A 72089-nucleotide genomic window follows, 5' to 3' on the forward strand; every position below is an offset into this window, starting at 1 on the left:
TTTGGAGAGAAAGTAATGCTTAACCCAAAGAAAAACTCCTTAAGGGAAATATTTTAAGCCTCTTAGTGAAAAATACACATTTGGTAAAGGGATCTTTTTTTAGTATATGTCACACTATACATTTGATTGCTGACCTCACATGAGGTCAGCTCCTAATGAAAATATTGAAGAAAAGCACATGTTAAGAGTATACTACAATATGTAAAAAAATATAGGGGAGCCTGGGTGGCTCAGTGGGTTGAGACTCTGACTTGATTTTGGTGCAGGTCATGATCTCATGATTTGGGAGATGGAGCCCACAGCATGGAGCTGTGTACTGACAGTGCAGAACTTGCTTGAGATTTTCTCTCTCTTTCTTTCTCTGCCCTTTCCCTGCTTGCATGTTCATTCTCTCTCTCTCTGTCTCTCTCTCTCTCTCCCTCCCTCCCTCCCTCTCTCTCTCTCTCTCTCTCAAAATAAATAAGTGAACTTAAAAAAACACACAAAAATAAGTGTACTATAATAGCCGCTAATACTTATTGGATACTACATGAAAAGGATTGTGCTAAGAAATTGTACATATATTAAGGTCATTCAATTTCCAAAACATCCCTATCAGGTATTATCTTTATTTTACAGATGAAGAAACTGAGATATGAGGTATTAAAGTTGTACAAGACCAGGTGAGAGACCTAGTTTCAGAATCAAGGAGCTTGAGTTTCAGTTTGGATTTTATCATTTACCGTGTGATTTTTGAACCAGGCATGACATTGCATTGAACTTCCATCTCTCATCTGTAAAATGAAAGAAGTTAGCTACACTTCTCAGGTCTGTGCTACCTGTATGATTTTATGTTCCTCTCCATAGAACTGTCTGCATTTATTTAGCAAATAGTCAAATCTGAGAAAAAGGCAAAACCATGAGTCTTTCTGTTATTCTTCAGCATCTGCATGTATACCTTTTCCATGAAGCATTGCTTCATATTTCCCAGCCAATATTCTCTTTGATTCCTAAACAGTAGCTGTTTTTTCAAAGTCTCCCTCTATTTTAAGCATGAATAAGGTGTTGAAACACATGAGAAATATGAACATTATACAAGGAAATCGATAAGGTTAGGAATCTTCACACATTTAACTTAATCATGTCTGACACTGAAAACAAAGTCATATTTTATTGCCTAAGGGGAATGCTCTTTGCCAAACTGTGATGGTAATCTGATTGTGAACAATGCTTATTCATCATTTCTGGGGCACTGGTTGGTGTGCCAGCCAAGGGGACAGCTGACCTAATATGCCTTAAGTTACATTCCTCAGGATCAGTTATATTGTGTGAAATCACCAAAACAAAGGTAGTTCATATTGGTCAACCAGAAAATAGGGGCCCTTTGCCTGTCTTCTCTTCTGTTTTCATTGACAGTTGTGGGAAAGGTTACAGAACGATAAGCAAAAGGGTAAATTCTTTGGGTGCTTTTAAATGATCTTGTTTCCGCTTCACATTCTGTTTGGATTTCTGAAACTATTTCTCAAATTGATTCTGATTTTAAAAAGTCAGAAACCATTAGGAATCTGCTACTACAGGGGTGCCTGGGTGGCTCGGTTGGTTAAGCGACCGACTTAGACCTGGTTCACGATCTCGCAGTTCATGATTTCGAGCCCCACCTCAGGCTCTGTGCTGACAGCTTAGAGCCTGGAGCCTGCTTCTGATTCTGTGTTTCCCTCTCTCTCTGTCGCTCCCCTGTTCGTATTCTCTCTCTCTCTTTCTCTCTCTCTCTCTCTCTCTCAAAAGTAAATAAAATGGTTACAAAAATTTTTAAAAAAGAATCTGCTACCACAAACATAATTATAAGGTATAGGTATGGTGATAATCTAAAATATGCCATGGAAAACAGCTTTGTGCCTTTATGTTTCAGAAATGGGTCGGTATTATTTTTAGCTCTATTTGTGCCATTATCTTTCACAAGATAGCCGGTGGTTTTTCACTTTTCCTGCAACACTCCTCCTTTGATGTCGTATCATTTGCCCACCTTTTAAAATGTTTCCTCTGGGAAATGGTCAACAGTCAATACTCCTCATTGCCTAGTTCGAGTTCAAGACCCCTTTTCAAGGTTTCTTTTATACTCTGTGATCCCCTTTGTCGTAGCTGTTACCATCTGGAATGAAATATAGTTATGGTTATGAGATCAATCTTTAGACAAATGTACATTGATCAGGTACTTTATGATGAACTCTGTAAAGTTTGGGTCACTAAATTCTAGAAGCATTTCTTTTCAACTAGGTAATCTTTCAATAATTTTTCTTTCCCTTAGTAGTAATAAAAATTAAAAAAAATTAAAATCTAGGTTTCCTAAAGCCCAGATTCTTGTGGTTTACAGCCAGTGAATATCCTATCATGTTCCACCAACCTGCTTTTTATCAAAATCCTGATACAAATGAAAATATTACCTAATGTCCTGCATTGATTCATTGGGGAGGCAGGAGGGTGAGGTTATTGTCCAGTGTAATTCTTTCCTTGTTTTCTCAGTCATGGCAATTATGCATTAATTTCACTTTTGATTTAGTAGCAAGAAATTAGTGTATCAGGCTTTATGGTGCTGACATCACACCACCCAGAGAAACATTTGATTCTGGGGCAGGAGCATTTAGAGAGATACTGGCAGAAATTCTGGACATATACAGGGTGTCCTAGTTCGAGGACCAACAATCAGAAACTAATCTCAAACAGTGAAGAGTAAAGTCTTAGAGATAGAAAGTAGAATATTGCATGCAATGTGGGATCAAATCAGGAGCTTATTTGATGATAAACCTGAGAAAGGAGGGGCACATCCAGCATTATCCGTCTCATCCATCTCATCCCCATCCCAGGATGTGGACAGTGCAGTGGCCATCTCCCATGCAGGCCACAAGCCCCAGCCCTACAGACAGGTGGCTAGGGAGGAGACATTGGCTAGGGGATCAGAGGTACACTGTGATCTTACAGAAATACAAGCCAGTGGACTCCATAGGCAAAGGGGGAAGATTACTTTTTAATGCTCAGCAGTCAGTCAGAACTGCTTAAGACTCAATCCTAGAATATCAGCTTTCAATCACGTTGTAGGGATGAGCATTACTGGTGTAGGGTCTAGCTACTATTTGCCTGGTTCTAGGTGAGGGAGAGGGCTTCCTCGCCCTGGCTAAATGCTCAAGTCAAACTCTAGGATGAGAGTTAGGTTCTAATATATCTGTATTCTCTCTCCCAGCACCCTTGTAGCCAGTGCCCAGAATTTGTGGCGTGATCAACCACGGTCAAGGACTGCACCTGTGGAACTGAACGCACTGTAGTTTGATGGTCCACATGGATTTGAGATTAGTGAAAGGTTATTCATATCTACACTATGTGGTCTCAAATACACTTAAAATTCAGCATGTTGAGAGCTGAACTCATTTCTTAAAACCAACATGCCCTCTCCTTTTCCTCTAGGATTTGTTATCTTTGTGAAGAATATCATTATCTATCTCATTGTACCATCATTGGACCAGGTAGAATCTGAGAAGAAATCCTTTCCTCCTCCCCCTTCATCTCCACAAACAATTGATCATCAAAGCCTATTGACTTTACCTCCTAAATGTCTCCAAATCGTTCACTTTTGTCCATCTTTAAATGTGGTTAGGAAACTGCTAACCATTTGGACTTCTTATTCTTTGTGTTTCTCTCCTAAGATCCACTCTTGGCCCTTAGCTGTCATGCTCTGCCTTGATCATGACTTAGGCCCTGTAGCTGATCTGACTGGGAAGGCACTGGCAAGAGTGAGGCTTTAGGAAGGGGAAGATGAGAATGTTTCTCTCTACCCCTGCCCTGTCTGCTGGCCTTACTTTTGTTCTCACTCTTACCAGCCTCTGGTCAAATTCTGCCACACCCCTAGCCCCTTGTCCTTTCAGGCTGAGGGATGCCAATGGCTGGCCATTCCTTTCTTTGTCCTGATTTTGCTCCCATCAGTGTAAATGATAGCTTTGCTACATTTTCTGGAGGCAAACTTCATTGAGTAAGCCACCCATTTTCTCACAGGGCACTGAATAATTCACTATTGCCCTCACTTTTGCCCACTTCAGACCTTCTCCATATCACAGGTAGCGTGATCTTTTAAGTGCAAAGTTGACTGAGTTCCTTCCTTGATTAAAAGTCTCCAAAGGCGTCTTGTTCCTGTTAAGATCAAGAAAAATAACTTCTCTGGCCCACAGCCTATCTGGTCCCTCCCGGAGTCTCTGTCTCCATTGTTACTTTCTTTCATTCACTGCGCTCCCACTATGTTGTTGTTTTTCAGTTCCTTGAAATTGCCGCTTGATCTCCTGCTTTGAGCATTTTCCTGAAGTCTCTCCTGTCTTTGGAATGTGTTGTCTTTTTTTTCCCTTGCCCCCTCAGTGCATCCCTAACCTACAATTTTACATTACATGTTTCTCTCGTAGGGAGGCTGTTCTTGACACTTCATTCCACTCTTGCCACAGGAATTTGCTTTTGTGGTTAATATATTATAGGATGCATTCAGAACATAGGACTTTGTTTCAAAGCACTTAGTATGAAGTGTAATTATATATTCTATATATATAATACATGTCATATACTATATAAAATAATTGCATAATATTTATGTAATTTTTTATTGACATAAAATAAGTTTAAGTGTGGGGGAAATCCTCCGTGTGTTGTTTCCTGCCATTTTATCTGTAGCACTTTGCAAAGTTCAGGGTACCTAATTGTGGTTTGAAAAATACTAGTTGGGCAAATAATTTTAAAAAAAAGTATCACTATCTAAAGCCTACGTGGATAGTAAAAAGAGAAGTAAAGCAAAGAACAGTTGAATGAAGAGCAATACCAGGGAAAGCAGCCTTCTGTGGTTATTATCTAAACAGTCTAGATAATTGTTGTGAGTTAAGCTGAGAACTGAGTGCTGCAGTTTGGGAATAAACAAAACTCATAGTCAGAGAAAAGGGGCTCATTCAAAAACATGTAGCTGCTCTCAGGTCAATGGCAGGTCTTTAATTCCATTTTTCATGAGCATCCACAATAAAACCTCAGAGCACAAGCCAATAACTCAACTACTCAAATCCCCTCCAGAGTTTCTTCCAAGTCACACTGCTGACCTCAGTTTCTCACTTTCATATGATGATCACAGCAGAAGCATCTGTAGCAAGGTTGTCAAAAAGAAATTAAGGGCGTAATCACAGTATTAATTTTTAAGTTGTATAGACTCAGCAAAATAAGAAAAATATTCTTTTGAATCATTAAGTTTAGATATATAGTGAGGAAACCACTGATGGCTAATGAGAGTTACTGGAGAATCTATATTACTCATTTTTACATCATGTGAATATCTCCTCAGAATCACTCACTTAGATCAATTGATAGAAAACAGACTTTTAATTATTTAATTGAAACCTCACTATAGGAATTCTTTCCACTCAATAATTCTGGGAAGCAGGGGACAAAGTGGTCCACAGGTGAAGCAAATAGATCAACTATAGTTTTAGAGACAACTGCATTTGTGTCTTTTCCTCAAACATACATCCAGTTATCTATTTATTGAGCTCCTACTCTGTCTGTTCTAAGCCCTATAATTGTCACTGATGAGAAAAGAAAAAGGAACAAATAAACTATGACACTTGCATGGAAAGGACAACCACATTCTACTTTTCTTCAAATTAGACTCAACTCTTTTTTGGAAGTTTTCCCTAAGTATTCCTGCAGGAATCTCTATGAAGATTTCTTTTCTTTCCCTTTTTAAATAATTTTTAATGGTTTATTTACTTCTGAGAGAGAGAGACAGCGTGAGCAGGGCAGGGTCAGAGAGAGGGGGAGACACAGAATCTGAAGCTGGCTCCAGGCTCTGAGCTAGCTGTCAGCACAGAGCCTGACGCAGGGCTCGAACCCACGAACTGTGAGATCATGACCTGAGCCAAAGTCGGATGCTTAACCGACTGAGCCACCCAGGCGCCCCTCTATGAAGATTTCTAAAAGTGGTTGCTTAAGCCACACATAGCCTCTTTGTTGATGATGGTGACCAAATAGGTATTTAATATATTATGTAAAACAGAAACCAACAAAGGTTCATGGAGGATCAACTGGATCAATAAGCAAAGAGCTCTGAAAAGTATATGATGTTTATTTTTATTTTAACAGTTGGTGATATAGATTATATTGAAGACTGTATAAGACATATAGACGGTTTATAAATAATAAAGCAATCACTTACCCATTCACTACATAACTTAAGAATTAGAATAGGGCTAGTGTTTTACAAACCTCCTGCTTGCCTCTCTTTTGCTTGTGTCTCTCTTCCACCCTTCATCATTTTTAAATTTATGATATTATCACCAGGGTATATACCTATGAATAATATATAGGCTAATTTTGAAATTTGGGTGTGAGGAAGGGGTGATGTTACCACTATTACATGAAGGCTCCTGAGGAAGATAAAGAGAAAACAATGTGAATAATCATGTGATTTCACCTTTATAGGATGTTCACGAATCTTGTCTGCAGGAGACATGCAGAGTTGAAGTGTTGACCATACACTAGGCATCCTGCAGGAAGATGGTGAGGAAAGTGAGTAGGTCTGTATCTTCTGCTTCTGAACTCAATATACCCTACCTACAGCTCTCAGGAAGGGGTCTAAGATAAACACTTCTGTGGGAAAAAAAAAATGAATGTCTTCAATTGATTCAGGAAGCAGGACAGGGTGAAAAACAAGAAATTTATCAGCACATTGTTGAGATAAAGACCAGCTATGCATAAAGGTCAGACTTATCAGGGTATTTTATTCTCTGCTAAAAAGTATGTAGGATTATATGGCCTCATAGTAATGATGGTCCTCAGTGTGTCTGTCTCTTCGGAATGTACTGGTCTAAAGTCTACTGGTAGTGCTTTAAATCTGCTACTATTTAGTTTTTGATTCCCTAGACAATCCCCTCTTCCTTTCTCCTGTGTTGGATGACCTAGTTCCCATGTCATCATCATGGTTTGGTTTGGTTTGGTTTGGTTTTGGTTTATTCTCTCATTCTCTTTTTGTATTTTTGTGGGTTGGAGGGAGAACTCCCCCAGTAACTTCTTGAGAAAGGATGAAAGGGAAGAACATTTTGTAAGCTTGCATATTTGAAAATATCTTTATATAACATATTAATTGAAACTTTGCCTTGATATAGTTAGACCTACCTTTTCTTCAGAATGTTAAAGACATTTTTCCAAGATTGTTTGCTTCCAGGGTTACTTTGGAGAATCCTGAAGCCATCTCAGTACTGTGTTCTTTGTGTAAGTCTGTTCTTTCCCCCTCTTTTTTTTNAGAGAGAGAATCTGAAACAGGCTCCAGGTTCTGAGCTGTCACTACAGAGCCCAATGTGGGGCTCGAACTCATGAGCCATGAGATCATGACCTGAGTCAAAGTTGGACACTTAACCAACTGAGCCACCCAGGTGGCCTTCCCTCTATTTTGAAGCCTGTAGTTTGATTATTCTGTGCTGGGCACTCACAAGACTGTTAAAATCTAAAAATTCTTGGGGCGCCCGAGTGACTCCATCAGTTGAGTCCAACTTCGGCTCAGGTCATGATCTTGCATTTCATGGGTTCGAGCCCCACATCAGGCTCTGTGCTGACAGCTCAAAGCCAGAACCCTGCTTTGGTTTCTATGTCTTCCTCTCTCTCTTCCCCTTACTGGCTCACACTCTGTTTCTCTCTCTCTCAAAGATAATTTAAAAAAAAATTTTTAAAAAGAAATCTGAAAATTCTTCTCCATTTCCAGAAAATTTTCTTGAGTTATTTTATTGATGATTTTCTCCCACTGTGTTCTCTTATCTCTCTTTCTAGAACATAGAATAATAGATGTATTATTTGGATATAATCAATTTAGTTTCTACTTCTCTACTTCCGTCTCTTCTTTTGCTCTAGTTTCTAGTATATCCCCTTTTCCTCATAAGTCTTCTGTTGAGATTTCCATCTTCTCTGTTAATGTTTTGAATTTCCAAAAACTTATTCCATATCATGAATTTTTAAAATATATTTCTTAGTGTTTGTTTCATGTTTGCATTATCTTATCTTTCTGAGACAATGAATAATCGTTTTCTTTTCCTTCTTTCCCTTCTTTTTTTGGTGTGGTCTCTATTTCCTCCAAGTTGCTTTTATTCTGTTTGCCACTTTGGTCTCTGTATTCCATGTTTAAGTGTCTTCTCTAATTTATAGACTTTTCTTTAATTCTGATGCCTGGTCAGCTTAGTAGCCTGTTCATCAGTAAGAATGGGATACTGAAAAGGTTATGTGAAGTTCTGGTTGCCTGGCAGGCTGTCAACTTTGAGCTCCTCTATAAAAGAACGCCCAGTGTCTTTGGGACTTCCTTTTGTTTTGCTGGTCACATTACCCAGAAACACCCTCCCAGTCTTGCTCCTGTAGTACTAAAGTCTGACTGCAGGGCTCTTGGGGAAAGAGCTGGTTTGGGGTCTCATCAGTCAGCATTCTTGTACATAATCACTGATTTGTTTTGAGTTTGGTATCTACTCCCTCAACTGTATGGGGTATCTCCTCTGTTAAACATTTCTACTTTTTTTTTTTTTTTTTTAAAGAGATTAAGCCTCAAGAATTTTATGCTGTAGCAGAAATCTCCCAGCATCATGGGGGTGGGGAGAATGGCAAGTAGTGATCTACTTCATTCTCAAACAATTTCACACAAACATCTTTTTTTTTAATTTTTAATGTTTATTTATTCTTGAGAGAGAGAGAGAGGCAGAGTGAGAGCAAGGGAGGGAGGGCAGAGAGAGAGAGGGAGACACAGAATCAAAAGCAGCCTTCAGGCTCTGTGCTGTCAGTACAGAGCTTGATGCAGGACCCGAACTCACAAACCATGAGATCATGACCTAAGCCGAAGTGGGACGCTTAACCAACTGAGCCACCCAGGTGCCCCTTCAGCCACCCAACCCTCCAACCTTTAACCTTGATCTACCCACCACCCACCTCCCCTGCATTTCCAAAATTGCCTGGGACTGGGGTTTTCTTTTCATCTCCTCGAGGATTCTATGATAGAACTTGTGTTGGTTTGAAATTTTCCTCAATACTGACTTTGGGTTCAACCTTATAGTTCTGCTAAGTTGGCTCTTGCTCATCTGGTTTTCAGCTTCCAAATTTTTTTTTTTTTTTTTTTTGTCTTCTTTCCTGCTGTCCCCATTTATGTGGGCTTAGGACTGCAAACAAAAATAATTTGTTATAAATTTAGTGAGTTTCATGAGGGAACAGCAATAATGCATGCATTTAATCTTCCATATTAACTCATGACTCAACTGTTATAATTTAAAAAAAATTTTATGTCTTTATTTTATTTTGAGAGAAAGACAGAGTGTGAGTGGGGGAAGGGGCAGAGAAAGGGAGACACAGAACCTGAAGCAGGTTCCAAGTTCTGAGCTGTCAGCACAGAGCCTGACTTGGGGCTCAAACTCATGGACTGTGAAATCATGACCTGAGCTGAAGTCGAATGCTTAACTGACTGAGCCACCCAGGCTCTCCAATTATTTTTTAAGAGAGTGAGAGAGGGAGCTAGGGAGAAGGGTAAAGGGAGAAAGAGAAAGAATCCTAAGGAGGCTCCACAGTCCATATGAGCCTGTTCTAGGGCTCAGTCACATGACCCAAGAATCATGATCTGAGCCAAAATCAAGAGTTGGATGCTCAAATGACTGAGCCACCAGGGGGACCTCAGCTGGTATAATTTTATTTATACAAATACTCCATGATTCCTGTTAAGGGTAATATCATCTTGTTTCCATAAATGCTACAGAATTATTTTCAGTAGCGTCTGAGATCCCCTTTCCTTACTGAGGATAGTTGAGCTTTCTAGCACTAAAACTATGAGGTAAAAGTGATAATTAGTTAATTGGGGGGAAAGCAGGTCAACTCTCTTGTTAATTTCTTTCATATCTCATTAGTTTCCCCCTCAGGTTAGAATATGATACAGACAAAATAAAATACTCTCTAAGCTAATCAATTCTACTGCAACCCCAACCCATATACTGATTTTTCTCTAACGCTAACAGAATTACTAAAGCAAGGGGTTGTTCTTAATCACTCCCTATGTCACCACTCCCCCATTCAATCATCCACTAAGTTTAGATGGTTTTTAGCTTGTGACTATCTTCTGTGCTTATTCTGTCAAAGGATAAAACTAAAAGTTTTGTAGTGAATTTTTTTCCCTTTATTTACGAGAAAAAAATCTATATGTGGGGGAATATAGTGCCTCATAAACAATGAAGCACTGGTTCCCAGGGATTTTGTCAAGAGTACGTGTTTTAGAGCATTCGAGAAAGCACTATGAAAAACAGGACATGATTGGTTAGGATGTCAGGGATCTTCTCATAAGGCTAGCAGATTCTATGACCTAGGGTAAGGTGAGCCAGCTAAATCTGAATTGGAAGATTATCACTGGTGTATGTCAAATTTCCTTGACAGTTAGGCATTTCCTGTAAGTATAGGCTGACTGAGATTTAGATTTGTGGCTAGGCCAGGCCACTGGGCTGGCTTCTATTTTGTGGGTCCCCATGTATGAAGTAACTTGATCAGCTCCTTCTGTAATCTTCCTGTTGCATATCACTGAAATCCATCCACCTCCTTCCTGCCAGAGTTAATTTTCTGAAATACAAACATGACTGCATCACTTTCCTTTCTAAAACTCTCAGATGAGTCATTGCTTTACTGAAGTCCAAACTTAGCACATGCAGAGAGCTCAGGGATGCTCCTCCTGGGCAAGTCTCCCGTCCTTAGTTTTCCCTGTGGCCTTACTGACATGTGGAACGTCAGTGAGACCACAGGCATTCGTGTGTTTCCATGGCACACACACACCAAGCAATGTCATGCTGCTGTGCCTTTCTAAGAGTGCCTCCTCTGCTTCGCCCCTTCTCTTCTGGACAAGTCCTTCAAGACCAGCTAGGGTGCCTCTGGCAATCCCTCACCAACCCTGCCACATCTGGGCTCCAACTTTTTTCTTCATGCTTCCAGAGTACTCTGCCCCATACTGTTGTTGCAACCTATACTGACATGAAATGCCTAAACTTCCGTGCTGCATTAGATCTGCCCTATTTTTGTATCCCACATGAGGTACATACTGTCTGACACTTAGTAGAATGTTCCCTGTTATGATGATATTGAAATTGAGGGCTGCCAACAGATGAGCTTTTTTTCCCTCCCTTAGGAGGATGTTTTACCCACTTCCACATTATTTGAACCATTTTGATTTAAAATTCACTCACTGAGCTGGGATTAAAGTAACTTTGCTCTATTCCTAATTAATTGTTTAAACTCTTTGGTCCACAGTTATGCCATTGTGAGAGTTATTTGTTTTATATCTCTATAATTCAAATCTAACGTTTCTATCTTTGTCATAATCCCTCTGTCCTTTTCTGTCACTCCCCATCCTCATGTTCTGGTATCTGCTAGTTAAGGTGTATTCGCAGCCAGCTCTCAATAAGTCAATCCATGGTTTTAGCTAATAATTTCAAAAATACTCCCCAAAGTAGTTGCGTCACTAGTCAGGACTCTAGATGCCTAAAAAGTCTTATAACCTGAAAGACTGAAACTTCCTAAAGAAGGGGGAATTTCATAGTGCTAATTAGGCTATTGGGCAAAGCCACTGTAACAGGTACCCTTCTCCTCTCACCGCTTAATTGACCTTATAGTAATTAGGTCTGTCACATCTATTGCTATAACCATTGTCTCAAGTGCCTTTGGCTTTTTGTTATTTCAAACACTGGCCCAAGGGATAAGAGTTAGGCAAAAACAGTGAACTAGGCTGCCTTGAGGTCTGAGGAATTGAAATTTATTTTAGTAAGTTTATTCAGAGAATAACAAGCATGTAGGCAGATAAACTGATTACAGAGATAAAGTGGTTAGGATCTCTCAGTAGGATAGGAATTCATGTATACTCAGAAAGAAAGAAGGAAAAAAAACCCAGTTCCTGTGTAAGGAAAATCGTCTCAGTGGAAATAGGTTGTTTACATTTTCAAGTCTGCAAACTCCCTTCACAGCTACACCATGCATCAAACAGAGAAAGGAGAAGGGAAGCTTTTATTTACCTATTTATTTATTTATTGGTCCCTGATGTGCACAAGGAAGGTCCCTTGAGATGAATCATCTTGGAGCAGGAAAGATCATAATAGCAATAATAACAACAATGCATCAGTGATTCTCAAATACATCCATGGGGCAGAGTATGCTTTTCAAAGGACATTCATTTCTCTTCCATCTCATTTGATCATTATGACAACCTCAGGAGGTACATAAGGTAGGTATTATTATTACTATTTTACACACGAGGATACTGAGCCATGGAGGATGTAGAGTTATTTGTCCAGAATCAGAGAGCTAGTTAGTAGCAACATTGGAGCCAGAGCCCAGATTTTCTGAGAAATGTTGTCACATAAATGGATCATATGCACTGTGTGTATACAGAAATGCCCAGGACATGGAGGAAACCCAAATCTCCCTCTCATTTGGAAGTCTGGGCTAGTGGCTCTGGAGACTTTCAGATTCACCTGGAGGTTCTCAGAAGAAGGCAGACATGCAAACTGACAGATTTCTTAGCAGTAGTTTCTTGACTCCTGTGACCATCTTAGCCAGAAAAATTAGTCTATTTCTTTGTCCAGGCTGGCTGATGGGTTTTTAAAGTTCCAGAGAGAAATTAAGGATTTGTTTGGTGGCCTTTGAAGAATTCTGAATTGTTTAATTTTTTTTATTTATGCAAAGAAGAGCATAAAGGAGTGTTAGTGGCCCAGCACCTAGGGCCATTCATCTATTGATCTGGTATCCAAAGAATCTTCTTGATGAAAGAAAAGGAAAGGATAGTATTGTCCAGACCTTCCAATATCATGGATTCCCCTGCATCTGTTATCCCATAAGCTTAAAATCCAGAGTTGTCAGTTTTGGAGATTGACTACAGACTTCTCATTCAACACAGAAGAAGTTGAGACTCAGAGAGAGAGCTGAATGGTTAACAGAAGTCCAGAGGGCTGGTTAGTAACACAGTTGAGATTGGAATCAAAAGAGCCAATGATAGTAGTTTCTATCTACCACCTTTTTAGCATCTGCTATGCCTTTGTTACTGTGATATATACTTACATATTTATTACTTTTGCCTCTCACACCTACGAAATTGAGGGCTCTTGTTCCCATGTGTTAGTCAGGATAAGTTAGGCCAGCTTGATGTGAGAGAGTGATGATGAAATCTCAGGGTAATTTAATGTAACACAGATTCATTTCTTGCCCCTGCTTCAATCTAGTGTGTATTCATGGGTAGCAGAAGGGCTGGGTAAGGAGGTATTCTTCCCCTTACAGTCATCATAGACCCAGACCAGAGGGTCTCCAACTTCTGGTACACCTCCAACATGGAGCACATGCCTCCATATTTGCTGGGGGTAAGAAAGGATTACACACTGAAGACTCACACCCATCTTTTTACTTGGGCCCATAAGTACTTCACGTCAATTTTGTTGAAGGGCTGTTGACCAGTTTCATCACTTGTACCAAACAGTGTGCAAAAAATGTGGGAAGTAACTGTCTCCCTTGTTCTTCAGAAGAAAACAGATGCCGACAAACACAAGAGATGATTATGAGCCTAACCTCTTTAATTTCCATAGAGTAGCCAAAGGGATACATTTAAAATATAAATTCTGTTTTCACAGCTTTTATGGAAACTGTATATTTCCTTCCCATCACTTTAAAATACAATTCAACCTAGGGGCGCCTGTGTGGCTCAGTTGGGTAAACGTCCAACTTTGGCTCAGGTCATGATCTTCTGACATATGAGTTCTAGACCCTGTATCAGGCTCTCTACTGTCAACATGGAGCCCTGTTCCCCACCCCCACCGCCCCGCCCTGGCCCCTTCCCCTCTTGTACATGCGCACTCTCCCAAGAATAAATAAACATTAAAAAAATACAACCCAACCTATTTCATAAAGCCTATAAGGCTTTGTATAATTTGGCCCTTTCCACTCTGATGCCACTCTCCCCTTAACTCCTTTCACTTTATCACACTTGCCTTCTTTTAGTTCTTGGACATTTCAAGCGCTCTCTTTGTTCAGGGTCTTCCCCATACTGTTTCCCCTCCTTCCTTACACTCTGCTTTCTCTCTGCTTGACTACTTGTTATGCATCCTAAATGTTTCACAGTCAGTGTCATCTTTGACCAACTGTGTGTTCTGTGCACATAGAGATCGTGGCTGTTTTGTTGTCCTTTGTATATTCAGCACATCTTATAGTCCCCGGCACAAAGAAGATACTAAATATTTGTGAAATGATTACATGCAGGAATGAATTAACAGAATACTCCCTTAAATAATACTACAATTAGTCTTGAAAAACATAGTGATGTAGCCATAGCAGATGAATCACTTAGAAGATTAACTGTGTATTTGAAGATTTTAGTAATATTATGATAATGATGCCCTTTTTCTAGTTATTCATTCTAAGTATTTAGCATTCATTACCTATCTACTGAACATTGTACTGTATAATATATTTTAAAGTTTTTGAATATTAAAGTACAGGAGAGGGGCAGAAACCTAAGGTTTGAGTGACAGAAGGAATGTGGAACATTTTTGTAGAGCAAGATACCGCCAATTCAGCTTCTTTCATGGAACTGATGGAATGACAATATTTTTCAAATAAAGATTCAAATATGGTCTGACAAAGGATTTGGGGGCCATTTACAAGTGTGGAGAACCATCTAATAAGAGTAGTTTTGACACCATTATATTGACATATCTGGGGCAATTTGATGATTTGGAAGGACAGTGACATGGAATCTATGTAATTAGAACTGTCATGGAAAATCTGAGACAGATGGTTTTCATCTCATCAGAACTCAACAGAAAAAAAGTCAGTTGAAGTTTTGTATGCCTATTTTATGTAACGCTGGTAAAGTTAGCAAATCCTTGTTAAAAGCATTTTGGAAATTTCTTAATCAGTACTGGTCATGGATTTAAACTTATCAAGGAAGTCATTTCATGGAAATAATTAAAGTAAAACTGAATACTGAGTTTCCTGAGCAAGAGAGCATTCAGATGGAGTCCCACTAAATATTCTGCCGTCTCTTGCAGCCATCTCCTTAATGACACATGTCAGCACATATTACACACTAAAATTGTTTACCACACTTGGTTATTGCTGGCTTTGATTTAATTACAATGGGGCTCAAATAAAAAGGAGTATAGATTGAGAAGCTTTACTAACACTTTGTTATATAACAGCTTTGTGGAAGGTCATCCAATTTTTTCCCTTATCTCTGAGTACGTCCCTGACCACCTCCCCACTCCTAAAACCAGACATGACATGAGATAGTATTGTCCATCCAGAAAGACTATGGGCTGCATTCAGAACTATCCTCCTAGAACTTATAGATACCTGTGCCCTCTATCTCTGAGGAGTGAGTACATATCTTGAGAACATTTCCAATTAGAACTCAGAACCTACTTGATGGAATTCTTTGCCCATTTGGGAAATAGCTTCTCTGTTGGGTGATGTGATTTCTGATAGAGGCTGAATCACAGTTTTTCTCAACCATTTTATTATTATTATTTTTTTAATGTATGGTAATCTAATAAGTTGCCTCCCCTCAAACTAAGAATTAGCCGTATACTCCTGAGATGGCTCCAGAGGTCTGGGTTTTGGGGGTTGAATCATTCACATTGAATTTAGGGGTTTGTGTGGAGGTACAGGTGGGGTGGTCAGCACAGTGAGGGTGTCTTTGCCAGCCCAGTCTCTCCCCCTGTGCCACCCACTTCCCTGGGCTGATGCACTCTCTCCATCTGCCAGGCACTCCGTGGCTCCTGCTTTCACATGCCCCCTAAGGCATTTGAGAAACTGCAGAATGCTAAGATTTAAAACTTCATCTTTGTCACGTATAATAAATAAATGGAAACAATTTAAGTGACTAACGTTTTGGGAATTAGGTAACTATACATGATGGTATGTCACTTAGCTATAAAATTCACCTTTACAGAGTGTTTTGATTTTTTTCTGGCCATACAAAACTATTAAACATTTTAAAGTTACAGGATTTTAACAGCAAAATGGGCTTTTGTCCTCTGTTGAGCAAACATAGCAGCTGATGAAAAGTGCAGGCTGTTAAAGAGTATATAAAACATCACAGAAAGAGACTAAAAGTAATTAGTTACCTTTGTGTCATAGGATTATGGTTTTTATTTTAATTATTGAAACATCCTTCTGTCATCTTTGCCATGAGGAAAAGAAAATGTAAGTATACAGAGAAGAAAGGCACGAATGGCCAAGGGGAAATTTTCAACAAGCAGCTTCTGCTTGTGTGTATGTGTGTACCTCTCCGGATATCTTTATCTACTTGCATCTACACTGCTGTTTGGCAGGAAGAGTGTGCAAGTCTCACAAGCCCTTGCCTTTCCACAAGGCTGTCTCCGGATGAGACGCTCGCTCGGAGATTTAGACCTGGCTTTATGTAAGTCTTACCTAATCCACCTGTGGATTTCCTCTCCCAGCACCCTCTGTGTTGCTGAGCCACGTAGATTATGGCCTTCTTGTCTCTTTGCTTAGAGGAAAAAGAGCTTTGGCATCATGTCAGCTCCAGCTGTGGTTGACTCCACAGATTGCCGGCTGTGTGACCCCGGGATCTCTACCTCAGTCAGTAAACCACAGCCTCCCGTCTGTAAAGGATGATGAAAGCTACCTTGTTCTAGTAGGAAAAAAGAAAAATGAGGAAATCCATGTTTAAAAAAATCTTGGTAGAAGTTCTCAAAAAGGGATACTTTATTTCTTCTGACTCATAATTATTTCATGCTTTCATCCTGGTGCCACACATTTTATCAAGAGTGGAGCTGGCCTGTCATTTTTCTTTATTTAAAGTTTATTTATTTATTTTGCGAAGGCATGGGTGCATGACAGAAAATGGGGGAGGGGCAGAAAGAGAGAGAGAGAGAGAGAATCTCAATCTCGAGCCCAAAGTGAGGACTCAGTCCCATGAACTGTGAGATCATGGGTTGAACTGAAACCAAGAGTTGAGGCTTGACCACCTGAGCCACGCAGGCACCCCTGCCTTTCATTTAATTCCTCCTCTTCCTCCTCCTCCTCCTCCTCCTCCTTCATCTATTTGGCTTAGGATGAGGGTTTCTTTTTCTTCTCCTCCTCCCCCTCCTCCCCCTTCTCCCCCCTTTCCCCTTCCTCCCCCTTCCCCTCCTCCTCCATCTTCTTCTAAGTCTATCTGGCTTCACATCTTCTTCTTTACACATGCCTGAAACCTTGAATAAACAAAGACCTGGAGTGTCTGAGTGGCTGAGTAGGTTAAATGCCTGGGTCTTGATTTTGGCTCAGGGCATGATCTCACCGTTTGTGAGTTCAAGTACCATATCAGTTCTATGCTGACAGCCGGAGCCTGCTTGGGATTGCCTGTCTCCTTCACTCTCTGTGCCTGCCTGCTCATGTTCTCTTTCTCTCAAAAATAAATTAAAATTTAGAAAAAAACAAAACAAAAGTTCTGGCTTCATTCAAATAAGCCTTGATTTTGCTCAAGAGAATAGGGATTTTTTTTCCAAGTTAATAAAGTTTAAACTCTGTTTTCTCCACAAAGACTACGTTAATTCTGCTAGAGGCTTTTCCATTTCCTAATGAGATCTGAGGAGACCACGGCATGTTAATAACAGTGTTAATCATTAAAATTAATTTGTTACAAAAACAAAGGTTTCATTTTTTTACCATTATCATTTTTCTTTTATAAAAATAATTCGCTTAATTCACATAACTTCTCTTTTTGTTTCCTGCTTTCTGCCATCCCTAAGAGTTATTGTGATCTTGTTTTCAATGCTCAGCCAAGTGTAAACCTAAGCTCTCACCTAAAGCCTCTGGCCACGTTGCTAATTTCTGTTATTCTCAACCCCTATACTGACAGCACCCTCAGTCTCTCTCAGCCCTGGAGCCAAAGATGAAAAATAAACAGAAGGTAGCCATAGGTAAAAGGTATAATCTACTCCATTTATTTCTGAGTAGATTTATTCCTTCGTGGAAATCAGTTGAGGGTAAGGGTTATTTTTATCTTTGGTACTGATACTTCACGATGCCTCCTGGTGGTTGAACAAGACTAGATTTTTTTTTTTTTTTTTTTTTGCTGTCCTTTGGAAATACTGCTCATGGCTCCTGTGGGCTGTAGGGGCAGGGGAATCGACAGAAGATAACCTCTCAAATCCCTTTAAACACTCCCCATACTTGCTCGCTGCCAAGTCATTAAGCAAGGCAAACTCCTCTCCCATATGGGCTGTAAACTTTTATTTGTTCAGTGCTGCTCTTAAACATGGCTGGTCTGAACTCTAGTTTCTTCCTGGACTGAGAAGACAGTACCTGGCATCTGCTTTGCTACAGCAGGGTCTGCTAGTCTGCTGACCTATCTCAGATATAGGTTGGTTCTTCTGGCCTCACTTATTCATTCATGAATTCATTTTTCTAACTCAACAGATTTATTTGACCACCTGGTAGTCAACCATTCTAGGTGCAAAGGATATATTACTGAATATAGCAGATTAACAATAAGAGCAACACACAAATCTTCATCTTCCTGGAGCTTATTGTCTAGAATGAAGAGGGGTAGAGATAAGTATACTGTATAAATTTATGTATATAATATATTAGAATGTGGTAAGTGCTTTTGGGAAAAATAAAAAATGGTCAGGGGGATGAGAAAGTTCAAGTGTAGAGGTTTAAATTTTTAAATGAAGCGGTAAGGATGGCTTCTATTTTTTTAATTTCTTTTTTATTATTTTTATATAGTTTGTTGTCAAGTTGGTTTCCATGTAACACGCACTGCTCATCCCAACAAGTATCCTCTTCCATGCCCATTATCCATTTCCCCCTGTTCCCTACCCCCTATCAACCCTCAGTTGGTTCTTAGTATTTGAGAGCCTCTTATGGTTTGCCTCCCTCTCCTTAACTATTTTTTCCCCTTCCCCTGCCCCATGGTCCTCTGTTAAGTTTTTCCTATTTCACATGAGTGAAAACATATGGTAGCTGTCTTTCTCTGCCTGACTTACTTCACCTAGCATAATAACCTTGAGTTCCATCCATGTTGCTACACATGGCCAGATTTCATTCTTTCTCATTGCCATGTAGTATTCCATTGTATAGATAAACCACATCTTCTTGATCTGTTCATCAATTGATGGACGTCTAGGCTCTTTCTATGATTTGGCTATTGTTGAGAGTGCTGCTATGAACATTGGGGTACATGTGCCCCTATGCATCAGCACTCCCGTATCTGTTGGGCAAGTTCCTAGCAGTGCTGTTGCTGGGTGATAGGGGAGTTCTGTTGTTAATTTTTTGAGGAATCTCCACACTGTTTTCCAGAGTGGCTGCACCAGTTTGCATTCCCACCAACACTGTTAAGAGGGTGTCCATTTTTCCACAGGGGATGGCTTCTATTAAGAAATGATTTACGAGTCAAGAGTTGAAGGAGGTGAGAGAGGGAGCCAAAAATCCAACTGGGGAAAGAATGTTCTAGGCTATGTGGTAGAAAAAATCAGGACACACTTGTTAAAATGTTTGTTTGTTTGTTTTTTTAATTCTTGGCAGTATTAATCATTGTAGATACAGGGATGAATCAAGGATTTTTTTTGCCTTCAGAGAGCTTAGAGTGTAGTGTAGAAAACAGATCCAAAATAGACAATTTCAGTATACTGTGATTATTGATAAAACATAGAGCTAGACACGCTATGTGATGCTAAGAATGGTGTGGGATCCTTATTAAGATGCTTTCAGAATGCTATAGGAGCATAAAAGGGATTTGGGGAAAGTAACACCGCTAGTCATTTCTCTTTGGCAGTATTTGCTAAACATGATTGGGTAGAGTATAGACAACTAATTACAGAGAAAGTAAGATTTTCATGGTGGGGAAAATAGATTCAAATGTGTTCAGGATGGTCTATATAAAACATCCCATTTTTATAGATTTTCTGCAACAGTAGTTTATTAAAGGACCTGCGAAATTCTCAGTAAAGAAATAATTTTACTAAGATTTGTGAACTTCCAAAACAAATGTATCAGTGGAATCCTTGAGACAGGCCACTCTAAATCAAGTTCCTTGTACAGTCAGTGGAGGCAGTGATAGTCTAGATGTCAAGGTATCCTGATCCTGAGATAAGTCACCCTGAATTAAAACTGAATGCATCTTCTCTTGAGTCCCTGTTTTCTTCATCCATAAAATGTGAAGTTTGTTCTAAATGGCCTTCAAAGGCCATTATGGTTCTGATCTGATTGAAGCCATTGAACTTTTTCCTTGAGGCCATATGGCAGGCCCAATATAGATTGTTTTATCCCATAGTCTTTTTTCTGTAAGTATGTATTGAGTAGTTACTATGTGCTGCCCACAGTTCTAGATTCTGGTATTAGAGCAGTGAAAGGGATGGAGAATGGAGAATGCCCTTTTGGGAGTGTGCAATCTACTGGGGGAGACAGATAATCTGTGAGCATGCACACATAATGTAATTTCAGGGAGTGATAGGTGCTATGAAGAAACATCGACAGCAAACCACATGGTAAGGGGAGAGAGAGTAACTGGATGTGGAAAGAAGAGTCATGTTACGCTGGATAGTTAGGAAAAGTAGCTGAGAAAGTGACATTTGAGCTGAGACCTGAACAGTAAGAAGGAGCCAGTCATGCAGTAATGTGGGAGCAGTGCTCCAGGCAGAGGAAATGATGGAATCAAAATTACAGAGACAAAAAGGGCATGCTAAGTGTCAGGTTCAGAAAGAGAATAACTGGAAGTCTGAGAGGAGAGGTGAAGGGTGTGCCAAGAGTCCATTTTCTATAAAAGACCAGTCGGTAATTTAGGTTCTGTGGGCAATACTGTATGGTAACTACTCTTCCATGTGTCCAAAGCAGACACAGAACTTAACATTGGGTGTGCTTGCGTTCCCATAAAACGTTCTCAAAAAAAAACACCAAAAAACAAAAAAAAACAAAAACCGCTGCATTAGGTAGCAGGGCCATTGTTTGTAGACTGCTGGGGCAAGCCATCAGGTTTCAGGTCATTTGTAGGGACCACATCACATAGAGCCTTGTAGACCTTGGGAGGGGTATCTGTTTCACTCTGAATGTGATGAGGTTTTCACCGTGTTCTGGCAGTGTAGTGATGTGACAGATTATGCTGTAAATGGCCACACCTAACTGTGTTTGGGGAATGAATTGTAGGGGCAAACGTGCAAGCAGGGATAAAAGGCCATGTGATGGTTATACAGGCACAGTGAATGTGATCCCTGCCTTCAGCAGGGTGCCCATTTATGTGAGGAGGTGTGGCAGAAAGAGAACTATTAAATTTCAGCCCATTAAAGGCTCTGTGAAGTCCTGCTAAAAAAATAAATTCTTTCAGTTGTGTTTATCATAGCACTGGTGTGTATTGTGAATCTCCAAGTAGAGGGGTGTGTGTGTGTGTGTTTGTGTGTGTGTGTGTGTGTGTCTGTGTTTCATTTGACAGTTAATAGAATGCTCTTCTTTCATTTGTGCAGAGTAGATTTGGGGATTAGCTTTTATTACAGCATAAAGTGGGGAATATCATATAGGGTTAAAACTGGGTATAAAATATAAAATGTGGAGAATCTTTGAATACCAGACTCAGTTTCAAGTTGTGATAATACATCTTTGTTCTCTCTACTGCCCTACTTCTTATTCCCTCTTAACCCTACTAGTAGTCCATAGTGACACTTACTCATTCATTATTCATTCATTCATTCATGTATTCATTCATTCATCATGAGTTATTATGCGTGGTACTGGCCAGGTCACTGATCACCAGGACAGGGAAAAAAAATGACATAAAATCTTTCTTCTCCAGGAGCTTCTGGGCACAAAGAGCTGCTTTAGTAATCCATCCCTGACTGGTTACAAGGAGTCTAGCAGGAGGCACTCAGCAGAGGAGAGGCTGCCTAAATCCTTATTGATTGATGGAACAGACTTTAATTCTTAGGAAAAAGTTTGCACCTACATTGTCTAGTATGACTGCCACCAGTCAAGTGTGGCTATTGAGCCCTTGAAATGTGGACAGTGTAAACTGTAAATACAAAATACACACTGGATTTTAAAGACTATAAAATAATGGAACCTATTAACAATTCAGCAGTTTTAATTACACGATGAAATGATTGTATTTTGGCTGTACTAAGTTAAATAAAATAGATTTTTAAAATTAATTTCAACTCTTTAACTTTTAAAACTATGTCTGCTGGGGAAATTTAAAATTACACACATGGCTCCCATTATGTTTCTGTCAGACTGCACTGGTCTAGATTCACCAAGCTGGGTGTCTGGTGTTATATCCCCTTAGCTCTCAGTATGAACCAGTCCTAAGTGGACCACCAGCATAGAACCAGAGCAGAGAACCTTCAGCCTCAGGCCCCAGGGCAACTCAGTCATAGCAGGCATTCACCTCCTAGAAAGCCCTGCATTCCTTCTGTCTGCTATTCTCCACACCACTGAGGGAGATAATAGAGGAGAAAAAGCTGTGTTTATTGAGGTCAACAGCCTATGTCCTATAAATGCCTTATCTTATTTTAGTTTATGGCCAAATTGATTTCCATATAACACCCAGTGCTCATCCCAACAAGTGCCCTCCTCCATGCCCATCACCCATTTTCTCCTCTCCCCCACCCCCCATCAACCCCTCATCAGTTGGTTCTCAGTATTTAAGAGTCTCTTATGGTTTGTTTCCCTCTCTTTTGGAAACTGTTTTTCCCCTTCCCCCCCCCCATGGTCCTCTGTTAAGTTCCTCCTGTTCCCCATATGAGTGAAAACATATGACATCTGTCCTTCTCTGCCTGACTTATTTCACTCAGCATAACACCCTCTAGGTCCATCCATGTTGCTACACATGGCCAGATTTCATTCTTTCTCATGGCCATGTAGTATTCCACTGTATAGATAAACCACACCTTCTTGATCCATTTGTCTGTTGTTGGACATTTAGGCTCTTTCCATGCCTCATCTTATTTTTAATAACTGTTTAGTACTTCCCATGCAGGGAAATTGGATACTTTTTTTGACTTCTTTCCTGTGTGATCTGTTAGCAACTATATCAATTTACGTAACATCTCATCTTGAGAAAAATAGTTCAAGTTTTACCTACTACATAAAGTCCATTCTTCTTCAGTCCCTCATAACCTTCATTTCTCATTCAACACATGGTAAGCACAGCTGCTAGAAACAGCTTTTTATGGCACAGCTGCAATAAAGTACTTTGTCAAGTAGTTCCGGTCTCCCCTGCAAGAAAACTCGGTCCTGCCTTGGATTTCTTTGTACCTCAACCTATGGTGCAAATCTTTCACATGCAAGACTCTCAATGAGCATCTTGTTTCTGCTGCTTCCACTTCATAACCCAGGACACCTGTGCCTTGTGTGATGTGTGAAACCTTCACAAATTCCGCTTGGAGACGGATTCCTGGCTTGCCAACTCATATCGGTGGCCTTTGTTTCTTTCCTTTGTAGGGATTCAACGTTTGTTTCCTCTGCTTCCACCCACACTAAACAGCACCCGCTTTCCATTCTTGAGAGTCAGAACGCAGCCAAAGCGCTCTCAGTCTCCCTGCAGTATGCTCAAAGCACTGAAATGCTTTTCCAGGCTGACGGTTTTGAATTTCTCCTCGACTAAGATTTCAGCCTCCAGCAAGAATGGTCAAACGCACTGTTCAATTTTAAAGCGGTTGGTGACATACATATCTCCTAAGGCAGAGCATTCTAATTAGTGATTTGTCACCTCTGCTAGGTGTGTGCACTTAATGGAGGCTCAGCGTGCATTTGCCACAAAGATTAGAAGTAGAAAAGTCGCTAGAAACATTGTTTGGCTCAACCTTGTTTTATTAATTATAAAAGAAAGCTAAACATTCCCTAACGCTGCCTTGGCTAACAAAATGGAGAATGTAGACGGGTTATAAGATTGAGATACTGAAGGTGTGGTCTGTCTTTTGAGGCATGTTCTTTTCCTGATCCTCCTACATCTCACTGGATGTGAGAGGCATCTCTTTATTGGTTTCGAGAGTCAGAAACACCCCAAGTTCTAGCACCGTCACAGTTTCTGAAGGTATGGTCAGCAGCCTGGGCATGTAGTTGTATAGAACCCCAGCAAAAGGTGCCCTGCTCTGGGGTTTTATGTTGGGTGGCTGCCGTCTTGAAATTTTTAATAATTTTACCTTTAAATTTGTGTTTTGTAAGTGAAGTCTAATGGACCACTGAAGCATGCCTCTGCTTCTTGGCGTTCTCACTTCCCATCATGTCTCACCTCCCCAGGGTACCACTTTGCCCCTTCCTCACTCTTGACAAGTGACCACTGCTGTCCCCTCTCCTCCAGGGGTCTGGGGGCAGGTGTAGGGGAGAATTGGGGTTGAAAGCCCATGTCTGACATGCCAGCTTACAGGTCTGGATGCTGGGTTCTATAAAGGTCTGTATTTACTCCCAAGGATTACAGCATTAAATACCAAATAAAATAAATACCATTTTAGGTCAAGACAGAGACCACAAAAGAAAGCAAAGAGTTTTTTTTAATCTTGCTTTTTGATTAATAGATCTACATTTTCATTTTGTACCAGGTACTGCAAATTTTGAAGATGGCTCTGCCTATGTGATTGTGGAGAAATTCCTTAGCTATCTGAGCGTCAGTGTATCAGTCAGATTCAGGGTTCAATNTGTGTGTGTACACATATATTTACATAAACTTATATGTATATACATGTGCAGATGTAGATATACATATATACATATATGGTGTTCATATACATATACACATATATATTTATATTTATATGAACTTATGTGTATATACAGGTGTACACATATATACATATATACACATATATACACTATATATATACATATACATATATGGTGTTCATATACACATATACATATATATGAACTTATGTGCATATACACATACATATACATATATACACATATGTATGCACACATATATACATATATCCACTGTGTATATACATATATATTTGTAGTTATATGAACTTATGTTTATAGACATATACAGGTGTACATATACATATATATACAGTGTTCATATACATATATGTGTGTATATTTGTATTTATGTGAACTTATGTGTATATATATATACAGGTGAACATATGTATATATATGAGTCTTACATACATAGATAACACAGATAAGAGCCTTTGGAGATTATTTGGCTTCTTCCCACAGTAGTGGTACACCTTTATGAACAGGGAAGGGTGTGGTCATCAGAACGCTGAATTTTCTGAAGCCTTATCTGTAGAAGAGTGTAGAAATGGACCACTGGACATGAGATATCACATCTTTCAGGGAACACAGCTATTATCATGCATTGACCCAGCAGGCAAGGGAGCTGGTGACCACATTCACGGACCTCTCTTTTCTCCTGTCCTCTCTCCTGCTGGCATCTCCAGGAGAAATGGACCAGAAGCCTCACTGCAGGGGGCACTATTGATATGGTCCACAGAGCTCAGCCTCCCAGGGCTGGAGCAGGGTGGCAAGGGAGGTCAGTAGGCATCAGATGGAGAATGGCTAGATTGACTTGACATGGTTGCTTTGTAGATCACATAAAATAAAATTTGTAAAATGCTTTATGACTGTAGAGTAGTACTGTTGAATAGAAGCAGAGATATTTCTATTATTCTTATTTTTTATCCCTTTAGAGAAACTGGAGCAAATTTACTTTCAAGTAGTGGGGTTGCTAGAGTGGGGAAAGTCTTGCTGTTTGATTATTCACACCACCATGCTTAGATGTGGTGATGCTATGTTAAGGCACAAAACAAAATTCCAGTGACTTAATCTAAAAATCAGTAATACAGAGGTCAAGGGTATATGGATACTTGGATTCTAATCCTGGTCCTGACACTTTTCTGTACATCAGTTGAGCAAGTTACTCACTTTGTCTAATCCTCCCCTTATTTATCTTTGGAATTTGGTGACTACTAACACGCTAGCTGTGGGGATCCATGGGAGAGAAAGAAACTGATTTTATATACATGCTCCTCTCCCTGGAACAGGCCTCGAGATCTAGGCTGTTGAGTCTCTGAAGCATAGAGTTGTTTTTAATTATCTTCTACTTCATTTCTCAGCTGCTTTTCAAATGATGTTGAAAACACATAGGATTGGTGGCTGTGGGGTCTTTTCACTCTGGGACCTGTGAGGAAAATGATCCCCAACAGGTAGAATGAAATGACATCCATTTTCCCAATGCTTGAGTGTTCTATGGTGCCAGTTGCTTATAATGGGTGAAGGAGAAATTGATCTCCTTTCTTTTGTAGCACGAATATAAAAGCTTACTCTAAGAAAGAAGAATTGCAATAAGAAACATCATGCTTAGTTTTTAAAATACTCTGACATAAGTTTAAAAAGGGGGCGGGAGAATACAGTTAAGCAAAAGAACATAAAAATACAGAAATACAAATCAAAGCAAGCGCCATATGTGATTTTCTTACTGATTAATTTAATTTTGTGTCAGGTGCATGTGGTAAAGGAGAGGGATTGGGAAAGCATTGAGTTTTCATTTGGTCACTGTTTTGGCCTCCAGGGAACATTCACTTAATGGTGTACACATACATTCAAGGCATGGGTGGATAAGGCAGAAGAAGCAAATCAATCTTGGTGCCCCACATCCACTCACTGACTTCTTCATCAGTGTCATGTGGCAGGGAGGGATCCAAGGGTAGAATGAAACTGCACTTGGAGTGCCATTTGCAATGCTCAAGCCCCATGTCTGGGTACTCCATGTGTTAGTTTGAGAGGAGGCTTCCATGTTAAAGCCTCGTTTTTAAGCAGACCATTAATGTGTCTGTATAAATAGGAGAAAGAAGGCACGGATGGCTACCATGCCACTCATCAGAGACAACTGGACTCATTCCTGTGCATGATACACAAAGCCTCCTGGAGCTAGAAAAGCCAATGGGAGATTAATTTCTGGAAAGCTCTCATTTTACACACAAGGAAATAGCCAATTGTGGTACGTGGACTCATGTGGAGTGGCACAGATCTATCCAGGTTCCTTAGCATAATACAGAAGGACCAATGTGACCAACTTGTTTTTAAGACACTGGTCACACGACATTACATATTTCCCAGGTACCATTGTAAGTTACCTAAAAAATATTAGCTCATTTAATCCTCATAACAACCTATGAGACATGTGTTATTACTGTCCCTATTTTATGGATGAAAAAACTGAAACACAGAGAGGCTAATGAATGTTTTCTCACAGCTAACAATACTCAAACTAGATGTCTGCTTTTTTTAGAGTCTATACTCTTGGCCCCTAGGACCTCCTGATGTACACTTTCCTGTATGAACTTCAGGGCCTTCCCACCTCTGGGATCATATACAGGGTAGCCCTCATCTTGAAGCCATCCTTGCTCTTTCCTCTGCCTAGACATCTTCATTTATCATTTTATCATTATTATTTATTATTTTTAATAGACTTTATTTTTTAGAGTAGTTTTAGGTCCATAGCAAAACTGAGCAGAATACTGAGCTTTTCCATATGTCCCTTGCCCCTACACATGCAGAGCCTCCTCCATCATCAACATCGCCCACCATAGTGGTATATTCCTTACAACTGATGAACTTGCTACTGATGACTACTAACACGCTAATTGTGGAGATCAGTGAGAGAGCAAGAAATTGCTTTTATACACATGCTCCTCTCCCTGCAACAGGTCTGGAGATCTAGGCTGATGAGTCATCAACCTTGACACAGCATTATCATCCAAAGTCTGTGTTAGGGTTTGCCCTTGGCCTTACATGTTCTATGGGTTTGGAGACAGATAAAATGACATGTTTCTCTCAGAGTATACAAACTAGCTTCACTACCCTACAGAGTCATCTGTGCTCTGCCTATTAATGCCTTCCTCCTCATCAACCCCTAGCAAACACTGATCCTTTATGGTCTCCAGTTTTTTCCTCTTCCAGGATGTATTACAGCTGGAATCATACAGATGTAGTCATTTCAGATTGCCTTCTTTATCCTAGTAATATATGTTTAAGTTTTCTCCGTGTTATCTTCATGGCTTGATAGGTCATTTATTTTAGTGCTGAATAATATTCTATTGTCAGATATACCTCAGTTTATTTTTTAATTTATTTTTTAAAAATTTATTTTAATGTTTATTTATTTTTGAGAGACAGAAACAGATACAGAGCGTGAGCAGGGGAGGGGCAGAGAGAGAGGGAGACATAGAAATTGAAGCTGGCTCCAGGCTCTGAGCTATCAGCACAGAGTCTGATATGTGGCTCAAACCCATGAACCATGAGATCATGACCTGAGCCAAAGTCAGATGCTTAACTGACTTAACTCAGGTGCTGTCCTCAGTTTATTCTTTCATTCACCTACTAAAAAGCTTGGTTGCTTCCAAGTTTTGGCAGTTTTGAATAAAGCTGTTAGATACATCTACATGCAGGTTTTTGTTTGCACATAAGTTTTTGACTTTTATTTTTTTTATTCAGAGTGCTCCTTTCTAGATCACATGGTAAGAATATATTAAGTTTTGAAAGAAACTGCCGAACTGTGGCCGTACCATTTTGCATTCACACCAGCCATTTATAGGAGTTCCTATTTCTCAACATCCTAGCCAACATTTGGTTGTATCAGCATTCTGGATTTTGTCCATTCTAATAAGTGTAGTGGTATGTTATTATTGGTTTAATTTGTATTTCCCTGATGAAATATTATACAGGGCATCCTTTGTGCTCATTTGCTGTATCTTCTTTTGCAAGTGGTCTGTTATGGTCTTTGGCCTATTTTTTTTTTTAAAAAACTCAGGTTATTTGCTTTATTGTTAAGAATTTTTAAAATGTATTTTGAGCAACAGCCCCTTACCAGATGTGTCTTTAAATATTTTCTCCCAGTCTATGGCTTGTCTTCTGTTTACTTTTCAAGGCTTACTTCAAGGACCACACAGGGTCTTCTATAAACCAAAACTTTGTCTGAATTGGTTGCCATGACACATTCTATCAGATTTCAATCCCTGATTAGTTTGCTTATGTCCTCCCAAGCACGTTGTGTGCTCCTTGAGGTCAGGGAAAAGAATGACCTTTGTCTCGCTACATCTGACCCATGTAGACACTTGAATGAAAGATGGTGTGAATGATCCTTCCAGTTCTGGCTGCTCTGTCTCTTGCCTATTAGAGAAATTACTTTATCCCTGAGATTCTTTTTTATTTTTTTATTTTTATTAAAAAAATTTTTTTACGTTTATTTTTGAGAGACAGAAAGAGATAGTGCATGAGCAGGGGGGGTGGGCAGAGAGAGAGAAGGAGACACAGAATCCAAAGCAGGCTCCAGGCTCTGAGGTGTCAGCACAGAGCCGGACTTGAGGCTCGAACCCATGAACCATGAGATCATGACCTGAGATGAAGTCAGACACTCAACCAACTGAGCCACCCAGGTGCCCCTCTGAGATTCTTTTTATAATAGGGATAAACAGAGTACTTTCTGCAACACAATTACTGTGTGTCATATTAAACAGTTATTATAAACTTGTAGCCCCAGAAGGTCATGTAATAGATGCACCTCTAATGAGTCAGCCTGGTGGTCCCACACCTCCATATTTTCTGCGCTCATTTACCACTGGGACTCCTGTTCTCCATCAAAGATCTCCTCCTTTCTCATATCACAATGGTCTCAAAGTTCACCTGTTCCACAAAGCTTTCCTCACTGAAGTAGCTTTGGTTTCTCTTTATCTAGCTGCTAAAACATACCCTTGGTGTCAGCATCTCTGGGATACTCCCAATGCTCCTCCCTCCTTACCACTGCCCCCCACCTTAAAAAATTGACTGAAGTTTTAAAAAATCTTATGTCCTCAGTGAAATTATACACCCTCAAATGGTCAAGGCTATCATTTCTAGTCTGTTACTATATTCATGACTCCAGCACAATGCCTCAAGTTTACTAGAGAGTAAATACTTCCAGAACTAAAGTTCCTTTCCCAGGTGCTTTGCTGCCTCCTAGTGTTGTGGCCAGGCTCCAGGCTGAGAGGTTTCCTCTGCGCTCCAGCTTGGGCAGCACCCTCTGAGTTGATGAACACTGATGTGGTCAGTGGACCGAGACAGCTGACTGAACCTAGGGACTGCTGCTTTACCTAGCCAGGAGGGCTCTGCTATCCTGCTTCTTAGAGTGGGTCCCTTATGGCTGACCCTTTTGCTATTTGTGTAACTTCTGTGGAGTTTTCAGACAGTTTCCTACCTCAAATACCTCCCTTCTTCCCTCTCAGCCAATCCCTGACACAATTGTCCTTTGGAGGTTTTTACTCATTCTTCAGTCTTAAAGCTACAGTGCAGCATATACTAATGTTCAAACACTGTTGAAAAGAATATAATCTGGGGCGCCTGGGTGGCTTAGTCGGTTAAGCGTCCGACTTTCGCTTAGGTCATGATCTCGCGGTTCGTGGGTTCGAGCCCCGCATCGGGCTCTGTGCTGACTGCCGGCTCAGAGCCTGGAGCCTGTTTCAGTCTGTGACTCCCTCTCTCTCTGACCCTCCCCTGCTCACGCTGTCTCTCTCTCTCTCCTAGAAATAAATAAAACATTAAAAAAAATTTTAAAAAAAAGAAAAGGATATAATCTATGTTTCCCCTCTTCCCAGATATCCAGTTAGTTCATACAATTCTCATCCTGCAAAGAGAGGTTTGAAAGGCACCTGCTCTTTGAGAGAAGGCAAGATGGGGTCACTTCATTGGGAAATAAAGCACTGGGAAGGGAAACCTGTGTAATTTAGATTTGCCAAGTATCATTTCAGCTAAGTATCCACAGAGATAACAGTGGGAAGAATGCAATTTTGGAGCAAACTCTGGATTCAAATCATAGCTTCTTTAATCTTCAGCTTTGTGTGTGTGTGTGTGTGTGTGTGTGTGTGAGATGTCCCAGATCCTCAGTTTTGTTGCCAGTATGGAGAGGGGGCAGCAATGCATAACTCAGAGGGTGTTGTAAAAATTGAATGAGAAAATATATGCAAAAGTAAGTAATAATGCATCAAGGCATTCTTGTTCTTTAATGCAAAGAGTGTAGCTTTTAGGGGAGTAGAATGCATTGATTCCCATTACAAAGATTCTTCAGCTGCCTTTTCTGTCCCCAGAACTGAGTCTCCTCAAAGGAAGGGATGTGTTTAATCTTCTTCTATGTATTAACATGTTACCTGGCACTTAGGTGTTTAGTAATGTTGACTGAATAAACAAAATGCCTACAGCTAAAGATGCTAATATTTTTTGACTTTTTTTTTTCTAGGAGAGAGAGAGAGAGACAGCGTGAATAGGAGAGGGTCAGAGAGAGAGGGAGTCACAGACTGAAACAGGCTCCAGGCTCTGAGCTGGCAGTCAGCACAGAGCCCGACGCGGGGCCCGAACCCACGACCGTGAGATCATGACCTAAGAGAAAGTCGGATGCTTAACTGACTAAGCCACCCAGGCGCCCCTATTTTTTGACTTTCTACTATACATTCTCATAATTCTCTTTAATATTTTAGAATTGGCAACTAATCACCCCCTCCATCTGCACCCCAATTAAATAGATAGACTTTTCGACATGATAACCCTTCCTTTGATTTTTCTCATTTGAAGCATGATCCAGCTGTCATCTTCTCCTGCTGCTAAGACCTCTCAGCAGCTTTCAGTAAAAGCTCCCAGATGCAGCTTTCATTGCATGTGATGTTCTTTAATTTCAGTTGTCTTATCTATAATAACATCAAGCCACTTACTTGTTAATAGGCTGTTTGGTAGCTTCATAGTTGGCATCAGTGTACGTCACGCTTTATTTCCACAAGGGCACCCTTTACTGGTCTGCCTTGTGAATCATTTGCTTCTTCCTCTTGCCAGGCTGAGCCAGCTTCTCCCACTGTACCTCCCAAATCAGCTGTTCATTTCTCTCCCTGTGGTTGTCACTGATAATTTCTAGGTTAAATCTTATAAGTGGAAATTGGATCCACAGCTGGAAGTGAAACACACTTCCTTAGAGTTATTACCACAGTCTATTCCTGGGTAGGTGAAAAAGTTGAAGATGATAGATTTCCAGTGCTTAGGAATTATAATGCCTTCCAACTGATAGTAACTAGGGTGGGGATTTCTTCCCCCTGTGGAGAGCAATATTTGTACCTTTTTACTCTGGGTGTGTATCGGGGGATTCAAGAGAGAGGAGTGATTTTCAGTAGTTTTCTGTCATTTTATGAGAGATGAGTTAGATAAAGTGATAATATGGGCTGGACAGCAAATGAGTTATAAATGATTGACCAGCCATGTAGGCTTTCTGCTATTTCAGATAGAGGGAATATTTTTTCCTAGAGCAGAGACACTTGATTTCTTAGATTCAGTCTGTAAAAGTAAGGGGAAATCAAATGATAGGTTAGTTCATTCAAAATGTATTTGTTTGAGGACTCCATGGTACCAAAGACAATGACATACATTTGATTTATTCAGAATCAATTAATTAAACAAATATTTATCAAGTATGTATCACTATTCCAGGATTAGGAATAATGGGTCAGTAGAATATATAAGATCCCATCCTCAGGAAGTTGACCTTCTCATAAATAAGGCTGATAATAACAAGAAAAGAGAAATCAGATGATTTCTAATGCACTAGGGAGAACATAAAATCGAAATGTAATACCAGCTTGGATGGATATGGCCAAGAAGAAATTATTATAGGAGGATTAATATTTGTGAATCCGTAATTGCTAGGGAAAACAAGTAATTTGATAGATCCTGAATTGGGATCAAGTGTGTCAATATCCCTGTTTCTTTTATTGTCATCCCATACTTTCCTCTCTGACCCAGTTCAGTTCCTAGTAACCATTCTGAGATTAGGAACCCTAAAGAACTTTTTCTTAAAATGATAACAACATCCATTGTTAATAGCCGTAATAGAAGGTACCAGCACTTGACTCAGATGTAAGGGGTGCTAAGAGTTGAACTCTGAGCTGCAAGGGGAACTGGGTTCTGATCTAGTCCACTACAAAGGGTGAATCATCTTGGGTATGTTTGCCCCCTTTCTGTGCTGAGCTCTTCATTCATGGAGTCAGTTAGGTAAGATGCTGTGTGTAGCCCCATATAGAGGAGGCCAAATACTGTCTCAAACAAATAATCTATGTGAGAGGGGAAAGAGAGCAAAAGTTGACATAACAGATCAAAATAAGGCTCTCAGTGCTGCCCAGTCCCTTTGGCTTCCTCACAGTGGATCTGACCAGGTGGGTACAGGGACCACCCTCTAATACAATACCTTCCTTCAAATAAGTAGTATGATGACACCTCCATCCTTGTCCACATCATGGCTTTAACATCCAACACCCACCCCCCCAACACATACACCTTGCCATTATCTTGACTCTTTGAAGATTTTAGATCTATCTTATAGGTTGGGCATCCCATTCCCCCTTGGATACTGGAGCATTCATGTAATTTTGCTCTGATAAATTTCTATTTATCTCTTTTCTGTCATTCTCAGGGGAAAGCACTACAGGTAGGAAAAATGGCTCAAAGAGGTGAGTATTAATAAAGAGAAGAGATGAGGTAAAGGGGCACAACTAGTGCCCATGGACCACTGCCCCTAGCCAGGCAGTCAATATATAGGATGAACTTGGCCATGAGGGCTGAGAAAATACTGAAAAATGGAAGCATAAGTACCAATGACATGTTTAGTCATGGTGATTGACTCTCCATGGGATTGGCCCAGGTGCAGAACAGAAACTCTTAGATAATTTTCTACTTCATCTAGAACACAGTACAGTATACACACTTAAAATATAATAACAGTGTGTTTCTATGTGCAGAGAAACTACCCTGGGCTGTCCAGAGTGGCTCTCCCTGGACATGTCAGCTTCCTTTGGTTATGTCAGAATCAAGACTGTTGGTCTGACTGAACGTGTCCACTGAGTAGCTACTACATACCAAGCCCTGGTCTCAGCAGCAGGGACTCAGGAATGAACAAGACAAGCAAAAATCCCTGCCTACAAGGGGCTTAAATTATAGTGGGGGATACAGGAAAGAAATAGATAGGCAACTCGGAAAATCAAATAAATAAATAGACAATTGCAGATATATTGGTGATTACCCTGAAGGGTATGCTGTAGATAATGGATATCTGTGTTGCTTTTGATCTCTGAAGGGTAGATTATTTGAGTTCATTCATTCAACACAGATTATTAAATACTTTCTATGCTCCAGGCCCTTATGTAAGATGAAAGGATTTATCAGTGAATAAATTAAACAATCTCACATTCAGGGAGCCTTCTTCTAGCTAGAGGAAACAGAGAAAAAATAAGTTCAAAGTATTATTATCCAATAGGTATATAAATGTTTAATGATTTATAGAACTGATATATACACGTACATTATACTTATTCTTACTGTTTTATTATACAGTAAATATTGTGAATAAGCCCAATTGTTACTTCAGTGTTGAGGGAACAGAGCCACCTTAGGATTTGGGAACAGTGTGTCCCAAGGAGAAAGGGTCAAAGCGCAAGGCTCTGAGGCAGGATATCATCCTTAAGGCACAAGAGATGTCCTGTATGATTGTATCACATGGAAGCATGGATGGAATGTGAAATTTTGGAAAAAAACTGAGTCAATCCCAGAGGAAAAGATGGAAAACGTGAAGGAGGAAGAGGGCACTGGTGAGATCTGACTCAGGTTTTAGGAAATTCTCTTTGGCCGCTGTTGCATCTACTTGAGGCAAGAAGGGAGTTAAGTTCATTTAGGAGGCTGCTGCAGTAGTCTAGGTGAAAGATGGTGGGTTAGACTAGGGTTTGGCAGATAAATGGTGAGAAATAGATATATGATGTAGAGCTATGTGTCTATTTATAATGTATGTATAATGGTTACATACCACATATACACATCGTAGACCTGACAGCATCACAGGCTGGGAAGGAAAGAAAGAAATTAAAGTTGTTCCCTAGGCTTGGCCTAAAGAGTTGAGTAGATGTTGGTGCCATTTACAGAGAGAATTTGTGTGGTGAGGAGCAAAGTTAGCAGGGATAGGCAAATCGTTCATTGTTATCAGACTTTTAAACTTTGACTTGTAAAATGTACAGGTGAGGGTGAGGACATAGAGAGAAGACTAGAATCTCAGGGAGCAGGGTTGGCATCTGGGAGTCATTGGTGTCAAGATGGTACTTAACACCAGGGAAAAGATGATCCCAACTAAAAAAAGTGCATAAATAGAGAAGAGAAGGGATTTGAGGACTGAGCTCTGAGGCATTTTAGGATCTGGAGGTTAAATCGATGAGTCCAAGCAAAGAAGAGTGAGAAGGAGTGGGTTTTGAGATAGGAGGAAGACTGAGAAAGTGTCTTATAGTGACATTCTAGATCTGTGTTAAATAATGCTGAGAAGTCAAGTAAGAGGACAGAGAATTAAGCATTTTGTGTGAGCACACTTATGGTTATTGGCGATGCTAGAGAGTCTGTGAGGGGGACAAAACCAACTGGAGTGAGTTGAGGAGGAAAAATGGAAATAAGAGGGTGTCAGCAGATGGTATAGAAAGGGATTTTACACTTTTTTAAAAAAGAATTTTGCTGAGAAGCAGAGAGAAGAGCTATTTATTGGATCTATACCCAGGGTCTAGAGTTAAAATAGACTCTGAGGGATATGTAATGGTGAACAAAAGGGCTGAATTCTGAGGTTTTTTTCTCTTTCCAGAGCTGGTTCCTACATTAGTCTGCAACACAATTTCTTTAGCAAGAAGAGTGGGGAATGCTGATGGGCTTAGTTTTCCTGGCTTGTCTTCTCCTCAGAGGTATTGAGCAAGGTGGTTGCCCCCCTCTCCAAGGGAAAGCTGGCTTTCCTGACAGCTGCTTCTCTCTAGCCTTGTAGAATAGAAGGTAGGCAGACACATATTCAAAGCAAAGCATTTAATAAAGTGTCCTAATTGTGTCTTGAGACTTGAAAGAGGCAAATTGAAAGTAGGAGTAGATGTTAATTTAACACAGATATCTCTCCATAAAAATGATTCCAATAGACTGAAGATCCAGAGTTTGCCCATCAGATTCTTATCTCTTCACCTATTTAACAGATCAGCAAGCAGACTCCAATTTGGTTTAGTCAGCTCTTAACAATGGGTGTTCGCTTCATATACTTCTGCCTGGGAGGGGGTTAAGGATAGAGAACTTGCAGTTAGCCTTCTATGAGTAGAAATGTGTAATTATACAGAGAAAACACATTGTCCTGCAAATGTACAGTACCTTCTTTATAGAGGGTTGGTCCTACCTTGTCTGAAAAAACTGAAAGAGAAGAGCATGGGTAATTGTCACGTGGTTGATCTGTTTGGGATTCCTTCAGACCACAATCATGACAGTGTCCTAACTGGAGCTTCATCCCGAAGCCAAATCTCACAGAGCTCTTCACATGGGATGTGCTTTTGGCCTTGATTACAGTCTTGAGTTCTCTTTCCAAATGTCCTTTCTTTCTCTGCCCATCCCTCAGCACCTGATCTTATTACAGGTGCAGAGCCTCTCTCTTAGCAATCTCCACTTCCATACAGGTGGTGAATTAACAAATCATGAGCATGGTCACAAAATATTTGGGAACCACTTGCTGGCCATGAAAAGCTCAAAGAACAGTGAAATCTTCCATATAGTATTTGTTAACCTCCAAATTTGGTAGCCAATGTAAAGACAGAGTGATGTAAAGCACACATACTCAGCCCACTTTGTGATTGGCTGGGAGGTCTAGATTCACTTTAAGTCAACCAAAAATAATTTTAAAGCTTTACTACTATCTCTACCCTGGACTTCTTCCAGGTAAGTGTACTCTCTTTCTGACACATGAAGCTTTTATTTGGCCTCAGGTCCTTTGCACTTTTTGCTGCTTCTACCCAAATGCTCTTCCCCAAGCCCTATGCATTGTTGCTGTTTTCTCATCTGCTGGCATCAGTTTAAATGCCTCTGCTCAGAGAGTTTGTCTCTGAACAATCAATTTAAAGCAATCCCATTTATGTCACTTTGATTTCATTCATAACATTTATTTCAACATTTTTACTTCCGTAGTTATTTTTCTATCACCTCCATCACATTATAAGCTGTTTCAAGATAGGAATTTTCATCCTTTCTGCTGTATGCCAATTGCCCAGCACAGTGCCAGACACAGGCTGATGGTCAATAAATGTTTGTTAAGCAAAATGGCAAATATGAGTTCTGTGGAGAGTATAATATGCTCAAAGATACTTTTCAGAGAATTTTTTGCTGACTATCTGAACACCCTTTCTGAACACCATTTCCTCCCATGCTGTGGGCAGGGACTAATGCTCCAGAACCAGTTGCTGGTTGGGAGCTACAGTCTGAGGAAGGTGGGAGCCTCTGGAAGTTGGAAAAGGCAAGGGAATGAATTCTCCCTTAAAGCTTCCACAAGGAATACAATTTATCAACACTTTGATGTTGACTCAGTAAAATCCATTTTGGACTTCTGACCTCCAGAACTGTGAGATAATAAATTTGTGTTATTGTAAGCCACTAAGTGTGTGGTAATTTGTCACAGAAGGAAAAGGGCATGTATACTTAGTTCCTCACATCAAACCTACTCTAGCTCTCTTTATCCCCTGCTCCCTATTAAGGAAATTCCCCAATTGACTTTGGTGGCATGTCAAGAAGGGGAGCACTAGACAGATTATTTTACTAATCTGCATGGTTTGTGAGGAAGGAGACCAGAGGTTGGTGGAAGGCAATCAGTGATTGGAGTTGGTAATGAGAAGGGATAGGGCTTTGCAAGTAGGACGCAACTCCTCCCTCATTTTGTTGGATAACAGACTTCTGTTCCTGGAAAATCACAGATATTGTCATGGGTTATAAAGAGAAAGAAAAAGGTGGAAAGAAAGGAGGGAGGAAGGAAGACATGCAAGAAAGATGGAAGGAGTAAATCGTGACTGTACTAGGTCTTTCTCTGATATCCGTGTCTCCTCCGAGCCTGTACTTGATTCATGTGCCATATGTAAATGCTGTAGGATGTTTTCCTCCAAGTTCTCTTTTAATCCTAACCTTATCTGATTCTATTGTCATGAGTTTTCTTTTTAGTATAAATTTTGGCCCCAGTGATTTAGGATACTATGCATTTGACTTTAAAATCATCCAGTCAGTGTTGTGACTGGCATTATGAAAAAGCTGTTGTTGGGGCGCCTGGGTGGCTCAGTCGGTTAAGCATCTGACTTCGACTCGGGTCATGATCTGGTAGTTTGTGAGTTCGAGCCCTATGTTGGGCTTTGTGCTGATAGCTCGGAGCCTGGACCCTGCTTCAGATTCTGTGTCTCCCTCTCTCTCTGACACCTTCCCCGCTTATGCTCTGTGTGTCTGTCTGTCTCTCTCACAAAAAGTAAATAAGCATTAAAAATATTTTAAAAAGAAAAGAAAAAGCTGTTGTTGGTGAACATGGAATATATTGTGGAAGTTGGGAAGAAGAGGTGGATCATGAAATACAAGGAGCTTGTACAAATGAATTCAAGGTTTCACATATATAATTAGAGGATATAGAATTATAAGAGAAAAAGTACAAACCTTGGGTTCAAAGGAATCATCTAGAACATGTGTCAAGGAGCTATGGTCCTCCAGCTATTGGTAAAGCTTTATGAAAATGCAGACTTGGTATTCATTTATATATTGTCCTGTTTTCCTGCTCTGATGGTAGAGTTGGACAGCTATGACAGACTCTGTTGGCCCTTAGTGCCTAAAATGTTTACTTTCTGCCCCTTTACAGAAATACTTGCCAACACCTGACCTAGAAGAATGTAATACATATTTGTCAGTGCCATATGCTGTAAAGAACATGAGAACATATCATAACTGTGCCATTTACTAAGTTTGGGACCATTGGTTGGTCCATCAATCCCTCTGAGCTTTAGCTCCTCATTAATAAAATAAGATTAATAATTCTATCACAATGTGTGTTCCATGAGGGCAAGGACTTAATCTTTTTACACTTGTATTCTAGTATCTAATACAGTGCTTTGTGCTATGTAGGCATTCAATGGATTTTTCTCAAATAGATTGTAATCTACCTCATATGACTGCGTAAAGATTATAAATAATATATCTATAAATCATTTAACATATTCTTGGTATATAATCAGTTGAAAATAACTGTCACTGAGTATTTTGATATACATGTTGAGACCATTCAGGTAGCAACTGAATATAAGGAACTCAAGAAAAAAAAACCTTGGGTATGAAGATATAGACACAGATGTAATATTTCAGAGGTAACAGACCAAATCACAAGAGGAGATGGGTTCTTGAGTCTAAGTTATCTAAGTCTTGAGTTATCTAAGAACTAAGACTTATCTTGAGTCTAAATTCTATCTAAGGCAGGATTAGGCTAGGGTTTATGCTACTCAAGGTTCTCAGGATAGTGTGCACCCAGGACCTTGTTAGGAGGACCTAAAGTATCAGGCCAACAGAAACCAAAGGTTTTGAAGGGGGAAGTTGTAGATTTAGGCTAGTGTCAGATAGGAAGACCTTGACTGGTAGGAGGAGCATATACATTCTTTATCTTCATAGACTTAATTCTGGCCCAGGCTGAGAGGTAGCGGATGGGGTAGGATGGGGCGACACTCCCTGTGATGATGCTCATGTGATCTCTCACCTATTCTGTTTCTCTCTACCATCTCTCTCAAGTCTCAGTCTTCAAATAGCAAAGCACTACTGAGCATGTTGTATTTTACTGCGTTACTGAGACAAGGTAATTAATGAATACAGAAATTTACCAAGGTTTCTTTTTTTTTAATCTCTGCTTATTTTTTTATTATTTTATTATTATTTTTTTTTTTACAAATAGTNATTTCCCCCCTTCTTCTCCCCCTTGTTCCTCCGTCAAGTTCCTCCTAATCCTCCTATACGTGCAAACAAGGTTTCTAAAAGAAAAAGAATATAGCTAATGCAGGTCCTCTATGGTGCCTCAAATAAATGGTTTAGTGTTAGGAGGTGTTTGATTAACCACATTTATCTTCACAGACTCTTTGGTGAGGATCCTCACACTTCAGGTCAGGGTACCATCCCCAGCAGCCCCACCCTTTTCTTCCCAACATCTGTGGTCTCATTGCTCCCCAGCAGGAAATCCTAAGGATGCTCTAAGGAGATCTGCAGTGCTGCCTTTCTCCTGCCCTGGAGTTTCCCACCTGCCTAGCCCAACTCTGTCTACTCTTCTGGGTCTCAAGTAGTTCCTTACCAGCCCCATGGGATCTGCCTGCCTACTGCCTCCTAAACCCCAGTCTCCAGCCACATTCCAGGCCTCTGATTAAATTCTAGATTCAGGTGTCTGCAGGACATCTTAGCTCTTTCGCTGCCCTTATGCAATTAGAACAATGAGGAGGAGAATTTTGTTTGTTTGGTTTCTTTGTTTTTCTTTTTTTAAATAGAGAAAGGGTGGATGTCTTTTCTCCAAAGTGAAACACATGCACACATACACCCACCTTTTTGCTGTAGATGTGTCATTCCTTTAGCAACCATCTCTCACTTTTCAGACGACTCCTCCTCACTTCCAATTAGAGAAAAGGAGCTTTCCAGTTTGCTTTGAGAGAAGAAATAAATATCTTCCTTTAGCATCTATTCATCACTTGTGAGACAGTTTTTTTTTTCTAATTAGAAGGAAGGAGCTTCTAAGTCTATTTTAGAGGAGAAATAAATATTCTCCTTCCCAAAATGTATTCTCAGCCAAAATATGCCAGCTGAGGGAAAGTCAGAAATTGTACTAGGTTTGTCTTTATAAATGATCAAAGCTGCACCTATTATAAATGGCCTCTGACATAAACCATTCTAGAAATTTCTGAGACAACACTGAATGAAGAGTTTTTGCCTACCAACTTAAACTTATTTCATCACATGTGCATTACAGAGGGGAGAGCTGAAAGTTGTTTAATTAAGACCACAAAGCTCATTTAAGCTAGTAAGTGAATAATCTCAACTAGCAGAAGATCAAGTTTTAGCTTTGAGAAAAGAAATATATTCCACTCCTTGGGCCCTGCTTTATGGCACTATGAGGCTCAGTGCTGGGTTGGCTTGGAAATTTCGTCATGGGTGGTCTTTACTAACATTACAGGTGCATGGTTAAGAGTGAGTCAGCACAAAGTCAGAGGACAGTCTGGGATTCAGAGAAAATAAACGAATCTCACCTCCCACTTTAACTTGCCTTTTCTGTTTTGAAAGAAGCAGCCTCTAAATTTCTGTACTTTCACAAAGAACATTTACTGTCACTTGAATGTTTCCCTTCAAATCCCATCTATTCCAAACGCATCTTCCTGCCACCACTCCGCGTTAGTAAATATTTATACCCAATCATCTCAAGTCCATTGGACTCCATCACGTGTGGGTTTCAATTATTTAAAATCAGGATAGCATCTCCTGGGCAGCTAATGAAGTCTCAATAGATATACATTATTGAAGCATATTGTTACTTATTCACCTAATAAATCAAGCCTATTGGGGAGAGTAGATGCAATTCGAGCACTAGAAATGAGGAATAATGATGGCATACATCATTTCTGAATCACTCTAGCCCATTTTACAGCCTGCAAAATACACTGAATTCCATAAAAGTGACAAATGACACAACATTATAATGAATAGCTGGAGCTTGTGCATTGTGTATTGGAGCTTAGATTCATATTGAAGCTCTCTGTCAGAAGGGTGGATGATGAATTAAGTATTGAAATCACACTCTGTAAAAAGGAATTATATGTTTTCCATTTATCTTGATTTATTATATGGCATCATGTGCTTAAGCATATGTAACCTTTCCAAATTGAGTTGATTTAATTTAAGGAAAAATTGTTACGGAGGAAAATTTGGCATTTTTGGAATTCTTTATTTCCCTGCTATGTTTTTATAAGACTTTTAAATTGTTCATGGATGCTTAATTATATTAAATTTTTTTGAATTGAATTCCCAGAAATATGCAATAACATTTACAGGGCTCATTAAAAATGAAAGTGCTATACCACAATTAATATTACTGTTTCTCATTCAAATTCAAATGTTTGCACATTAAGAATATAGAAAACTTTTTCAATTATATATTCAATGTAAATTAACAGATGCACTCCACTCTGAAGGGTGAATTTAGACTCCCAAAATGATGGATTGAAGAATGAATGCGCTTTGAATTAGGCAGATTTCTAGAATTGTTAGGACTGTAATTAGAGGAATCAGTAAATACCAACAGGATAATACTGATCTCTGCTACTTCACATACACCTTAGCAAAATGGCACCAAAATGGTTAAGAAGAGGAGTAACCCCAAGTTTTACTTAATTGTTTTTTCCTAGTCATAGAGCACTGGCTTTATTTATTTACTTAAGTTTTCTTAAGTTTGCCTGGTGGCACACTTCAGAAGACCAGAATCTAAATGAGTGAGTCTGAACATTAGGCTCAGACTAATGTTCTGATTAGAAAGTCAGGGGAACAAAGTGAAGGAATGAAGTATACCTGGGAACGCTCTTCACTTTCCCTGGTGCCCATCTGACATCACACCTTCTGTCTGCCCTCTGCTTGTATGCCTCTTCTTTGATATATTCTTTTTCTTTTAAGCTTATTTGTTTATTTTAAGACAAAAATAGCACAAGTAGGGGAGGGACAGAAAGAGGAAGAGAGAGAATCCCAGTCAGTCTCCGCACAGCCAGCACAAGTTCTGACACTTGGCTCGAATGTCCCAAACCGTGAAATCACAGCCTGAGCTGAAACGAAGAGTAGGTCACTTAACCAACTGAGCCACCCAGGCACCCCTGCTATATTCTTGAAGCCTTATTCAGTTAATTTGCTACCTGGTGGGACAGAACTTTGAATAGATCTGCTGTGGATGGTAGGACAACTGAGTTTGAAATACTGCGACCTGAGGTTTGCCACTAATTTCTCCTATGACCTCAGGTAATCTGCTTTATCCTGCAGTTTTCCCACATGTATAAAATGGACCCAGTGCTGCTTCCTGTGAGGATTAAGTGAGGTACTTTGTGTTAAGTTTAACACATAGTTTTGAAGTGATAGCAAAGTGTTATTTTATTAACACTTTTTACATCTTATCTCCCCAGCTAAAAGTGTAAATTTTCTGGTTTGAATTCTGTCAACAGGCACTATACTTGAACCCCTTCTCTAGACTATCCTAGGCCACATTATATACCACATATACATGTTTTTTAATTCTCACAACAGGAGGAAAGTAAATATATTCTCTTTATTTAACTGATGAGGGAAGTTGCCCCCAGAGAGGTTAAGGAGTCTCCCAGGTCACTGAGACAGTCACAGGATGGGATTCAAGCCTAGTGTGATCAGATAGCAAAGTGCCTACTCTTCCCCCTTATACCATATCATTCCTCACTAATGATTACTACTTATATAAAAACTGTACATTATATGACATAAAGGACTTAGCATAGTGAATGCCCTCATACAAGTTTTAAATGAAGAATCAATAATTGAGGACATTGATTTTGCTCTCAATATCCTGTCTTCTCCTTTGACACAAACACATTGCCTTGTATACAGTAAGCAGGAGGAAGGCAGAAAGAAAAAAAGGGGAGAAATGAAGCGGATAAATGAAGCGCATTGATGGTGGAAAAAAAAAAAGAAAAGGCAAAGGAGAGAGGGAGAAAGAATTCCGTAGGAAATTTCTGTCCCACCCTGTGAAAAACTTATAAAAATATTTACTGCTTTCAGGCTGTGGTGAACTATTTTTGTTGTGTGTAATCTCAAGGAAGAAGAGAGACTTAGAGATTTTCACTCACAAGATAATTTTTCGCTCCTTTCACCCATTAATCATTTCATTCAATTTCAATCACTTAGAGTGATGTGGACCTAAGGTGCTCTTGTTGCCTTCAAAGAACTTTGCCATGCGCCAAAATGCATCACATGAATGATATACCCAAGTGCATCTCATGTGTCAGCGTCCTCTGAGCTCAGTAGGGCCTCATCTCGGAGTGCAAGAATGTATGTAAGCCTCTGTGCAAGGGCTTGTTTTGGTGCTCCTGGCTGGATTCCTGTTCTGCCAAGAATGGGACTCTGTCACTGCCTTCCTTACCATAGTGGACCAACTTATAACATTAGGTCTTGTGTTTTCCATTTATTTATTTATTTATTTATTTATTTATTTAAGGTTTATTTATTTATTTTGAGAGAGAGTTAGAGAGACAGGGAGAGCACAAGCAGAGGAGGTGAAAAAAAGAGGTGGGGGGGGGAGAGAATCCCAAGAAGATTCACCACTGTCAGTATAGAGCCTGATGTGGGGCCCAATCTCATGAACCAAGAGGTCATGACTGAGCCAAAATCAAAAGTTGGATGCTTAACTGACTGAGCCATCTAGGTGTCCCTAGGTCTTGTGTTCTCCTTTGTGTTATATCTACTGGTCTCTCTTGTCATTCTCAAAATGCCTAGTATAGTACAGGGCATGAAATATATCCTCAGTAGATACTTACTCAGTTGGGTCGAATTGACTAAGGAGGAAGCAATGGTGTAATAGCTCTGTGTTAACACACTGCCTGCTTGATCTATTGTTTTGTCCCCAGTACTTAAGTCTTCTTATTGAGTCATGGTGACAAACCACCTTCTTTGGATTGGGCTTCTTGAAATAGATTTTCATTAAGTTTAGCACCAATAGCCATTAGGAAGCAAACAATATAAACACATTCCTCCTGTGTACTTAGATTATTTAGTGAGATCAGCTATGGCTCTCTTAGAGAAGTGAAAGCAGCTATAAAAATTAGGGTGAGGCAAATAGAATGGCACATAGCTTCCTTGGGTATGGAGCTTGACTTGATGAAGTGTGATGTGTAAAATACCTGACCCATACATCAGGATGCCTGCATGCTAATCTTAGACCTCCCATCTCTAAGCTATATGACTTCCTGGTGTATAATTTAATTTCCTTGTGCCATAGGATTCCTTATATTTAAAGTGGGTCAGACACTCTGCTGGCTATACATGACTCATTCAATTTTCAGGGTGATTACAATCATTCATTCATTCAACAAATATTTTTTAAATGCTTATTTATTTATTTTGAGAGAAAGAGTGCAGCATGAACAGGGGAGAGACAGAGAGAGAGAGAGAGACTGAGAGAGAAAGAGAGAGAGAGAGAGAGAGAGAGATAGAATATCCCAAGCAGGCTCTGTGCTGTCAGCACAAAGCCCATTGTGGAGCTCAAACTCATGAATTGTGAGATCATGACCTGAGCTGAAATTGAGTTGGATGCTTAACAGACTGAGCCAATCAGGCACCCCTCAACACATATTTCTGAAGTGCTTTCTATATACCAGGTACTATTCTGGTTGCTAGGGATTTAACAATGAACAAAATGGACAAAAATAAAATATACTAGCCTTTATGGTGATGAAGATAGACAACATGTAAGACAAAATAATACATCATGTGGTTGATAGTAATTGCTGCCAAGAAGACAGATAAAGCAGGAATAAAGGTAGTTTCACAGGTTTTGTTACAGTTCTCAAGAGTGGGGATTTTTCTTCCTCCCTCCCCTCCTTCTTTCCTTTCTGCCTTCTATTCTCTTTCCTTTCCTTTCCTTTCTCACTCTCCTCCCTCCTTTCCTTTCCTTTCCTCTTTGTTTTAGATACAACAATGGGGAGATGATTCACTGAGAAGATGATGTCTGCTGAAAGTCCCTAGGGCAGAGATGGGGCAAGCAATCTTGGTGACTGGAGGAAGAGTATTTTAGGCAAAGTGGTGGGCAAGTGAGATCAATGGTGCTGAAGCCGAATGACTGTGATAGGGCTTTATACTATACAACAAAATGTTTTCTTTAGAGCAATTTGGCAATATTGCAGGAAATGGAAAAAAAAACATACTTTTAAAGTGTTTTTATGTAAGAATAATCTTAGATGTAAAGAACAGGTGCAAAGAGTGTGCTGGGAGTTCCTATATACTCCTCACTCAGTACCCCCTCCTGTCAACTTACATTACCGTGGCAAATTTGTCAAAACTAAGAAAGTAGCTTTAGTCTGATTCCACCAGTTGTTTTATTAACATCCTTTTTCTGTTATAGGATCTAATCCAGAATACAATACTACTTTTAGGAGACACAGTATTTGGGGCGCCTGGGTGGCTTAGTTGGTTGGGTGTCCGACTTTCGCTTAGGTCATGATCTCGCGGTTTGTGGGTTCGAGCTCCGCGTCGGGCTCTGTGCTGACTGCCAGCTCAGAGCCTGGAGCCAATTTCAGAGTCTGTATCTCTCTCTCTCTGACCCTCCCCTGCTCACACTGTCTCTCTCTCTCTCTCCTAGAAATAAATAGAAAAAAAAAGGAGACACAGTATTTTACATTCATGTATTTAGTGAATTAGGTTTTATTCACTTGTACTATGGGCATAAAGTTAAAAGACAGTTGGCAAACACTATTTAGGCCATTGAGTCTTCCTTAATTGGGGTCAAACATGGTAGAAAGAACTTTGGGCAGGTGGTCTGAAGACTTGGGTTCTTGTTTAAGCTCCGCCACTCACTGTCTCCTTGGACAACTTTCTCTCATGGTCATACTTAGTTTTTGAGTCCAGCACCCTTGGAAGTGAGATGGAGGGCATCCCTGAACCCTGCTGTGTGCGTGTCTGTCTGTCTCTTTATCCATCTTCATCTTTTCTTTCTTTTGCCTTTTGCATCCTTTCTGTTCTTATGTATTTGTTTATATATTACTGAGTCCATGTCTTTCCCTCCACCGGGCTTTTTTCTTGCTTTAGTAGCAGGCATATTTATTGTCATTTGATGCATAAAAAGAATTTGTTTTTAATCTGAAGATGTAACTTATGAGTTTTATAATATAAGTGTAAGAGAAGTAGAAGGTATGATATATTTCTTAAAACTCAACACAAATAGAATGATTAAGTTGTTTTTTAATGTGGCATTCAACTCTGTTCTCTCATATTACGTGTTGATAGTCTTGATCTGAGGAGTACCCCCAAGGAGGAACTGATGTGTGGGAGTAGAGCAATTGAGGCACAAAGCCTGGTTTAGATGTGCTTTTACCACTGAGAGTCTTTTAGATTTACTAAAGATAAAAGTGTGGATTGTGGTTGCTAATTCATCTTCTCTCCTTGTTATTGGGAGGAGGAGGAGGTATATATAAGACAAATCCTATGCGAATGGAGAAAGGCGCTCATTTTTCTATTTGCTCTGCACTTGGGCTAAAATTGCTGCAAAGTCATCCCCTGGGGGAATTCTGGAGTAACTGTAGGTTACAAATAAATACTCCCTACTTTGCTTTCCACAGCCTCAGCATTTTCAGCCCCATAAGAGATGCTCTGAACAAGCAAATGTGCTTTTAACTTAGCTCTAAAATATGTCCCGATATGTGGGAGCTATTTTAAGACAAGAGCAAGGACGTGACAGACTGATATTTGCTGCAATGCAAATTGCCTCACATCTCTTTTGACCTTGCCCCACAATAAGGACCTATCAAGTTATCATTGACCCCTGGGGAAAACACATTTTGCATTGTACTGTGCATTAGTGCTCCCCTGAAAGAAGTTGGCCATTTTTAAACTGTATAATGGGAAAGAGAAAGTGGGTGGCAAAACAAACAAGTTAAACAAAATGCAAAACAGAACAAAATGCAAAATGGGAGCAAGAGTATAAAATAGTATAAATAACACACTACACACTTATACCTATCAACCAATTATCTATTATCTATCAATTATTTATATATCAATGATATATCAAACATCATCTACTTGTTGATTATCTACCATGTAGGAGTCAAGAAGAAGGATGACATATCTGAACTGAAGCAAATCTAAAGAGGAAAACTAGTCCTCGTATTACTTTTGTCAAACAAGGCGAATACGCCAACAAAGTCCAATTGGGGATAGGAGGTTTGTCCCCTTCTCTTCTTTACTCTCAACCATCCCTCTCCCTCATCCCTTGGTGTCCTCATCAAAGCCAGATGCTAAGTTTGAAAACAGGATTGTGAAACCTATTTAAAATACTTGTGAGAGACTGGGTTTGTCACCAAAGACTTTCCAGGTGCAAATAAGCCCTTTCTTTATCACACATTGGAAAGCAAAACATGCGGACTGAAGCCAGGAAACGTATGGGTGTAGCTTGAGCATTATGGCTCACTCAGAGGAGCTAAGACAGAAAGGTTCTCCAATGTCCATATCACTGGGAGACCCTTAAATCCAACCGGCATACTTATAGGTGTTGAACCATCTAACTAGATGTTTGGATATAACTCAAAAGAATCCAACACAAAACACTTTAATGAGCGACCTTGGCGGTAGGTACACAGGAGGGAGAATGATGATGAAACTTGACATCATGCTATGAAGAGTAGATGAAGGTATTAGAAATACTTAGACTGGCATAGGAAAGACTCCTGAAGGGCAGGATATAGAAAATAGATGCAAGGCTGTCACAGACAGGAGCAAACTAAGTTTGTTCCGTTCTACTATAGACTGGTGGTTGTGACACTTTTTATTAGGACGTATGTGGTGGACAATATTTACATCCATGTAAAGGTGACTCCTAGCTGGATACGGCTTTGTTAAGAAAGCTTTTGGATAATGTGTTATTTCGGCCTTATGTGTAACCTCCCCCATTTCCCTCACTAGTAGTATGCTACGCAGTAGAGGTGGAGCCCACAGTGGGAAATGATGGAGGGAACCAGAGAGTGGTAGATTACATCACTACAGAAAAACAAACTTTCAGGGTGCCTGTTTGGCTCAGTAGGTTAAGTGTCTGACTCTCGGTTTTGACTCCAGTCATGACCTCACGGTTCATGAGTTTGAGCCCCACATTGGGCTCTGTGCTGACAACATGGAGTCTGCTTGGGCTTCTCTCTCTCTCTCTTAAAATAAATAAACTTAAAAAAAAAGAGAAATGAACTTTCTATTGAAGAAAGTTCTAATAATTAATTGAATTGCTTTAGTAGGTAGTGAGCTTTCTGTCATTCATGCTGTTTGAGCAGAAGTTTGATGACTTTCTGGCATGAATGACAGAAAATATTCTAATATTTTATAATTTTGGACAAAAGACACAAATTATGTGTCACAAAAGGCTTTGGATCAGTAAGTGTTCAAGAAAAAAATGGACTGGGTAATAACTATGCAACATAATGTCATCTAAAAGGAAATAGAAGCTCCATTTCAGATACTGATTAAACTGGACACAGGAACAATCCGACTATGCTGAGCATATGGCTCAAGAAATCAACTGAATATCAATTGTACTCACATGATCCTAAGAATGGAGAAAAAGGACAGAATGATTTTTTATTTAAAAAAAGTACAGATAAATTTGGTAATGAAAAAAAATTGTGCATTTTCCACAAGGGAGAATCAGTTCTGTTTAAAGCAGCCATTGTGCCAAGTACTTTATGCACACAACAAAATTTTAAATTTCTATAACTACCCTGCGAGGTGGATTATTCATTAAAGAAGTGACAAAACCAGGATTCTAGCCTCAGCTGGTAGGATGGTGAAGAATTTTTTTTTCCTGCCCATTCGCCTCTGGGCTCCTACATCTCTTTATACTTGCATTGATTGTAGCACAAGTCACATTGTACTATTGCTATTGTTTTTTTGACTGATGTCCTCTGTACTTGAAGATGGGCATCCTTTGTTGTCTCTGTGTCACTAATTCTCACTGGTACTAGCATAGGATTAATATTCTATAATGGTTGTGAATAATTGTCTGTGAACAGGAAGAGGTAGATGAAAGAGAACTAACTTTAGAAGGAAGAAGTGGAAGGGAGTTTGGAAAAATGATTTTAGTGCCAATGACATTATGTCACTAAATGATGTAAAGATTTCTCTTTGGCTTACTGTACAATCTAACAGATTAGCCACTAGCCACATGTGCTCGGTTATATGTATATTAATTCTAATTATATAAAATTAAAAATTTTAGTTCCTTAGTCACACTACCCACCAGTGGCTAGCTGGCTACATTATCGGAGCTCCATAGGATACACGGAAAGAGAACCAACAGGCAGTATCTAAAAAAAATAAAGAGAAATTTTAAAAGAAAAAATTCAAATTTTGTAAGGGCTACAATATAGCGAGAAATAACAGCACAGGGAGGAGGAGTAACAAAACAAAGCAAAACAAAATCACCTACAAAACAGATTAATCTGAGGTGCCCCTGTTCTAATACAGATTTCCCTCACTATTCAAAAGTAGAGAGTTCCCATGAAATGTTTTGTAAACCGTAATGGCATAAAATGAAGAAGGAGTAACCATTTCATATGGCAAAAATCCTCTTTGGGTTTCTTTCAGTTAGTGAAATCCAGTACTAATGTAGATCTTTCGTAAAAGTAAAGTGGTGTAAAGTGAATTTTTGGGTAGTGAGGGAAACCTGTAGTTCATTAAATGATACAGATCTTAAAATTCCTGTCTTACATCTATGGTCCATCTATGCTTATGGTCCAACTTCAATCCCGCAGTCTTCTAGTATAATCACTTCCTCTCTGACATTCAAATCCTGAGTCCTCTTTTATGTCATCATACTTCTTAGTAACGCTACTACTCTGCAGCCTCCAACCCTCACGTTCTCATGCCTGCACCTGCACAGCCCAGTGTGGCTGGAGAAAAGCCCATTATCATGCTGACTGGTTGCTCATTAAAGTCCTGATGACTGAACTGTGCCCTTAACTTATGTCCACAACACTAACAAGCAATCACAGAACATTTCTGTGGTCCATGCATTCTTCTTTTCGGTAACTTCCCTGCACCTGTGTCCCTGTTCTCTCCTCTCCCTTCTGTTGATGTGGATAAGCAGTCCTCTGAAGCCAGCTCTCTACCCAAGCACTGCATCCACTGGTTTTCTGCTACTCATTCACACCTCAAGTTATTCCATTTCTTCTCTGCAGCATCAATTTATTTCTATTGGATTATTATAAACATTCTGCAGTTTCTTTCACCTTAAAAAAAATTCTGTCTTCATTCCTTATCAGCTTGCCTGATAGGAAAATCTCCTTGAAAAAATTTCTTATCTTTTCTCTCTCCACTTTTCTCATTGTCTCATGATACCAAATTAATCAGGGTTTCTTTTCTCATACTCTACCTATATGTCGAGGACACCAATAACCTCTGTAGTTAAATTTAATGACAATTCTTAACCCTCATCTTACTTGATCTGTCAGCAACATTTTGTTCAGTGGATCAATTTCTTGAAACACCTTCTCCCCCATTTTACTTCCAGGAAACCCCACTCTCCTGGTTTATTATTTAATTGATTATTATGTTTCAGTCTCTTCTCTCATGCCCCATTCTCATGGCTTCTGTTACCCATCTCCATCCTGTATCTCTCCCCAGTCCTCCAGACTCACACATCCTGATGCTTTCTCACTGTCCACTCAGGCGTCCCCTCCAAATGTACTCTTAGAGAATCTTCACTTCTTTTGGTTCATGGCGACTCCTCAAAAAGCTGGAGTCAACATCTCTTCTCTGTCTCTGACATCCCACAGACAGCCATCTGCAAATTCTATTGGCTCTGGCCTCAAACCATTCCTCCAGTCTAAACCCTTCTCACCACTTCCACCCCATCTACTCAGGGTACAGCCGGCATCATCTCCCACACACATTATTACAGACTTCCTAACAGTTCTCTTGCTTCCATGATTTGTCTTTATGACTCTTCACCCCACAGCCAGAACAGTGCTGTTAAAACAAGGTCAGATCATGGCTGGTGAAATTTCTTTGTGCATTAAATTTCCAGAGCTTTCATTTCACTCAGTGAAAACCAAAATTTTGTAGGGTCTATAAGACCCTACAAATTTTTGCCCTCCCCTAAATTCCAACACCCTTATTATCATCTCATTCTCTCATGTACTTATATTTCTCATACTTTGTGCACTACAGAAAAACAAAGACCCTTGTTACCCCTTGAGCTTGCCAGGCATCCTCTCAACTCAGGGCACTTACTTTTTTTTTTTTTTTTTTTTTCCTTTTTTCCTNTGTTTTTTTTTTGCCTCTACCTGAAACATTCTTCTAGATACTCACATGTCACAGAGTCTCACTTCAGATATTTATTGAAATGTTGACTAGTATAGGATTCTGTGAGAAAAGAGACCAAATGCAACTTTTCCCCCCAAGAAACTCTGGTGAATACACTAGGGATATAAATAGCTGTCAGAGAACTGGCTTTATAGAAGGAAATCATCAGAGTCAGGATTTCCACTTAATGTTCATCATGTAGATTTTGAAAAATATATGATATCTTAGTTGGATGATGAGATGTGATAAAACAGATCATTTCCATTATATTATAGTGTAGCATATGTACTGTATAATATTATCTCATATTATACCACATAAATGTATGATCATTACCACTCTTCTCTCTCCTATACACACACACAAAAGGAGGAAATTTACACTTTTGAAGACTAGGGGACATTTTCCATCACAGAAAGAAGCACTGCCCTTTGTAAATAGCTTAAATTTTATGAAGACAATAGAATTGGAGGTGACCACATTGATTCTGATTAAATATTTGAACTGATGTCCTCATAGAATTTTAGGGGCTTAATTAGCTAAATAGACTAATAATGTGGTACAAACTCAACAAAACATGATGCAGGCCAGTAGACTTCGGGCATTTTTTTCTCTAGAAAAGAAAATAGATTGTGAAATGGAAGACAAAAATAATATCTATCATTCTGTAAAGAATACCAAAATCAATTCCTTGAAATCTCAGAGAGATTATACTGACAAGAAGAAGATAAACAAATTCCTATTAGAACATGAAAGGTTTAGAAATAGAGGGAACATAATCAGACCTTTCTACCCCATTAGTCTGTCCAGAGCTGGTGATGTGCTGAGTTAGAGCTTTGCCATTCGTTTTCAGGGAAAAAGCTATGCTGTCTCCTGATACTTTTTAATGAGAAGAAAAAAGAAAACTGGCATTTGTTGAGAGGATACAATGTGCCAGGCCTTGTGGTAAGATTTTAAAATGTGATAGCCCTCCAAATGGCCCATGTGGCAGATGATGTTATCTCTTCTTTACAGATGAAGAAACAGAAGTTTTGGGGTCCAGGTGAGATCGGTATCACACACGGTCCATTGCAAAACTTGTGCTCCTTCTCCTGTCATCCTGGAGAACTGAAAGACAAGCTGAAAACATACAAGTGGGAACTATATTATTTGAAGAACAAATAAATGAATTTTTATGTTAGGAATTAAGAAGATATGTGAAAAGATAAATAAAGGAGAGATTAGACCAAGGCCAAATAAAGTCATGACCTACATGCATGTCAGAGTCTGGAAAAAATAAAGAGAAGGCACTAATAGGATTAGTTAACAAAAAGGGGATTTGGAAAGATGATCCTGAAAGAACAACTGTGGCTACTGGAGGAGTTCTTTGTGGGTCAGACTGGGGACCAGGAAAGAGCAGGGAAAGGAGTAAGAGCATGGTCGAAAGCTATTATAGAAAGAAGCAAAACCTAATGCACAGGCAGGCTTCTTAGCTCAGGAAAACAATATTGTGAAAACTCTCTTGGAAAGGGAAGTCGTTCTCAGGCCTGCTGATCTGGTTCCTGAGTTCTAAGGGATTTGAGGATTTCTATGAAAATGGTCTTCATCATCTCAGACCATAACCCTGGGGAGAAAGCAGACTCACACATGGAAGGAATACAATGAATAATTCTTGACTGACTGTCTAATAGTGTCAGCAGTGATGAGGCACAGGATAAGAAGTAACGGACATTAATTAAATAGTCATTGCAATGTCCATTCCAGGAGTCTGCTGCACAGCTAACATTATTCAAAGTAGCCTGATGGAGATTACCCTTTGCCAGGAAATCTTCACTTTTCCAAGGGGTGGAGCCATCAAAGAGGGATTATTTCATTTGTTGATGTAGTGGTGAGAAGAAAATTGTGACAAGTGCCAAGAGCTGGTGGAGAAGAAACTGATGAAAGTGTGACATTTTACTCCAAGTGGACTCAAACACCATACTTAATGTAGTGACGGGGAAGGGATGAAAGTCCCAGGATATTTTTAGGCCAAAGGAAGTAGTGTCTGTAGGGAGGGTCAGACAAAAGAGACTTATCCACATACCATATATAATACACACACGCACATACATACATATACACATATACATATACATACACACATTGTTGCCCCTAGAACACCTTGAGGATTATGTGTGCTGATCCCCTGGGCAGTAGAATATCTGCACACAGCATTTGACTCTCCCAAAGCTTGACTAATAGCCTGTGGTTGTCCAAAAGCTTCACTGATACTATAGTCAATTAATACATATTTTGTTATATGTATTATATAGTGTATTCCTATAATAAAATAAGCTACTGAAAAGAAAATGTTATTGAGAAAATCATGAGAAGATACAGTAATAGTACTGTGTTGCATCTATTTAAAAAAAAACAAACATGTATAAGTGGACCCACCCAGTTCAAATCCATGTTGTCCTAAGGTCAGCCGTATACACGCGCACACACACACACACACACACACACACACACACATTTGAATACATATTTTTTTAGTTAAAGAGAAGGGCTAATAGCAATCTGCTACAATGTGCTATTTCCTTCACTTGCATTATTTTATTTGTTCTTTATCATGAAGTTGTGGGTGTTATACTCATGAGATAGGGCTCATACACTCAAGCCTTGTCACCTGGCCAATTTATTGTCCCTAGTCCTTTCACTGGGCCAGATTGCCTTCAGATGACAGGCTTAAAGAATAAGGCAGTAAAAAGAGGACGAAAAGTTGAAGAATATCAGAAATGCATAAGAGCACAATAACAGACGCACTAGTGGTTGTGATATTAAAGGAATCACTAAAATTGTTTGGGATTAAAGTAAGAATTTCTTATTAACAATCTATTGGTTACACCCAGTGTGATATTTTTAGAGGGAAGCCATCACTGTCAGGATGGATGTGGTAGCTGGATACGAAAGTCTTACAAGTAAAGAAATGGCATGCTCCATGGCTTTAAATGGAGAGTTTTAATGAATGGACTGTTTACACGGGTGCAGGAAAAGTTAAGGAATAATGAAACTCACCGGGATAAGCAGTAGTGCGAGTCTCCCAAGTTTTAAGGGATGTAGGTATTCAAAGAAAAATAGAAGAGTATTTCATTTGTTTAAGTCACTACCTCTGGTCCTGAAAAAGAGACGGGAAGGAATGGTATTACTAGAATTTGTCACCTGTAGAATTGGATAAGAACTATAGCTTAAGGACAAGTGTGGCTGGAAAAGTCTTAGAGGAACATAGCTCCTGCCCAAATTCTATCTAGCCATAGAGGGGCCTGGAGATGGAGAGGATCAGTACCCCTGCCTGTCTTTGATTCAACCCTGTGATCTCTCATCAGGACAAGATAGCTTGGGTGGAATCCATAGAGAACTCTTGGGGCACAGAGTGGGGTGGAGAGGGTGAGCTAGAGACCTGCAGTGGAAAACCAGGGAAGCCAGCACAGAGGCTTTAGATGAGATGCTGAGCACACCCACTCTCCCTGAGCCACCCCAAATAAAACAACACCGAACAAAAACACAGCACCTGCTCAGTGAGTGCAGAGTCAAGACATGTCCCTTGGCATGCTTTTCCAACAAAATGACTGCTTCTAAGCCATCCTACACAGAAGTTCTGTAGTCACCCACGGGTAGGAGAAAAATGCTTTTCCCAGAGAGGGATGGAGTAGAGAAGACAATGCCTTAGATTATTGCTCGCCATAGATAGGAGAAAGTCAGAAAGAAAAGCTAATGGGGATGTCATGGTATAAAGAGAGAATAGAAATTAAGAGGAAGAACAGGCAAATTAATGTTACAGGAGATTTTACAGGAAAATGTTATGGCATATTATTAAGAGAAAAGAGAGAAAGAACAAAGAATCATGATCTGGGGCTAAAGTCTCTGGTTGCCGAAAGCTGGTATTCATATCCTTTCTTCCTGGCCTCTACACCAGCTTTCAGCACTGAGTCAGGATCAAAGGTCTGGAAATAGTGATGGGAATTAACTCATTTACACTTCATAATAACCTAGTGAATCAGTTTCATTATCCCCACTTTACGAATGGAGAAGTTAAAGAATTGTCTAAGAACACATATGTTGGCAATAAGTAGAACTAGAGACCAACTTCCTATTGCCAATTGCCTTGGGCAGCAGGCCTTCCTGCAGAGACCATTGGGAAGAGCCCAGTATATGGACTGAAAGCACAGTGGGTCATTATCACACATCTGAGGGACTAGGTGGGACATCAGCTTCCAACAAATTACTTTCACTACAGGGTAAACAGAGGGTCTTTAGGGTCCTGTGGCTATTAGCTGATGGAGGTTTCTCTTTCGGCATACTTTCTTAAAAACCTTTCATAACACTATATTCGACATGTCTTCATTCTTAAAGTGACAGGCATATGGGAACCATATTAATTTGCTGGGGCTGCTTTACCACAAACAGGTGGCTTCCATAGCAGAAATGTATTGTCTCACTGCTCTGGAGCCTGGAAGTGTGAAATCTAGGTGTTGGAAGTTTTGGTTCTTTATGAGGTAGGAGGAATCTGTTCCATGGATTTCCTAGCGGTTTGTTGACAATCTTTGGTGTTCCTTGACTTGCAGAAGTATCAATCTGAACTCTGCCTTTATCTTCACGTGACTTTCTACCTACATGCCTGTCCCTGTGCGCCTTTCCCCTTTTTATGAGGACATAGGCCATATTGGATTAGATGCCACCCTAATGACCTCATCTCACCTACTTGCATTAGCCATGACTCTAATTGCAAATAGGGCCACATTCTGAAGTACTAGGGTTTAGGATTTCAAAATATGAATTGAGGCAGGCAGGATACCATTCAACCCATAAAGGCAACCTATAAATTTTTCAGCGGGTTTTAAGAAGAATTGGTTCATAAGGCTTCATAAGGTAGAAGATCTGAAAAAGAAAATACGAATAAAAGGAAAACAGTAGGCATTTAGAATATTCCTTATAAGAACTGTGATAGAGAATATCTGTAAAGGAGTCGCATTTCATGCCAAAAATCAATTATACGAGTATGTATGATGTGCAAATATATTTTAAATAAACCTCTGAGAATCAGATGAGATACCATATGTGATAGCACTTTGCAAGCTGTGTGCTATTCAAATTAAGCATTAATTTTATTGTCATCACTATATTTTTATTTATATAGGTAGCTTATTTTTATTGTTACATTGAACAATTCTCACTTATATGGTTTTACTTCAGTTACATCCTTGATTGGTAGCATATATCTTTATTTTCTCCTAGGAAACTGAACCCCTCCACATTTTACTTCTTGATGATTCTGAAGTATCTTTCCCTATTCTCATTTAATGACAGAGTAAAGTTCTGGCACTGGATTGTTCAAATGGCTAACAATAATTAAGGAATTTAAATTGTCAGCACATTCAACATATTGACTACAAACCAGTTCACAGAGTGATCAATTAGAAATTGAGACAGTGTCCTGGATGTTTCAGTGAAATCTAGCTAATACCCACAATGACTTTTGTCTCTTTCTTTCTATGCCTGCTAGCATGGATTTTACTTTTCATCCATGCCTGCTCCCAGACTGACATGTTTCTGATACCCTTCTATTTAATTAATGCTTTTGCATAAAATAAAAATAGGGGAAAATGTGTTTTTGTGTTTCTGCATGTAGCTTGGCACTCAAATATTAAAGCATTCCTTTGAATTATATAAAATGAGACCTGTATCTAACATAGGACTTATAACCTCTTGACTGTTACCTCTAAGTTACCCTCAAATGTGACCAGTCTGCACTAGAAGTTTAATCATTTACAAGTTAGTTATTTAGGCAAAATATATGGAGTGTCCATCATGTACTGTGTACTGTGCTAGGAGCTATGGCAAAGATGAGGCTACTGGGTAGATTTGGGATTTTGTGGATTTCATCTTGTTGTTTTGATTAATGACCAAACACACAGGTTGTTAGTATGTAGTCCTTTGCAGTTTTGAGAAGGTGCAGACGTGACATCAGCACAGTTGGGCTGAGAATGGGAGCCCCTTTCTCCTGAGGGAGTGGACTTGACTGATCCCTACCCACATCTCAGTGGCTTGTTTTTTGCTCTGGCACAGCCTTGACTCTCATTAATTTTTAATTTCCTGAATTTTACAAGGGGAGATAATGTACTGTGATGACAATCACTGCAAGTCTTAAAGCGTGTCTCTCAAAAAATGCCTAATCTCATTTCCTTATGTAAAATATAATAAAGGCTATAATCTAGATTAGAAATTCAGAAATAAAGTGCCTTGACATTTTCAGCCCCTGAGAGAACCCTCCCCACCCTTGCTGTGCCTCCTCAGCTTTCTATAGAATCTATAGCTTATAAACAGCCAGACATCAAATTATTCATCACACAGCTATGTAAGAGCCGCCATGCCTGGAAAGTGACTTACAAAAATAGGTATAAAACCTGGCTGCTATCTTGAAGGAGTTTACTTGGGGAAATGAGACCCGTTTCTTTTCTTGGCACCAACACAAGTCAAGAAGCAGAGGATGATAAGTGACAAATGAATAGTTCTCCGTGTGCCTGATTCATTACCAGGAGTCTTCAGAGCCAGACTACATCTAGCCACAAAAAAAACCTTTTTATCCTCGAGCTATAGAATGAGGGGTCTCTAAGTGGGCCACCTGCCTGAGTGGACTTATCAGTCGAGAAACAGGGGTGACAAGGACACAGAAAGCAACCGTTGCAATTTGGAATGTGAATTTGTTTTCTAAAAGCCTTTCATTAACAAAATCATGTGCGGTGAATGGGTGATGATGGAACTCACCCACTTCCTTCTCTTGTGAGTGTGATAACATTTATGAGCTTTAAATTTCTGGCAAACTGGAAGTTGCTCAAACCAGGCAAGGATGGAGATTAAAATCACCTTCGATGATGACAGAAAGTAGTGTTACCATTGAGGCCTCGGTCCTCCTTCCGGGGGAAGCAGATGTATTTTCTCCATTTAAAAGGATTTCCTTCTGACCCCCGCCCTCCCTGGGCATTTGGTTGTGATGGGGTTCAGTTTGACTGATTAATTTTAGTTCTTCTGCTTCGTATAAGGTAGACAGTGATGAATTGATATACTAAAGATGTGATTAATGGTTACTTTCTATTCAGTGTAATTATCAGGTGATAGTTTCAATGAAAAATGCGGGAAAATGTAACTTTTCACTCCAGATAACTATCCACCCTGTCTGGAAAGAAAAATGGGTCTCTATATTCAACATATTACTATAGAGCAAGGCCATGAGAGCGAGCAAACACACTGGTTTTGTGAGTTTTGTAGAATAAGATTGATTTGGAAGAGTGCCTGTCTCCAAAGAAATTCTCAGAGAAGAAATCTCTGGCTAAGAAAACTTTGTTTTACCTTAATTCTGGACCATTTTATCAGTTTCTACCTAGGCTTTCCAATCATTTCTGGCATTTGATCCATTTTGCTTTGGATTAATACCCCTAAAGTACTATATTAATCACATCACATTTTTTTCCCAGAAACTTCCAACAATGTTGCATTAATATACTAAGAATAATTAAAATCATCAGCATGACACTTAAGAACCTGTGATAAAAGACAGATCCTTTTTGTTGATATGTCACTTCCAATCCTCTGACCACCCAAGCTTATCACCTAGTCATCTCAACTGGCTGTGTTCCTACTGAACTAAGATTGACCTTGACCTTTTTTCCACCTGTTTCTGTTAGGAAAAATTATGGATAATTTTTAAATGAGCCAAAAGATTATTAGGCTACCTCAGTAAAGAGATTATGTATATTGCAGAGAGCACACCCTCTGGGTTATTTGATTCTGTGTGGTTTGTGCATCTCTTTGTTTTGGGGATATTGTATGACTTTTTAGAGTGAGATGTTAACTTGTAAAAATGCATAGTAACACAAATGATTCTTTTTTATATACATGAAGATAAATTCTGCCCACTGGAGGTCTATGTTACTTTGCTCCCGTACTGTGGAATAAGCTGGTTGTGCTTCAATCAAACATTTATTTCAGCATTTCTGACCTTGTATGTTTGGTCTGTGGATTCTCCTCTGAAACGTCATGGTGTTTGTTTTCAGCTTTCTTACCATCTAAGGAGTTATACAAAATTTTTACATATGTTTGTTTTAGATCTGTATCAGTATTCATGATTTACCTTTTAAAAAAATTATCCTTCAGCATCATTAACCCAGTTTTAAAAGGAATTGCAAGTTCTCAGTAAAGTTGATTGGGAATTACAGACAGTTCCCATGGACTACCTACCCCTACATAAACACCACCTCCCCCACTCACAACATCCAGTACCAGACTAGTATATCTTTTACAATTGATAAACTTACATTGACACATCATAACACCCAGTGTTATGTTCAGTGTCTGTGGGTTTTGACAGGTGTATAATGATATATGTCTGCCATTATGTATCAGGTCATGTTTGGTGTATGTGTGTGTTTTTTACCAGAATTGTTAAAGTTGAAATAAAAAACAATAGTTCTATTGCCCAGAAGTCCTCTGTGCTCCATCTATTCATCTGTCTTCTCCCAACACTTGCCAATCACCTACTTTTTTACTGTCCCCATAGTTTTACCTTTTCCAGAACGGTATACAAATTAGAGGCATGCAGTATATAGTCTTTTAAGATCAGCCTCATTTATTTATCCATATGCATTTCAGATTCCTTCATGGTTTTCATGGCTTGGTTTGACACTTATTTTTAGAATAATGTTTCATTATCCATAGGTACCACAGTTTATTATTCACCTATTGAAGGACATTTTTATTGCTTCCAAGTTTTGACGTTTATGAATAAAGTTGCAGGTTTTGTGTGGACATGTTTACTGATTTGGTAAATATAAAAGGGTACAATTGTAGGGCCATATGGTAAGAGTATGCATAGTTTTGTAGGAAATTGCCAAACTGTCCTCTGAACTGGCTCTACCATTTTTCATTCCCACCCACAATAAATAGAGAGTTCCTATATCTCTCACTATTATTAAAAAAGCTTCTAGAAATTACTGATATTGTCAATGTTCTAGGATTTGGACATTCAACTGGGTGACTAGTGTTATCTCATTGTTTTAATTTACAATTCCATGATGATACGGAGTCGTTTTCACATGTTTATTTGCTACTTTATATCTTCTTTGATGAGGTATCTGTTTAGATCTTTGGCCCATTTAGTTGCGTTGTTCATTTTCTCATTGCTGAGTTCTAATATCTATTCATTTGTTATATTAGAATTACCTATAGAATTTTCTTTTTTTGGTAATTTTTAATATTTATTTATTTTTGAGAGAGGGTGGATGGGCAGACAGAGAGGGAGACATAGACTCTGAAGCAGGTTTCAGGCTCTGAGCGCAGAGGGGCTTAAACCCACCAACAGCAAGATCATGACCTGAGCTGAAGTCAGACACTTAAACGACTAAGCTACCCAGGCACCTCACCTGTAGAACTTTCAAAAAATAAGATCTGGCTTCAGTATTCCTTACTACAGACCCATGAGTGTCAAATTATGTAAGCAATAAAATCACTAGAGAGTTTGTTACAATCAGATTGCTGGATCCCACTGCCAGAATTTTTATTTCTTACATTAGAGCGGGGCCTGAGTGTCTGCATTTCTGTCAAGTTCCCATGATGGCAATGTACTTTGGGAACCATTGCTCTAATCAGCAAATTAGTTTCTTTGAAGGTGCTTACCAGGTATAGATATTGTTGAAACTCTCTGTAGGTGATTCTACTATGTAGACAATGTTGAGATCTACCAGAAGACTGACCTCATAGTGTCTTCCTTGTTTGAGTGGAGGCTAAGTAAATATCTTCAACCTCATTTTTTTTCTCTACCACCCTGTTTTAGTATCTAATTTTATATCTTACATTTTGTTCACAATTACCTGTTTAGGTGCATGTGTTTGTAATCAGAACTTGGAATTGTGCTTTCTAGGTGACTTTTCAAATGAATGCTTTTTGCCTATTACATTCCAGCTTTATATATAAATGTATATTTTTATTGAAGTATTGTTTACATATAATGTTATGTTACTTTACGTGTGCAACATAGTGATTTGACAACTCTTATGCATTACCCTATGCCTGCTGTAGTAAGCGTAGCTACCATCTGTCACCATACAACGTTATCACAATATTATTAACTATATTCTCTGTGTCGTATTTTTTATCCTTGTGACTTATTTATCACTGGAACTTTGTACTTCTTAATCTTCTTAACCTGTTTCACCCATTCCCCATCCACCTCCCCTCTGGTAACCACCAGTTTTTTCTTTGCATTTTTGGTTCTGTCTCTGTTTTCTGTTTCTTTCATTTTTTGGATTCCACATACAGATTTAATAATATGGTGTTTGTCTTTATCTGTCTGCCTTTCATTTAGCATAATGCTCTCTAGGTCTGTCTATGTGGTCACAAATGACAAGATGGTATTTTTTTTTTTTTAATGCTGAGTGATATTCCACTGTGTATATGTACCACATCTTCTTTATCCATTTGTCTTTTAATGGACACTTAGTTAATAGACCACTAACAAATGGACAGTGGTGCCTGGGGATACAACCACATGATCCTTAGAATTATTCTTCTAAAAGCTAAACAGTGAAGGTAAAACTGAACAATTTGACTCAATTTGTCTATTATCCTTTTGTAAAGAAAGGTGTTTTGTTTTTTTTTTTAATTTTAGAGAGAGTGAGAGAGTAGGGAGAGAGGCAGAGGGAGAGAGTGAGGGGGAACGAGGAGAGAGAGACAATCTCAAGCCGGCTCCACACATAGAACAGAGCCTGACATGGAGCTCAATCCCATGATTCTGGGATCATGACCTGAGTTGAAATCAAGAGTCAGAAGCTCAACCAACTGAGCCACTCAGGCACCCCTGTCTATTTTCCTTTAAAACAGAACTATTAAAACATTTTGATAAGACCAATGAAATTAAACAAAGAATCATAGATTTACCCACAGAGTTATAATCTATCTATTAAGGCTACAATAGAATGTGTATACTCTGATTTTAAACTGAATGTAGGTCAGCCTAACCTAAAATGTAGATAAGTTTGTCTCATTTTAAAACTTAGTATCATAGTTTTTTGCAAAGAAATCTAGGGATATTTCAGTGAACTTTAACTCCTTAAATTGGGCTTCTCTGAGGTAGCATATGACAATTTTTAGGGTGGGTGTATTACACTCTGAGTCTTTTCACAAAAGGAAAGAGTTACCTGTTATTTTAAATAAATCCAAAACAACAAATCTGCTATGGTGAATACAGTCTATTTTCTCTCGTGTAAGATAACATATTTCAAAAGATGATGAGATATAGAGTAACCTCTAGATAGCATTTTGTTCTTTTCTCATTGATGTTCAATTGTTATGAATCACTGTTTAATATAATTCTCATCTTCCTTCTAGGCTTTTCTCTTATCTCACTATAAAATTTTTTGAAAGCAACTCTTCTGGAGTGCAGATATCTAAAAGTCCTAGTGTGTTAAAACTTTAAGATATTTGTCTGGTGAAGAGAGAATAAGAGAAAAGAATGAACAAAAAAAGAGAAGAGAATCATAAAGGATTTAAATACATATTCCTTATTTATTTTTGAAAACATCAGGTTGCCACCCTTGCACTCCCAGTTGACATTGTAAGTGTTCATTTGCCTCTTTTTGCAGGTTACTTTGATTTTGCTTTGAGACAAAGGCTGAAAAAGAAACATACATGTGTATGAGCATGTGTGTGTATGTTTTTCTTTATGTAGTTACCAAAAACAATTTATAGGTAATAGTATACCTGTTAAAACTAAACTTAAATGTAGGCATTATTGAGGGATGAACTTCTTTGCCTAGAGTTAATAATCTCAGGTCATGTGATTCATACCTTTCTTTGCTTGCTTCTTTCTTTCTTTGCTCCTTCCTTCCTTTCCCTTCCTCCTTTCCTTTCTTCCTTCTTTCCATCCTTCCTTCCTTTCCCTTCCTCCTTTCCTTTCTTCCTTCTTTCCATCCTTCCTTCCTTCCTTAATTGAAAGAAGGAAGAACACTTAACAGTAAGTAGCCAGTGACTTGGATAAAGAGACTGCCTTGGAACTCATTGCTGCCTGACAAATGCAGGTCTTAAGCTTTATCCCTAGGCATGAAAAGAAGTTCATTTTTGTGAGGGAGAAATAGAAATCCAACAGGAATGCTGAAAGAGCATAGGATAGAACCCTAGCCTTGGCATGAAGAGTTGAAGGTTTATAGGATACAGGAGACTCTGAATCTCAAAGTGGATCACAGTAGAAGTCTCTCAGGATAAAATTTTACTGTTTGAATTATGGGGACAAATTTTCAGATTTAGAGCATGAACTGAGAGAACTTGTATTGATTTTCTATTGCCAAGTAACAAATTGCCATACATTTTGCACCTAGAACAGTGCACATTTATTAGCTTACAGTCTGGTACTCCATAGCTGAGTTCTCTGTTCAGTATATCAGAAACCTGAAGTCAGGATGTTGGCTTCTCTGGAGGCTCTGGGGAAGAAGCCACATCCAGGCCCATTCAAGATGTCCCCAGAATTAGGTCTCCATCCACCTTCATCTCCCTCTTATTGAATCGTTCGTTCTTCAAACCTCTTTGACTTGTCTCTGACCACTAGACTCAGACTTCCTGCTCTCAAGTGATTAATCCAGCACTACAGAGATAATCTCTTAAAGTCAACTATTTGGGACTTAGGTTACATCTATAAAATCCCTTCATAGCAACACCTAAATTAAATAACTGGAGTTAGGTGCATATACATTAGAGATGAGGAATTTGGACGACCGTTTAGAATTCTGCTACCCCTGAGCCATCAACTACCCTGAAGTGATCTGTCAAGCTGACAGATCCATCCAGATCAAGGAGGCATCATTGCAGAGTGGAAATTTACAGCCACATCAAAAATTATACCATTTCAGCAGTAACACAGTATACCAGTTAGAAACAAAGACAGAAATTGCCATCAGAATTGGGTTTTATCTCAGCTTTTTATTCCTGTGAGTTCTGACTTCTTTTGCATAGAATATGCCTTCACATTTTGGGGCAATTCAAGATTGGTAGAGCCTCAATAGGTGATAGGGAGCTTCCTGTCAAAAGAACACAGAGAAATTTGAAAACAACATGACTGTTTGCATTACAAATACATGTAGGAAGTCACAGCATTTAAGCATTGTTTTATTAACTTGTTATTAGGTCTTGCCCCATGTCAACTCCTACTATTTTCTCTATAACATATGGGAGACAACATAGTATAGTGATTAAGAATATAGTGGGATTCAAAAATCCCCACTTCTTCATTACCGTATATTTGCCTTGAACAAATTAATCTTAAACCTTAGTTTTATTTTTCTGTGAATTGGATAACATAGAGGAACAACCATGTGCAGTAGTTATGAATAGTAAGTGATACACAATATATAAAGGGCTTACAACAGACTTCAGTTAAGTGTTTAATCATGTTCTCTGTTGAGTATAGTTTATCTACTTACTAAGCCATGTAAGTCTTTAGCTATTTTTGAACCACTTTTCCATCACTGAGAATAGGATTGGAGTTGATTCATTCATTTACTATGCATTTGTTCATTCAGTAGCCAACCCATATTTATCAAGTTGCAAACTAAGCAATGGAGATACCAATTTAAATAAGGAACAATTCCCTAGTCCTTGAGGAATTTACAGCCTAGAAATTCTAAAGGGAATCATGTGTGTTCTCCCCTGATTCCATCCTACTCAGATTTAGGAAAAAACTTAGAGAATAATGCAGTTTTAAAATAGAGCAATAAAGTAATTTTCTTCCTTCCCCCAAACACTGTAAGCCCTTGGAGTTTAGGTATATTATATTACACATTTTTTATTCCACCAGAATTTGGCATGGTGGGAAGCACCTACTTAGTGAATTGATACAAACTAAAATTATTAGAATCAGGTACTGTTCTTAGGAAAATAAGCAATAGTATATGCCAGTACAGTATCTAATGATGAAATATCATTTTAAATAAGAAAAGTATTGATTTATTACATCAAGATTAGGGGCCTAAAACATCAGTCCGAATGAAACAACATTGAATGCAATCTATGCTTTTATGTAATGCCTCTAAACAAGGTCCCAGGTGTTTTAGAAGCTGTGCTGTTTTAGCACAAAATATTATACTGCTGACTTTACCGCCATTTATTCTAAAACAATGTGGATCCACTTTTGTCTCGTTTATAGAACACACAGAAAAAAACCTTTCATCTGGTGAATAAAACTTATTGAAGTTTAAATAAGCAAATAAAACTTATTTTGAAGAGAAGGCTGAGAATGTAATCTAAAAAAATAATTGGAGAGGATGGCAGATATTTATATCCAGAAACGTTACAACATCATTAGCACTTGTGGAAAATTGTAACTTACCTGTATGACTAACAGAAGAAAAACGGTTAAGCATAGTGGTTAAGTTATAAGACAATCATAAGATGGCACATTAGGCAGCCTTTGAAAACGTTTATGAAGAATTTTTATTGGTGTGGTGAAGGAAAGCATGATGTTAAATGCAAATAGCAGAGTGCAAAATAGATGCAACATTTTCAGTTGTCATCATTTTATTTTAAAACTTTTTTTTTCTAAGTAAAGACGCTATTGGTTATTTTATTTCAGCCAGACATCATTTCAAAACAACTGGCACCATGGTTGGTTGCATTGTGGTACAATTTGAAGGAGGTAGGCAAGGTCTCCACAAACATCTGGCTGAAAGCAGACACTGTACAGTTAGGGACTTTTGTTGTATATTGTTGGCTGGTACTCATATCCAACTCTATCTCTTTCTATTGTGTCTTTCTATCATATAGATGTGTGGAAGCTAAAACTCACATTTCATTCTCCCTTGTAGCTATGACTCTGGATGTGAATTCTATGTGAATTCGATTCTGCCAGTTAGATATACCTCTATGCTACTTGGAAGTAAGAGAAAGGTCATTTTCCTGCTTCTTTTGGCTGTTTACAGAAAGTGGAGATGTAAAATTTTATAGTAGTGCCTTACTAGTGCATGTTCTGTAAATCTTGTGAGTTTGAGGGCAGTGGCATTTTTGATCCAGATACCCATATAAGTCTAAATCCAAGTGGTGACTTGTAGCAGAGGAAACATTCCCTCAAGAAACATTCCTTCAAGTAGGTCAGTTCTATGTAGTTCTGGATCATTATTAAAGGCCTTCTGGAAAGATACACCTGTGCCTCAGTAATGCTATAAGTGCCTAATGCTCTTTATTTACTCTGTTTCTGCCCAAAATGCCAAGAGTTGTTCTGTTTCCTGACATGAGCCAAATAAGCCAGATGAGACCCAATGTGCAATTAAAAGAAACTTACAATTTTAAGTAACACCACTGACATTTTGGCATGAATACGTTTTCAGTTCTTTTCCCATGAGGAGGAACTAATGTTAAATATATGTTTACATATATTAATCTATGGGTATGGGGGAATGTGTAGAGAACATGCTTGAAGATGATATAACTGCACCTACTAGAGACTCTAAAAATAATTTCAGTCTATCAAACCAATATGTTGAATAGTTGTCTTCTGGTGACATAATTTTCAAACATAAATTTAATAGAGGAGTTATAGGTATGCATTCTGGAATGTTGATGCTTTAGCCAGATACTTCTCTTCCTCCATTCCTATCTAATTAGACAGGATAATTAGTCTATGCCTCCCTAGACAACTTACCCTAGGTAAGAAACATGTCAATATCTCCGAAGTTGGAGAGAGCCTGAAAATCTAAATAGTTGTGAATACCATTTTTCTTTTAATGCAACAAGCATTTATGAAGTACCAACTGGGTATCAAATGGCTGCTGAAAACTTCATGATGATTCAGATATGATCCTAACTCTTAAAAAGCCAGCAAACATACAAAATGTTCTACTCTCTTGGGAGAGGTGGCTACACGAAGCAACATACCAGTAAATGTTTAAGAACCAGATTTCTGAGGGACAATATGAATGGATATATGCACATAAGGTTATTATAAGTATTATTGATTGTCGGAGGTTGGCTCTGGCAGGTCCAGGGGTCCCTGAAGGATGGATGGGGTCGGCGAGGGAGAGAGTGAGAGAGCCCCGAGATCCCTTCTGATCACCAGGTAGGCATCTCTAGTTATTTCTACTGGGGCCATCAGTAAATAGTCCTGAAGGATGAATGTACGTCAGTCAAGCAACATGGGGGAAGTGCAGTGAGGAGTGTCCCATGCACAGGAGCAGAATGTCAGTGGGAAGAGGCATACATCAGGACCTGCCTTAGCCTTTTATGATCAGTATGGGGTGAGGTCTACAGGGGCCAAGTTGGGAAAGACCTTTCAGGTCATACTAGGCAGTCTAAATTTCCTCTTGTGATGATAGCCTTTCAGGAACTTTACAAACAATAATGTGGTTCACATTTGCATTTTGGAACAGCGGTTGCAGTGGTAACGTGGAAGATGGAAGAGAGGCAGAGTCATCAGGCAGGAAGTCCATGCTGGTCCCATCACAGTTGTCTCCTCCGTGCTGTTGTTGATCCTTGTACTTGTCTTTGGTTCGCAGCCCCACCTTTTCATCTTTAGTGTCTCATTCAAATTTGATTCTCTCCGCAGCACATCCCGGATTCAGTCCCTAACAACTAAGGGAATTTTTACACCTACCTACCCATACTGAGGAGGCTCACACGTTCCCAAACTCTTCCTAATCTATGCTAACTTTACGGAGTGATGACCAAAGAGAGATTGTTAACTCAAACTTGACTGTTCCTCCAAATTAGGAGGAGAATTCAAATCAGGCAGTATTCGTTGATGTCATTCAGGAAAGTGATACTCGAGACTTTAAACATATTTGCCTCAGTGATGATAGTAATTTGGCAGGCCGTGTTAAGAAACTTACTCAGAAATGGTAGCTTAATTATTTAAGATGTGTGTAGCACAAACATATACTAATCTTTTGTAATTGGATGGATTTTCTTTTCAAAGAATGCCAGACATTGCTTGTTTTTTTCTTTTTGTTTTTGTTTGTTTTTTTTAGGAAGTTGATATTAGATATGAAAGACTTGTGACTTCTTGTGACAAAAAGAAGAAATGTAAGCAGCCCTGACTCTGGGGAATTTTCCAGATTATAACTTGAGGCTGCTTGGTCCTTGTGTATCCTCGAGGCATCTGTACCTTCTTGTTTGCCTCTGTTTCCCTTCTGTTTATAAAGGAATATGCAACATTGGCATGTGGGAAAGCTACTTGGACACCTGAATTTATTTAAGGGAGGCCAGCATTTCTAGATAATTTTGGTGCCTAGGTAATGGAATGAAAGCAAGAAAATAAGGCTTGAGATTTTTATCCAAAAATGACTGAATTTAGCCATCAGTCTTAATAAAGCTCTGCCTTCCAGTTGCAGGATTTCATGAGGAATACGGTTTTAGAGCTGAAAAATGCTGCAGCCATCATGTTCAGAGTTCAAACAGACAAATAAACCTTATCAGAAAGCTGTCATCAAAAGGAAGGAAAATATCCCCCCAAATCCATAAAAAACAGAAACACAAAAAATTTGAATACAGGAGTGCCTGGGTGGCTTAATGAGTTAAGCGTCCAACTGTGGCTCAGGTCACAATCTTACAATTTGTGAGTTCAAGCCCTGCATCAGGCCCTGTGGAGCCTGGAGCCTAAATCAGATCCTGTGTTTCTCCCTCTCTCTGTCCCTCCCCAGCTCGCACTCTGTCTCTATCTCTCTCAAATATAAATAAACATTAAAAAATCAAAAGAAAAATTGAATACATATTTATGCTGAAAAATAATCAAATAAATTGAAATTAAGACAGTAGTGCCATATCTTATTTCATATATGAAATTGAGGGTTGAGTAAAATATAATTCCTTTTCACTTTCTTTGTGGTAAACTTTTGTACAATACAAATCAATGGCCTAAAATGCCTACATATATTGGAGACACACAGGACTGTAGATCCTGTGTTCAAAATTACTATATAATATTGCCTCCTTCTGCAAAAACTAAATGTTGTTGGTCTTCTTTTTCTGATTAGTTTATGATTTTTTTCTGTGATATGTCACATATAAGTCTCCTTCAGATGATACACAAAACAAAAAGAACCCTTTTGCCTCTGGTTGCATTTAGTAATGAAAATTTCATCAGCATTTACACTTTTATTAACCCAGTTCATTCCCCAAACCATTTCAGGCAGCTTAGAACAAAATCAAGGATGTTTAAAAGGAGAATAAAAGGACAAAGAGTCAGGAAAATGAGAAAACAAGTTGTAATACATGTAGATCATGAGAGGAATATTAGAATACTGATAAAGAAGCTATGAGGATCTTTGTAGATGGAAAACAGGGCTACAAAATCTGCCCACTTGGGCTTGACAGTCAAAGGGCAAGAGCCTTGAACAGTTCCATGAATTCTAGACTTACTGCTGAGTTGCTTTTCACATGAGATATCACGTGCGGCTGTAATGTATGTTGTACACTTAATGAATTCCCCAGCAGTTTAGGTGTGCGCACTAAAGAGTGTCTGAGACTGCTTTCCTTGTAGTGCTCATCCCTTTGGGTCAAAGGAAATTATTTTAGCCCTTCTCACCTACCTGGGGTCTTTCTCATCCCAGTCTGTCTCGATTCCAGGGTCCATCATACCCATTGCCTTTTGCTGTAGCCTAGGAAACAAAGGGATCTAGTTTTACAGTTCCAGGGAGATTGGAGCAAAGGGGGGGGATGGGAGAAGCAATTAGATACATTTTAATCTCCTCTCCCAGCTGCCTCCCTCCCTGATTTTGTTTCATGCCCACTTAAAACAAAGAACTCTGCAGGGGTACCACGGTCCTCCAAGGTCTTGATTCTGTCAAGGTCTTCATCTTTTCACTGCAGTTGTGAATAAGCAGAAAGGGTGTATGTTCTGAGTGTTTCTGGAAGAGTTGGAGCTACCCAAAGCTTCACCTGGAAAGGGAATAGAGGCAGGGCTTACAAATCTACAGCAGGAGTATTGAAGGACCACGTAGCTTTTTATTGAAAGACTTTGGGGACACAGAGTAGTAGATTAATCTGTTCATCCTTCAGCCAAATATCTAAAATTTCCTTATAGCCAACTCTCATTTTCCCAGTGATCTCCTCTCAACGTTAGACCTTCTCTGTCTCTTAGGGTTGTGCTGTTTTTCTCTCTAGTCTTTTGGCAGTGTAGTACTTGTTAATATCTCTTTCATTTTCTCTCCACTAGTATCTTTTGTCTGACAGTCTCTCTCTCTTTCCTCTACTCCCCCACCTCATCCTCCTCTTTGCCATCTCTTTCCAGACCATTCCTTCTTTGTATCTTCTCGATGCTTTCTTATGCAAATCTGGCTTCTCTGGGCTTTTGTACTTAATGCATCTGGTTAGATAGGAAAGAATGATTATAAGCATTACTCTTTTTTTCCCCCTCTTGCATTCAAATGTCATTTCTCAACCTACCTGATGTCAAATTTTCAGCTGAATTCACCACACCCTCTACTCTTCTCCTGGTGGTTGAATAAACAACAAGTAGTATATGCCCAGACCAAATACTGGAAAAGAGAAAGAGCCTATTTGAAATGGCAAAAATTTTTTACAGTATTTATAAAAGTTTTCCAATGCACCTCTACTCCACTTGTGGGGGGTAAGGCTGAAATTTATTTTTAGTCATCTGAAAACCGACCAAAAACCCATTGTCAATTGTACTTTGTGAGGAAAGATATCTCTGGACATATGCAGAATGGCCCAGAAATTGTAGAAAAGAAAGGCTTGTAGAGCCCATGACAAGGCCACTGAAATAATTGTTACTTCAAGAAAAGTATTTTTACCTAACTATATTCTTTTCTGATTAATCTTTGTTATTTTAATGACAGATGTCTTTGATTTTATTAATATTTTTGTCATCACAAAAGGTGAAAAGTCAACCCATGGGGTCTGAAGTACAGGATGGCAAGGAGTAAGCAATCTATGCAGTGACCTTCCAGTAGTCACAGATGAGGCAGTTTTTGCATGCTGGGACATGCATCCCAAATGAGACTCAGGAAAAGCACTTCTGTGTGGAGTAAAGAACGTAGCCTCAACAAATAGCTTTTCTATGGCCTAAGAAGAGTCAAGTATGCTACCACAGACACCTAGAGAGATGGATGACCTGCATGTCCCCTCACATGATTCTGGATCATTATCTTTACTTTCAACTAGATTTTGATAAGAGGAGA

Source organism: Crocuta crocuta, unplaced genomic scaffold (genome assembly GCF_008692635.1).
Source record: "Crocuta crocuta isolate KB4526 unplaced genomic scaffold, BGI_CrCroc_1.0 scaffold18, whole genome shotgun sequence".
Classification (NCBI taxonomy): Eukaryota; Metazoa; Chordata; class Mammalia; order Carnivora; family Hyaenidae; genus Crocuta; species Crocuta crocuta.